This window comes from Girardinichthys multiradiatus, chromosome 24, assembly GCF_021462225.1.
Source record: "Girardinichthys multiradiatus isolate DD_20200921_A chromosome 24, DD_fGirMul_XY1, whole genome shotgun sequence".
Taxonomy (NCBI): domain Eukaryota; kingdom Metazoa; phylum Chordata; class Actinopteri; order Cyprinodontiformes; family Goodeidae; genus Girardinichthys; species Girardinichthys multiradiatus.
This window is the reverse complement of record NC_061816.1, coordinates 23,322,150-23,394,238: the sequence shown is the minus strand read 5'-3', so window position 1 is coordinate 23,394,238 and position 72,089 is coordinate 23,322,150. Positions and strand designations below refer to the sequence as shown.

Here is a 72,089-nt window from a genome sequence, read left to right as displayed (position 1 = left end):
AGTATGCAGAGTAACAAATCACCAGGTCTTGACGGACTACCTAAAGAATACTATCACACTTTCTGGGAGCAACTTAAGGGCCCACTCCTTCGATTCTATAAGGAAGCTTTTGAGAAGGGAGAACTACCAATATCGGTTAATAAAGGTATGATCTCACTTTTATTCAAAAAAGGTTCTAAGAAAGATTTGAAAAATTGGAGACCATTAATTCTGCTTGGGGTTGATGTCAAAATATTGTCCAAAGCTTTATACGTTCGACTACAGTCAGTTGTGGGAAACTTAATTGGGATGGAACAAACCTGTGGAGTAGTAGGACGTAAAATAACAGATAGCCTAGGGTTTTTAAGAGACAGCTATCTTTATTGTAAAGAACGGAAGCATCCTCTATGTATTTTGGGGATTGACTTGGAAAAAGCCTTTGATAGTGTAAGTCACACATATTTAAAATAAGTTTTAAAATTATGGTTTGGTGGGAATTTTCAAAAATGGATTCATCTCCTATACAATAATTGTGCCAGCGCTGTATTGGTAAACGGCAGGCTTACACCTCCAATCAAGATCAAATCGGGGGTGAGACAAGGTTGCCCCTTGTCCCCGATTTTGTTTATTTTAGCTATGGAACCTCTGGCATGTTCGTTGCGACAAAATCCCTATATTGTGGGACCCTCCCCCCCTGGTAGTAACGGCCAAGAGGGAAAATTTACAATGTATATGGATGATTTAACTATGACGATCTCAGATAATACATCTATTAATAGTGTTTTGAAGACTTGTGATATTTTTACTTGTGCTTCTGGAATGAGAGTTAACAACCAGAAAAGCGAAATCTTATACCTTAATTGGAGAGAGAAAAAAGAGCAGTGGGGGCTCTTGGAACAAAGTGAAACAATAAAAATCTTAGGTGTGTATATAGGAAAAGATATGGAGGAAAAGAACTGGAAAACAAAATTGCCTAATATCCAAGCGAAACTCCTCCAGTGGAAGGACAGAGATCTCTCTTTTAGTGGTAAAGTCTTAGTGTTAAAAGCGGAAGTTATTAGCTCCCTTGCTCACTTAGCTACTACTCTCCCAGTCCCCTTTAAAGTACTTGTATCACTTCGGAAAACCATGTTTGCCTTTTTTTGGAGTGGCCGACATGAGAGGTTGATAGGTATTATTTAGTCAACTCAGAGGTAAGGAAACGACACAGTCAGTTATACTTGCGGTAAGGGTAGGTGACACTCTGCAGTGCAAAAACTACAAAGTATTAACACTCCTCCCTCTTTATTTATACATGCTTGCTCACACACAGTTCAAACAACATTCAAGGTGGTTGTGTGTGTGTGTGTGTGTGTGTGTGTGGGGTCAGAAAGGTTAGGGTTCATGTGTCTTGATTTTAGAGAAAGGAGTGAGGATTGGTGCCAGTCCCTAGATGTTGCTGATAATAGCATAGCTCACCCTTCTCTCTTATCTCTTTGTCTATGACATGTGGGGGAAGAAAGCACTTAGAGCAGACACAAGTGATAAACAATATAAAAAGTAATAAAAATCCTAACAGTTCCCCCCTGTTTTATCACGAATAAGTCATGAGTAAATACATGTAAAATGAAACACTCTGTGTAAGCACAAACCCACAGGACAGAAAACAGATTATTTCATGGGAAACACTTACACGGTTCCTCCGCCCTAGGCAACCACCAATCATGGCAGAGTGAAACAATATAATAAAGCAAAGAAACAAAATGTAATAATAATAAAAAATAAAAGAATTAAAACAAGCCTTGTTCATATCATCATTGCACTTTTTCTCATTTCACTTAAACAGCAACTTCTTTCGATTTTCTGCTATAAGGTCATTTTATGAAGTACAAGTATGAATACACTCAGGCATTGAAGATATATTCATTTACAACACGTCATCATAATCATCTGCTTTTTGGGTCCAGTGTTCATCTTGTCATCTCTTCTCGTGTGATGTTACATCCTGTGGATCCTGTCTTAAACAGAGAAAGAGCCCTGCTACCAGGTTTAAGCTCAGGCTTATCAGTCCTGTCCACACGTCACAGAAAGCCATGCTAAATTGGGCACAGGTCAGTTGTTTTCTTCGCCGGTTTGAGATGTTAGACCATATGGATCAAACCCCTTTGTACCCGGTCATTCCCCTGTTACCCTGTCGGTTGGTTTGGCTCCTGTAACGGTGATATTAGCTTACAGTGGCTCTTGTGGATCCAGGATGGTCTCTCTGCGATTTTCAGAGCTGTTGGTGTGGTCAGAAGAACACGGTATGGCCCTCTCCAGCAGGGGGTGCTCCAGTCCTTTCTGTGAAGTGTCTTAATCAGGACCAGGTCCCCAGGCCTCAGGTTCTCCTGTGAAATTGGAGCAGAATTTACTGGCAGACTACTGGACAACTGTACTTCTTTTGTTTGTAACATCCTACTCATCCATTCAGCTAATGATGTTTCCTGCTGTGCTTTTCCTATGTCATCCATTTCTGATGGCAATGGAAAAGGTCTGCCATGTACTATTTCAAATGGAGTGAGACCAGTTTGATTTGGAGTTATTCTCATCCATAATTTAACCAGAGATAGACATTCAGGCCATGGCCTCCCTGTTTTTTCCATTGTTTTCCTTAATCTATTTTTTATTGTTCCATTTGTTCGTTCAACCAGCCCAGCAGATTGTGGGTGGTAAGAACAATGGTTTTTTAACTGAAACCCTAATGCTTTAGAGCACAGTTCTATTACATTATTTACAAAATGAGTCCCATTATCTGATCTTAATGTTTTGTGGGATACCATATGTAGGGAAGTAATGTGTCACTAAACTCTTCGCCACTGTGAGCGCATCACAGTGTTTTGCAGGATACATCTCAACCCACTTCGAAAATGCATCTATGACCACTAAACAATATTTCTTTCCCCCTGACCATGATAACTCTATGAAATCCATGTGTATCGTGTGAAAGGGATGGATTGCTGCTGGGAACTGGCCTCTTTTGGGTCTCATGTTCCCCTGTGGATTATGTTTGCAGCAAATAATACATGATCTACAAAAGTTTCTTGCATAGTCAGAAAAATTTATGGTGTGGAAATGTAGATTTACTAAGTGTATCATTCCCCCTCTCGACACATGGGAAACCCCGTGTGTCGCATGGGCCGCCGTCTTGTATAAATTATTTGGTAATATTGGCTTATTTCCCAAATGATAAATGTCATCTTTCTTTATGGCCCCTCTATTCAGCCAAGATTCAAGATCCGCCAGTCACTGCAAAGAAAGATAAAATCAGTTTAGTTCTTATAATATCCGGCTCCGAAGGACCAAATTAATGATAGGTATTATTTAGTCAACTCAGAGGTAAGGAAACGACAGTCAGTTATACTTGCGGCAAGGGTAGGTTACACTCTGCAGTGCAAAAACTACAAAGTATTAACACTCCTCCTCTTTATTTATACATGCTTGCTCACACACAGTTCAAACAACATTCAAGGTGGTTGTGTGTGTGTGTGTGTGTGTGTGTGTGTGTGGGGTCAGAAAGGTTAGGGTTCATGTGTCTTGATTTTAGAGAAAGGAGTGAGGATTTGTGCCACTCCCTAGATGTTGCTGATATTTGCATAACTCACCCTTCTCTCTTATCTCTTTGTCTATGACATGTGGGGGAAGAAGGCACTTAGAGCAGACACAAGTGATAAACAATATAAAAAGTCATAAAAACCCTAACAGAGGTTAAACATGAAGATTTTATATAGATCCCTGAAAAATGGAGGGAAAGCAGTCCCCAACATTGAAGGAAAACTAAAAGCTATGTTCGTAACACCGATTATAAAGGCATGTCTAGAGAAACAATCGGAATCCATATGGCCTTTCTTTGCCAGATTCTGGGTTGGTCGCACAATACTAAGAGCTTGGGGTCAGCGAGTCCCTTTAAATACTCCTTTTTCTGATACATGTCCTCCAATTTATGAAAATGTTATTCAGGCCTTGGATGTCGGCTTGCAGCACTTCCCCACAGAGAAATTGTCGCGAATGATAGTAGAGGAAAGACTATCGCCCCCCAATGTTTTGTCTACAGTTGGAAGATATAATGAGGAGTCCCAAAAAAAGATCTGGAGTAATGTGAGTAATAGGTTTCTTCTCAACAAGCATAAAGATCTTGCGTGGCAAATTGTACACGAATGCTTGCCGACCAGAGTGTTCCCTAAAAACAGAAATTGTACAAAGAGTTCACAATGCCCAAGAAGATATTGTGGGGATGAAGAGTTGGTCCAACATCTTTTTTGGAAATGTGTTTTTGCTCAAAGGGTTTGGGGACTGTTGGGAGTATGATTATTGATTGAATAATCTTGATCAATAATTATAATTACAAATCATAATCTGACAAAATCAATTTCTTAACCATAAATCCTCATTTACGAATCGAGACCAGAGATGTTTCTGGTGTTGTAATTGTGGCTCAATGCCTCTGACAATTATAACCGTTAAATACTCCGTAATAGTTAATAACTATTTCCGGAGATGTCACTGTTTAATCGACCGTTTCTGCCGAAACGTGTGGAACTTGAACCTTATTTTGACTGACACATCACTTTTTGCACACAATGAAACACCAAACGCTCTCTCTTTATCTATGTGAATATTTATTAATTTTCACCTACTCAACATGCAAAATTCTACAAACACAGGGGTAACACATCTAAATAAGCAAAATCAACAAACGGTAGTGGGTATGTATTGAGTCAACCAGCAGTTTATGGCACTACAGACGAAGGGAGAGGGGAATATGAGTGGTGGCGAGTGGTGGGGGTTGGAGCGCAGCTCCGACTGTCCTTTATGATCTTCTGATCATAAAACGTCCCCCTAACTCCTGACCACAAAGGATTGATAACTTTTGGCGGCAAGCTAGCACAGTGAGATTGAAGACAAAGGTAAAATGGAGAATGTTACCATGAGGTCGTTTTAACAGTCCAGTCTTGCAACTTGCAGATAGTAAACACAAACAGCTCTGGGGAACACGGCGGATCCCGATATTACATAACACATCAAAGTTTCAACAAGCAAGGTTACATGCACATATTATTCAGAACACATGAGATCCTAACCTGCGATTCTGATTGCTTCTACAACCTCTGACCCTGCCCAGGCCTTCTAATAAAGAAATAAAAAAAAGAAATGGGTTTTACTTGTGTCGTCTTCTTCCGAGTGAGGGAATTCAAGGGAGGAAAAGTGGGGTTAAGTTAATTGTGCGTCCACAATTAACTTCAGGGGAACGGTCAGTCTTTGTCCTTTGGTCTTCTTGACAAAAAGGAAAAATATGATCTGACCATCAAAGTCGACTTGAAAATGAAACACGGTAGCGGTTCATCTCTCCGAAGCTCCGTGTCTCCAGTTACGTGTTAACTCACGTCTTCGATCGGCAAAGTGAAATCTCTGGCCTTCTTAGTCCACAGACTTCAGTTATGAATGGTTCGTTGTCTAACGAGAGAGAATGAATTAAACTCTTCATTTTGGGGATTGACTTGGAAAATGCCTTTGATAGTGTAAGTCACACATATTTAAAATAAGTTTTAAAATTATGGTTTGGTGGGAATTTTCAAAAATGGATTCATCTCCTATACAATAATTGTGCCAGCGCTGTATTGGTAAACGGCAGGCTTACACCTCCAATCAAGATCAAATCGGGGGTGAGACAAGGTTGCCCCTTGTCCCCGATTTTGTTTATTTTAGCTATGGAACCTCTGGCATGTTCGTTGCGACAAAATCCCTATATTGTGGGACCCTCCCCCCCTGGTAGTAACGGCCAAGAGGGAAAATTTACAATGTATATGGATGATTTAACTATGACGATCTCAGATAATACATCTATTAATAGTGTTTTGAAGACTTGTGATATTTTTACTTGTGCTTCTGGAATGAGAGTTAACAACCAGAAAAGCGAAATCTTATACCTTAATTGGAGAGAGAAAAAAGAGCAGTGGGGGCTCTTGGAACAAAGTGAAACAATAAAAATCTTAGGTGTGTATATAGGAAAAGATATGGAGGAAAAGAACTGGAAAACAAAATTGCCTAATATCCAAGCGAAACTCCTCCAGTGGAAGGACAGAGATCTCTCTTTTAGTGGTAAAGTCTTAGTGTTAAAAGCGGAAGTTATTAGCTCCCTTGCTCACTTAGCTACTACTCTCCCAGTCCCCTTTAAAGTACTTGTATCACTTCGGAAAACCATGTTTGCCTTTTTTTGGAGTGGCCAACATGAGAGGTTGATAGGTATTATTTAGTCAACTCAGAGGTAAGGAAACGACACAGTCAGTTATACTTGCGGTAAGGGTAGGTCACACTCTGCAGTGCAAAAACTACAAAGTATTAACACTCCTCTTGTCTTCTTGACAAAAAGGAAAAATATGATCTGACCATCAAAGTCGACTTGAAAATGAAACATGGTAGCGGTTCGTCTCTCCGAAGCTCCATGTCTCCAGTTACGTGTTAACTCACGTCTTCGATCGGCAAAGTGAAATCTCTGGCCTTCTTAGTCCACAGACTTCAGTTATGAATGGTTCGTTGTCCAACGAGAGAGAATGAATTAAACTCTTCACAGAGTTCTTCTCTTAAAGTGACGCGCTTCAATCACCAGATCGGTTTCCAGCAGAAGGCGGCTTTTCAAACATGGGCGCCTCCTATATAGCACCCTGTGACGTCAGACTGGGGACGCCCAGTCTTATCAGTCGCAATGCTCGATGGGATATGTAGGAGCGGGCTGTCCTGGGTACAAAATGGCCGATGCCATTGGAGGGGCACAGTGACGTCCAACAACGTGCAGATAATCCAATCCTCAGCAAACAAGTGGTCCAACAGGACTGTTATCCCCTTGGTTGTATGACTTAAACAGATATTTATCATGTGAAAGGATTATTTATGGATTGCTGGATGAAAACTGGACATTAAACGATCATCGCTGGTGGGCTCTAGTTAACTGTATCAAAGATATGTTATGGAAGGCAAGGAATGTTTTAGTCTTTAGAAAATATGAGATACCAGCAAAAACTGTGGTTAAAGGCGTAGTAACTTTGTTAAGTGATTACATGTTGAAAGACTTCGACAGCAAAAATCATGAGGAAAGATGAAGACTATGGAAGATGCCAGAAATGTATTGGAATAATTGTATATAACCTTGTCCAATGAGAGCTTTCTGTTCTCTATTGTTGTAATCTGTCATCCTTTTTGATTGTATTGTGGTTTTGAAAAGAAAAAATAAAACTTTGAAAATTGAAATTGAATTGGTTCACTGGCAGGGGAGATACCATGATCAATAAGGTGCTTCACCCAGAGCGAAGCTCAGCCATTGCACCCCGGCAGTTCTGACCTTTGTGAATTCCCCAAATGTGGGAATCTCGACTGCATAATTTGTGGCAGTGGGGGACTGCGTTCGCGCTCTTCCTTGATTGTTCTGTTTATCCGAAACTATTAACTTAATTAGTTATGGTCCTGTCATGTTCTATAGGGGAAACTAATGGCTTCTTTTGTTTCCCCAGCATAAGAAGGATAACATGTCAGTCATTTTTCGGATTCAACTATTGTCTGGGAAGCTTGGATTTCCTTCAGTTACATGGAGGAAGCTTCTTAGCTGATACCATTAACCTAGCTTTTTTACACCAAACACACGGAGGAGCGGTAAAGACATGCAACTGTGACATCACGAAGGCTTGGTGTACTTTTGCTTGAAAAATAGGATGGCCAAGAACACATCAAGTTTTCATGATAGACTTTGCCCTGTGTGTCAGTGGACTGTTGGCTTGACAGTGTGGGGAGTTTTCTGTTTTTTTTTAAGTGAGTGATATTCAGTTCAATTCAATTCAGTTTATTTATATAACGCCAATTCACAACACATGTCGTCTCAAGGCACTTCAAAAAATTCAGATACATACAGGGATTGGACAATGAAATTGAAACACCTGTCATTTTAGTGTGGGAGGTTTCATGGCTAAATTGGACCAGCATGGTAGCCAGTCTTCATTGATTTCACATTGCACCAGTAAGAGCAGAGTGTGAAGGTTCAATTAGCAGGGTAAGAGCACAGTTTTGCTCAAAATATTGAAATGCACACAACATTATGGGTGACATACCAGAGTACAAAAGAGGACAAATTGTTGGTGCACGTCTTGCTGGCGCATCTGTGACCAAGACAGCAAGTCTTTCTGATGTATCAAGAGCCACGGTTTCCAGGGTAATGTCAGCATACCACCAAGAAGGACGAACCACATCCAACAGGATTAACTGTGGACGCAAGAGGAAGTTGTCTAAAAGGGATGTTCGGGTGCTAACCCGGATTGTATCCAAAAAACATAAAACCACAGCTGCCCAAATCACGGCAGAATTAAATGTGCACCTCAACTCTCCTGTTTCCACCAGAACTGTCCGTCGGGAGCTCCACAGGGTCAATTTACACGGCTGGGCTGCTATAGCCAAACCTTTGGTCACTCATGCCAATGCCAAACGTCGGTTTCAATGGTGCAAGGAGCGCAAATGTTGGGCTGTGGACAATGTGAAACATGTATTGTTCTGTGATGAGTCCACCTTTACTGTTTTCCCCACATCCGGAAGAGTTATGGTGTGGAGAAGCCCCAAAGAAGCGTACCACCCAGACTGTTGCATGCCCAGAGTGAAGCATGGGGGTGGATCAGTGATGGTTTGGGCTGCCATATCATGGCATTCCCTTGGCCCAATACTTGTGCTAGATGGGCGCGTCACTGCCAAGGACTACCGAACCATTCTCGAGGACCATGTGCATCCAATGGTTCAAACATTGTATCCTGAAGGCGGTGCCGTGTATCAGGATGACAATGCACCAATACACACAGCAAGACTGGTGAAAGATTGGTTTGATGAACATGAAAGTGAAGTTGAACATCTCCCATGGCCTGCACAGTCACCAGATCTAAATATTATTGAGCCACTTTGGGGTGTTTTGGAGGAGCGAGTCAGGAAACGTTTTTCTCCACCAGGTTCACATAGTGGCCTGTCCACTATCCTGCAAGAAGAATGGCTTAAAATCCGTCTGACCACTGTGCAGGACTTGTATATTGTGTATGTGTATGTGTATTGGCCGCAAAAGGAACCCCTACACCATACTAATAAATTATTGTGGTCGAAAACCAGGTGTTTCAGTTTCATTGTCCAACCCCTGTACATTCCAATTAATCCTAATCATTGAACAGGGCAGTCAGATTCAGTTATTTATTCAAATTGGATAAAAAGTTCTTCTGTCTAAGGAAACCCAGCAGATTGCATCCAGTCAGTGACTTGCAACATTCTCTCCTCCCGGATGAGGATGTAGAGACAGTGGACAGTCACTGGCGTTGACTTTGCAGCAAAACCTCATACTGAGCATGCATGTAGTGACAGCGGAGAGGAAAAACTCCCTTTTAACAGGAAGTAACCTCCAGCAGAACCAGGCTCAGTGGTAGCGGCCATCTGCCACGACCGACTGGGGGTTTGAGAGAACAGAGCAGAGACACAAAGAGAACACAGAAGCACTGATTCAGGAGTCCTTTCTATGGAAAGGAAAAGTAAATGTTAATGGATGTAGCTCCTTTAGTCGTTTCATCTATGTTGGATGGAATGGGACTTGTTATCACTCATGTAAAAACTTTGTGCTGCAAGGCACCTGCAGTCTGCTCTTTGGTATGCAGCTTGTCTCTGAGTGCAGTCCTCCTTCCTGTGTGTGAAATCACCGTTATCTATTTCCCATGAGAACCAGCCTCCTACCTTCCACACACACACACACACACACACATACACCCTGTCTGAACTGTCTGTTGAACTGTGTATATAAATAAAGAGATAGGGTGTCAAAACTTTGTAGTTGCACTGCAAAGTGGGCTACCCTTGTCACAAGTAAAACTGACTGTATCGTTCTTACCTCTGAGTTGACTGAAAAATACCTAACAATCTAGAAAGAAAGAACAGATAAACTCTGAGCCAGTTTTCAAGGTTAGAGTCTGAAAGGGAGCCCATAGTGTTAGTCAGTAAAAGGTCAGTCAATTGCTATGTGTAGGAGAAAGAAAGGGTTAAAGACTGAAAGACAGGGCCATATGGATCATCGGTAGAGGGTGAGCATTAAGTTGTTGCCAGCAGAAGCTTGGACGATGCCCCTCTCCATAAAGGTGTCACAGGTAGACACTGAGTCAGGCCAGGTGTAGCTTCTAGGAAGAGAAAAGAGGGAGAACAAAGTTAAAAGCTGAAATAACAGCAAATAATGCAAAATTGGAGAGTGGTGTGAGAATGTAGCGAAGAGGGTGAAAGTGGTCATTCTGTCATCCAGCAGCCTAAGCCTATAGTAGCATAACTACAGAGAAAGCTCAGGATAACCTAAGCCACTCTAACTATAAGCTTTATCAAATAGGAAAGTTTTAAGCCATAAACCAGAGCATTAACAACAAAGTAGAAAGTTAACAGTTGGAAAAAAGGAGGAGTGTTTAAAAATATTGAGCTTAGTTAAACTTACCATCATGGCAAAGAGTTTTATTTAAAACATATGTTGTTGGGGGCAATGGCTGGAAGAATCCAGCTGTCATGGTCTCTCTGTTGTGAAGGACATGTCTGGTGTGCATCACATCACATTTGTCGCAAAAGAAGGGGCAAGGCAGACAATCACGACAGCGAAGTGCAGCTGTATTGCTCCCACACTGCTGGCATATGTGTGCTGACACACTTTGTTGAGCTGCCATAGTGTTCACCAAACGGGGTCTTTCTGCCCTCCAACTCTGAAAAGAGACTTTTCCTTGTGCTCCAGTTTAAGGAAGCCAGAGGAGCTATTGGTAGTGATGGTTCATTAACCTCGCCTGCAGAATCATTCAGTGAGCTCTGGAGTTCTTGTAGAAAAGACTCTAAAAAAAATTAAAAAATGTTTACAGTTTATTAAAGTGTAGTATGGAAGTTGTAAAAGCAAAAAGCAATTGCCACAAATTTGCTTAAAATACTACGGTGGCCGGGTTTGCAAAACACTTTTACAAGTACCGAAACAAATTCAGAAAACAAATTTACATTTCAGAAAACAAATTTACATTTCAGAAAACAAATTAACATTTCAGAAAACACTTTTACATTTCAGAAAACAAATTTACATTTCAGAAAACACTTTTACATTTCAGAAAACACTTTTACATTTCAGAAAATAAACCGGGAAGGGAATGTACCAACGCCGAGGCTGACCCGGAAGTCAGCCTCAGGGGCTGCATCCTTCGAAGGCCGTATTTGTAGGCCGATTACGTTACAGTACGGCGACGAAAGCTGTCCCAATTCATGAATCATGACTCCCTCAAATGCGGCCGACAAATGTGTCCTTATTTTGCCCGATTTGAAAGATGGGTCGTGAGTAGAGTTGCCAACCGTCCCTTGAAAAACGGAATCGTCCCGTATTTAGAATAAAAAGTACGCGTCCCGTATTGAGCTGAAACGGAACGCACGTAGTCCTGTATTATTAGGTGGATCAAAAATCTTCACTAAAATGTCAATAGAATTAATAAATGATGGGGTGCTTTATATTTAACATTACGGTAAATTCATTACCAGCCATATCCTGCTCAGTGACCAATGAGCTGACAGAATATTTCGACTCATGTCATTGGCCGCAGGTACCGTTGCTAAGGATAGATACAGGTGTTACGTCGATTCGCGTTTTCCCATCAGATACGGTTTCCCCAGCGTCTCCTTGCCGCTTACGTGACAAAAAAGGCTCGTTTTTGTTCAGCGCTCGTAACCTGCGCACCGTGCTTCCGCCGCAGGAGATTTACGGACACCGTGAAAGTTCAAACAACGTGTTTCGGCGAAGTTGTCCCACTTTTTTGCAACTGTGCTCTCATGATAGATAGATAGATAGATAGATAGATAGATAGATAGATAGATAGATAGATAGATAGATAGATAGATAGATAGATAGATAGATAGATAGATAGATAGATAGATAGATAGATAGATAGATAGATAGATAGATAGATAGATAGATAGATAGATAGATAGATAGATAGATAGATAGATAGATAGATAGATAGATAGATAGATAGATAGATAGATAGATAGATAGATAGATAGATAGATAGATAGATAGATAGATAGATAGATAGATAGATAGATAGATAGATAAACTGCCTACTAGAGTGCCTCACTACAGTCTCTCGGGAAAAGGCGAAGTGTCAGTCCAGTGGAACAGCAGAGAGGTGGATGCAAGTTCTTCAGGCAGCTGACATCCCCAACGTCCAGGCTATTGTACCCTTTGTTCTCAGCATCCCTTCTTCTAGTGGGTTTGTGGAAAATATTTTTTCCATCATGAAAAATAAGTGGACTGATGTGAGGAACAAATGTTCTACAGAATTAATGAGAAGTGAGCTAATTGTCAGTCTAATTAATGAAATGTCCTGCTCAGAGTTTTACTCGGTAGTCCTGAAAAGCAAACAACTCCTTGCAGCAGCAAGAGCTCAAATAAAATATAAATGGAAAAAATAGGTTGTTTCCACATAATTCAGCACTGCAGTTTTTAGTTCACTAGTTCAATATTTTTTTCACTACACCTGTACAGTCATGGCCTTTAATGCACAAGTGTTTATGTTTACAACTTTTCTACAGACGTTTTGTTTGCACTAAATGCACTATTACGAAAATGTTTTGCATTATACTGTTATGCTTTTTTATATTGTTTTAAGTTAAGCAGGACGGAGGTCTTTTCAATAGTGGTTTATTTATTTTAGAAGGATATTTGTTTTTGTCTAATAATTTTATTTTGCAAAAAGAATAAATTATTTTATAAATTGCTGTATAATTGTTTTTCCATGGATATTTGTATCAGTCAAAACATGCATCGAATTAAACTTGGGTTCGAGTCCAATGTTTCCAAAGTAATTTCACACAAAGAAAAAGGGTGAAAAAAATCACCAGGCCGCTAGAGGTGCAGACAGTGGGGCTGGATAGCCCTACCAGGAGGTGTCCCTTATTTATTTATCAAGGAGTTGGCAACCCTAGTTGTGAGTATCCTTCACGGCCCATCATTTCCCATCATTCATTGCGAGTCGAAACGGATTGGTCAAGCAGACGTGAAATATCTGCTTGATTTATCTAGACATCGCTTAATTTCAAACGTGCTCCGACATGTTCAGAGTTTTCCGTTCCCAGCGTAGTAGTTCGCCAGCCCTACCAGTGGTGAGGCGAGCTAAACTTGGAAATATCTGACCGGACTCCCGGCACTAAGCTCCTGCTGGCTGTCATCACAGTGAACGTTTAACACAAGTGATTTCTAACAGTTTATGTTATTATTTTAATTGTTACTGAAAATCGATTTAACATTTCAGGTGATATTAAGGTTAACCAGAATAAATGGACATTTTTATGTAATCCAACTGTATCGCTGGAGAGTGTGATTGAGAATAAATAAGCTTTTCAATATTAAATTTTAATGAAGGAATGTGCTATATGTTTTAAAAGTTTATTTATAATTCAGTTAGCATTACAATTTCTGATTCCAGATACACCCAACGAGGAATACACCTCCAAATGTAAGTGAATCTCAGTAAAGAAGTGAAAAGTTTGAAAGAGCTTGTTTTAGACATTTGCATAGAAATATTTTAATATTGTCTTCAAATTAAGACAAATGTAAAATTAAAAAAGGCTTTATTTTTGCCCTGATATTAAGCAAGATGTTTTTTATTTTTTGGTATTTTCATATTTTTTTTAGGGACAAAGGAGCAGACGGGCCAGTTTATTAAGCTCAGGGGTGAGAACCACCACCTTTTTACTGGAGCTAAAAACTCCGCCACCGTGGCTTGGAGGTCCAATAACAACATTCCTTGCAGTCGGTTTCTGTCCAGTTTCAATAATTCCTATCTTTCTAACTCATAAATATCCATCCCTCTATGGCATGGTGTTGCCTTCAGGCAACAAATCATTATTTTGGCCCACACACTGCCCCTTTAAATTTTTCTAAGTAAAACATCACATTAAAGATGGACCAACAGGGAAAAGTCACCCCCTTTGCAGGCCAAAACAATGTGGGACAATAAAAAAAAAAAAAAAAGAATTTAGATTATGTTCAGAACTTCTCATGTCACACACAAATAAAAAATATTTCTAAAAGTCTTGTTGGTTTCTCTGTTTAGTCAATTTTTTTATTTTATTCCATCTAACTTTAGGATTGTAAATATCCAGGGTCAGGAGAGGGAGTCAGTGAAAAGCCCACTGCTGCTACTTGGCCCTGGTGTGTCCTTATGGATGAGGTGTTGGGACAGAGGCCTTCCACAACACCTCCTGTCCTAATTGCCTCCATCCCTGATGACACTCCAGGGCCAAGCGGAGTGGTGGGCAACCAGATGGAGAAGGAAGACAGTGAACCAGCAGGAAGGTGTCAGAAAAGAAAGAGGGAAAGATATGAGGAGATGATGGAGTTGATCAGGGAGGACATGAGGGTACAGAGAGAACCAGAAGAGAGGCGGGCACAGAGAATGGACAGACTGTTTTCCAAAGAATGGCACCAAAATAAGGTGCTACATAAGAAATATTAAGTTTTGTTCAGATTGTTTCTTAAAGTTTTAAGGTGTTCTAATAAATTTCAAAATTGTTTTTGTCACTAATGTTATTTACAATTGATCTAACAATACATCAACTTCATTTAAAGTTATAAACAGAATTTATTATGAAAAATACAAACCGCACCAATACTTGTGTTAGATGGGCGCGTCACTGCCAAGGACTACCGAACCATTCTTGAGGACCATGTGCATCCAATGGTTCAAACATTGTATCCTGAAGGCGGTGCCGTGTATCAGGATGACAATGCACCAATACACACAGCAAGACTGGTGAAAGATTGGTTTGATGAACATGAAAGTGAAGTTGAACATCTCCCATGGCCTGCACAGTCACCAGATCTAAATATTATTGAGCCACTTTGGGGTGTTTTGGAGGAGCGAGTCAGGAAACGTTTTTCTCCACCAGGTTCACATAGTGGCCTGGCCACTATTCTGCAAGAAGAATGGCTTAAAATCCCTCTGACCACTGTGCAGGACTTGTATATGTCATTCCCAAGACGAACTGACGCTGTATTGGCCGCAAAAGGAGGCCCTACACCATACTAATAAATTATTGTGGTCTAAAACCAGGTGTTTCGGTTTCATTGTCCAACCCCTGTAGAAGATGGTGCTCACAAAATATTACAATTAGTTATACCCCTCAAAAATTAATCACTTCTATAATATTATACTTAGCTGACACAGTAGTCATGTTCTGGTGGTACCTCCTCCAGGGCAGACACCTCAGCTGAAAGCTGGTCCTGCTAGAGAGCAACGCTGACTGCCTCAGTCCAGACCTCACCCTCATCCTCTTCTACAGCCTCCTCTGGGTCATCCTCTGGGGCCATGACTTCCCCAGCACCAAGGCAGATGTTGTGGAGGATGGCGCATGATGTTATGACCTGAAAACAATTTAAAAGAGGGTGCATATGTGTGTATGTGTATATATTATGTATATATAAAATAGATCTAGGTCAAAACTTACGTGAGGTACAAAGGTGTCGTGCACCTCCAGCGCTTGCTGGAAGATGGCCCTGAATCTGGTCTTCATCATTCCAAAAACACGCTCTATAATATAGCATGTTTTTGGAATGATGGCTGTTAAAGCGTTGGGCTCCCACACCTTGTCTTGTCCTCTTGTAGGGAGTGATGAGGGGGAGTAGATATTGGAGGCATGGGTACCCTCCATCAGCAAGGATAAAATGCCCTGGAGGAGGATAAACTGTACAGTGGGCTGTGGCGGAGCACCCAAGAGTCATGCACTGACCCAGGCCAGCCCACATACGTGTCAATAAAATGGCCCCGATGGTCAGAAACTGCTTGCAGGATTATGGAAGGGAAGAGTTTCCTTTTCCTGTAGCACTGACCATCAGGGCTGCTTGGACACCTGAAGCGGATATGGCAGCCGTCAATTGCACCCACAGCTTTAAGAAAAGCTCTGTGGCGTGCCAGCCCTGCAAACTCACGGGACACTGCCTTAAGTCCTCAGGGGTCTTTAGAAGGTAGATGACCTGGTGACGAATAGCCACGATCTCCTCTGTAACTCTGTGCACAATGCGATGGACAGTAGAGCGAGGCATCCCAAACACTCTGCAGACCACTCTGTAAGATGTGCCACTTGCCACCAAGAAAAGAAAAACCAAGGTCTCAATAGTAGCACCCATCCATGTCGCCTATCCTGGTGCACAAGATAAAGCAGCACTGCCAGAGACTGCTCAGCCGAAAATCAGGCCTGGTGTCCTCCTGGTTGAAGAAGCGATCAGGACTGGGAGACTCAGGTTGATCCTGCAGTAAAGGGGTCTGGTTTAGAAAAGGGAAGAATGGAGATGAATTCCAGCGCTAAAAACATTGTAGAAGTTAATTTGTGTCACAGAAAGTGTAATTTTCCACTATTTACTCACAGCTTTTGCTGCTATGGTCCGCCATGGCTTCCCCTGCTTGACCAATGCGCTTCGACCCGCAATGAATGATGGGAAATGATGGGCCGCGAAGGATACTCACGACTCATCCTTCAAATCGGGCAAAATAAGGACACATTTGTCGGCCGCATTTGAGGGAGTCATGATTCATGAATTGGGACAGCCTTCATCGCTGCGCTGTAACGTAATCGGCCTACAAATACGTCCTTCGAAGGATGCAGCCCCTGAGGCTGACTTCCGGGTCAGCCTCGGCGTTGGTACATTCCCTTTCCGGTTCATTTTCTGAAATGTAAAAGTGTTTTCTGAAATGTAAATTTGTTTTCTGAAATGTAAATTTGTTTTCTGAAATGTAAATTTGTTTCGCATCTTGTTAAATTGTTTTCTGAAATGTAAAAGTGTTTTCTGAAATGTAAAAGTGTTTTCTGAAATGTAAATTTGTTTCGGTACTTGTAAAAGTGTTTTGTACCCCCCGGCCACTGTAAAATACATACCAACAGTCTCTGGAGCATAGGCCACCTCACACTGAATGTTATTAGAGGGACAGCTAGTCTTCTGACTGTGGCCAGCTGTAAATAGAAAATAAATGAAAATAACGTTTATATCTAAAACATTATTTAAACCTACTTTACAGCATAGATGTCCAATTCCCATTCAATACCTATAATTCTCCTATCACACTCCCCTATATTAAGATTGAAATTCATAATAGGAACTATAAACTCAAGTAATTTAGACTTTTAGATGTATGGCGTAACAACATGTTTGATTGTAACTTTTTTTAATAGGCATGTCTCTACAACATGTCCCTTCATCAGATGGAATGCATCCATTCTGTTTCACCTACAGTCTACAGTAAAAATAGTAAAACTACTCATTTGTCTTACATTACAAACCTGTACATGTTTCAGAGTTATTTCTATTCAAAATACTTTTATAATGCAATTAAAGATAATTTTGCATTTGGGAAAGTTATAAAGTAATACATGCTGGTTGGTTACGAAAAGCAGTTAAACAACAATATCACAAAGTGGATGTAAAAATTAACACAATCAATGGATTAATTAGGAAAAAATATACTTTGTCAAAATATCAAAAAATGAATACATTAATTTATTTAAAAATAATCTGTATCTGTCTGTGATCAAGTTTTAAAAAACAAAGTACTGACTCCTAGTTGATTGATTTCTGGTTGATCTTGGTCTTGCATAGAGTTCGTTTCCATCTTTGTCCCTTTTTCTCCACCTGATTGTGGGTTCAGGTATTGTCAAAGGTACACCGGTATCTTTACCTTGCTTAAAATCAGCAATCAGGTCATCAAGGTGTTGAAGCTGGTCATTTATTTCCTGTTCATTCGTCTCCTTATCCAGGATCATTAAAGGATCGTTAATATTTGAGTCACTCATGGCGATGGACAGACAAAACAAACAAACAGAACAATCCACAAAAGACAAAAGAAAATAGGCCAAGACACTGAGAGAAGGACAGGAGACACAAAAGAGGGACAAAGGAAAGACGGATGACAGACGTGGCTCTTAAAAGTGCCTTTGTTTTAAAAATTGTCAAGGAGCTTGGTTGACTGGTGCAAATGTTGGATAACTGAAAAAGAACTTGTTGAGAAAAAAAAAGTTTAGATTTCAGAAGCTCTTCATCTGTTTGCCACAGTAATAGACAGCAAAGACAGTTGGAGAGGACATTGGCTCTGCTGATGCAAGTTTGATTTGCCTTTAAACCTTGTATGGTACATACAACCTATACAATAAAATCACAGTGATGGGAGTACATCCAGTCACTCAGCTGGGAAGCTGTCAAAGCTTTGATTTAAATGCAATTGAACGACCATGCTATAATCAGTGTTTCCAGAGTGGGCTTACAAACAAAACCTGGGTGGACTTTAAGCATCGAAGTGGCAACAGCAAGCATGAATAGAAACTTTACCGTGACTCTACCATGGCTAATTAAATGTAATAAGTACAGCTACAGTTGAATTTGATCAGCTCTCAGCGGCAACTTCAGCTAGCTTACCGCTCATTTTATGCGCCAAAATATGTTAAAAACATATCTAAATGTCTTCAACTATTCACTGTTCCACAGCGTTGCCACAACTAACTCATAAAATTATCAACAGCAACTTTGTAAAGTAACACTTTAGACGTTTTTTGTGTTTTGTAGTCCAAAAAAATTGAGAGATTCAGGTTTGTACTCACCTGGGTGCAGCTGACGCATGCGATGACGTCAGCTTCTTCTTCTTGGATTTTTTGCCAAGTGGCATTCATCCTTCTTCTTCTTAAACATTAACTTCTTATTAATATTGGTGGATTGCAAACGACCTCAGCGGCACACACCGCTACCTACTGTACATGAGTGTGTAACCTCAAAGCCTCCACCTACTGTATTCTTTGTTTTAATTTTGTATTATGTTAAAATAAAAATAAGGCCTTATTAGGACTGTGAGAAAATGGTCACAGGAAGCTGAAGAAGCTCTGCAAGGTTGCTTTGAGGCTACAGACTGGGACGCACTGTGCCAGCCACATGGAGAGGACATCAATGCCATGACTGAGTGTGTAACCGACTATATAAACTTCTGTGTGGATAACATCATCCCCACCAGAACCGTGAGATGCTTCCCCAATAACAAACCTTGGATCACCAGTGACCTGAAGGACCTGCTTAACAAGAAAAAAAGAGCCTTCAGAGAGGGAGACAGAGAATTATTGAGTATACAGAAGCAACTTAAAGTCAAGATAAGAGACAGCAAGGAGGTGTACAAGATGAAGCTGGAAAGCAAGCTCCGGCAAAACAATATCAGAGATGTGTGGACTGGGATGAAGAAGATCACAGGCTTCAAGCAGAAGGATGATCAGACCGATGGAGGTCTGGAACGAGCCAATAAACTGAACACATTCTTCAATAGGTTTAGTTCAGAAACAAGCTCAGCATCCTCCTCTCCTGCTCACAGCCAAACAGACATTCCACCTTCCTTTGACCCACAGGACCCACAGCTGTCCAGTAACACCTCACATTTTTTATCTTCCACCTCAGCCCTAGACCCTTCTGCTTCTACATGTTTGCCATCAACCATATCAGAAGATGCTGATGCTTCCTTTGCTTTCCCCTTCCACCTGTGTGTCTCAAGAAGTCAAGTGAAGAGACAACTGGAGAGACTGAATAGGAATAAGGCTGCAGGTCCAGATCATGTCAGCCCTAGAGTCCTGAAGGCCTGTGCAGAGCAGCTCTGTGGGATTCTGCAGCACCTCTTCAACCTTAGCCTGGCCCAGAAGAAGGTTCCGGTGTTGTGGAAGACCTCCTGTCTTGTTCCGGTACCAAAGAAAATTCACCCATCAGTTCTCAATGACTATAGACTTGTTGCCCTGACATCTCACATCATGAAGGTCCTAGAGACTCCTGTTGGCACACCTGAGTAAGCAAACAGTAAACCATCAGGACCCCCTTCAGTTTGCTTATCGCTGTGGAGTTGGAGTTGAAGATGCCATCATACACCTGCTTCAATAAACCCACTGTCATCTGGACAAAGCCAGTAGCACTGTGAGGATCATGTTCTTTGATTTCTCCAGTGCATTTAATACAATCCAACCTGATTTGCTTTGTCAGAAACTTCAGAAGACTCAGGTGGAGGCCTCAACAATCTCCTGGATCAAAGACTACCTGACAAACAGACCGCAGTTTGTGAGACTGAAGGGTTGTGAGTCTAACCAGGTAGTCAGCAGCACAGGAGCACCACAGGGGACTGTTCTCTCACCATTCCTTTTCACTCTGTACACCTCACACTTCCAGTACAAGACAGACTCCTGTCATCTGCAGAAATACTCGGATGATTCTGCAGTCATGGGGTGGATCAGAGATGGACAAGAAGCTGAGTACAGGAAGGTGGTGGACCGCTTTGTGGCATGGTGTGGAAACAATCATCTCATTTTGAATGTGACTAAAACAAAGGAGATGATTGTAGATTTTAAGAGAAACAGGAATAAGTCAAAAACTATTTATATCATGGGAGAAGAAGTGGAGGTGGTGGAGGAGTATAAATACCTCGGTGTTCACCTGGACAACAGACTAGAGTGGAGATGCAACTGTGAAGGCATCTACAAAGAAGGGACAGAGCAGACTGTACTTCTTGAGGAAGCTTAGGTCCTTTGGTGTTTGCAGCAAGATGCTGCATATCTTCCATAAGTCTGTTGTGGAAAGTGTGATCTCTTCTGCCATCATCTGCTGGGGAAGCAGCATCAGAGCCAGGGACTTAAAAAAGCTCAACAAGCTGATAAAAAAGGCTGGGGACTCCTCTGGAACCTCTGGAGATCATTGTGGAAAGACGGATTCTTCATAAAATGAAGAACATTATGGAGAACCCTGAGCATCCTCTTCATGAGACTGTCCTACAACAACAGAGTGTCTTCAGTCAGAGGCTTCTTCAGATCTGCTGTAAGACGGAGCGCTACAGGAGATCCTTCCTGCCCACAGCCATCAGCCTCTACAACAGCTCTTTGAGGAAACCTTCATAATATGAGCTATAACAACATTTAATTTCCCTTTGGGATTAATAAAGTATTTTTGAATTTGAATTGAATTGAATTGAATTTAAAACCATGATGTTACGATGACATCTTTGACTCTGGTTTAATTCTGTCATATGAAATTATGTACATATTTCTGTTAAAATAAACAAAAACGAAAGAAAGAGCCGTCCAAAACGGAAGGTAAAATCACGACTTAATTCGGCAAACCGGAGGACAGCATCTTTTACAGCTTAAGTAAAATATGCACGGATTTTAGCACTTTTTTATGCCTTTCAAAAAATTATAACGCACTCGTCGTCCTTGTTCCCATATCGTCAGTTACCGACGTTCAGGAAGCTCTATAACAGTCAATGAGAACACCCTGCACGTCAAATAATGACGAGAAGGGGCTACCCGATGCGTCAATACGTGACGCAGAGGGAGCCTGACCAATCGTCCAAATGTGACGAGTTGGGAGTGAGAACGTGTTGTCTGGGAAGGTGTCACATCAAAACAACGAGCCAGGCCAATGGCCCTACATCAGCCATTAAGGAAATAGTGTAAGGCAGAAACTCCTGTTTACCAGACAGGTGCTTGGACCAACTAAGTCACTGTTATTGTGGGCCAACATAACCCAAAATCCCAGGATACATAATGTCCAAAGATTATTAGAATAAATTAGGCCTACTTTAAACTACACTAAATTTTTCTCATGTTTCCTGATTAATTAAACAATCTACTTAAACTGATGTAAATTATTTTCCATGCTTTACAGCATTCAAACAATTAGTAAATCTTTGATTGTCAAATCAGGTACGGAAAGACCCTCTGGCTGATATGAATTGACACATGGTTTGGTGGTTATTATCATCATTTGGTGAAAAGCAAATAAAAAGAACAGACAATAAAAAGTCTTCCAAAAATTATACAGCGTTTTAAACTATTTGTGGTCCTTCATTTCCGTTATCTATCAAATATAGGTAAATATAAAGAGATATGAAGTGGTTTAAGCACATGGGACTAAAATAATCTGTTTACAGGTACAAACTGAGAGTAGGAAGGGATAAAATGACATGATGTGAGGTTGAAATAGGGGTACTAATTGACGCAGGGCCTCTCACCTCTGAGTGAGGGATAAATAAACAAGTACGCTGTTGGTTTAAAGCTGCCGTAGACCTCTAGTAGGAGCTAATCTGGCGCTGAAAAGGTTTTTCCTCCCCATTGCTTCAGACTGCATTCAGACTCTGGGAGCTTCATCTGCATCACAACACATACAGATTAGGCTAATAGCATTACTGGGTCTCACCGGATTGTTATTATTGCCATCATTGTCATTATTATTAGCTTAAATTCTGTCCCAGTCCTGTAGCAGCAGCTTGGATGGATTTTTGGGAGCAAAAACTAAACTCATTTTCTACTTTGGTAACTCAGAAGAAAAGGAATGCAGTGTTGCGTTGTGTTTATGTCATGGTGGCAGTTTTAAATAAACATCTCCTAATCTCTTACACTCTTGGAGAATACAGGACGAGGAAGATTCAGTCCATACAGAAACTCATCAAATCTGAGCTGCTTATTTCATTCACAGTAAAGGTTGTGTCAGTGTGAAACTGCCAGCAGCACACATTGCCTTAGCTAAGATTAGCTGATGTATGGAGCATCAGGGAATCTCATTCACATGGAAAAAGACTTCTTCCTGCTAATTGGAGGCCAGTTTAAACCCTCCACTCCCATTTAAACCTGCATTGAGCTTCAGCCTTTAAACGTCTTGTTAGTTTTCCTTCGACCACAGAGGCAGTGTGAAGGATTTCCACAGACATTGGGGTTATTAATCAAATATTTGTGACCCTTCAGGACCATTTGTGTAAAATCAAAGAAACATCTGTTTTCTTAGTTGTTGATAACTGTCCTAATGGAACGTGCTGAAACTCCCTTGAAGGAAGAATGCCTCCCAGCATTTTATATCAATCGGATTTTGGGTTTGGAACAGGAAAACCCTGGGAGATGCCTGAAACTTCACCGACCATGGACAGGTGAGGATTTTTCCTTTTTAACTCATCTATAGGACTAATAAGCCCTGTTTTCTCTTTTAACATGTGCTGCAAATGACTCTAGAGTGACATCTGTTTGAAACTTTTATCAACTTCTAAGACCATTTCTTTACTTTTGACCAAACCTTATGGCAGGCATTTATATTTATTCAGTCTTCCACATTTAAAGACTACTTTTGAAATTCTTCAATTTGGATGTTTGGCAAATATAATTTTTTATTTTGCCAACTTTTGCAGAATTCTGATGTATACTCACGGTGCATTGAAAAAATGTTAACACCTCATTAGCGTTTTGATCTAGGTATGTCTACAAATCCCAGTTTATTTTATTGTGATTTCATCTGAAAGTAGAATTAAAAAGACATTTTTTAACTACTAAAAATGAAGCTAGGTTCCTGCACAGTATGAAGAATTCCAAAAAATTCTGACATTTGTTTTAAGAATTGTCTATGTCTGGATAGGTATGAAAAAACTAAATATTGGAAAAAGATTTATATGTCTTTGTTACTCTCAACTACTATCAAAATCTTAACCACCCATCCATCCACAGTTCAATCCATTGACCGATGAATCTATAATTAATCCAACCATCCATCAGAGCTGCCTGAAGTCCATAGTGAATTTTCATTAACACGTCAATGTTGCTAAAAAGAACTCTTAATATCTAAATCTGGAAAATGTGGAATTTCAATATTATCAATGTGTAGGAGCTCTAAAGGTCTGAGATGATTCTAGTGAAAGGTTCTAATACAATATCTCAAGCTTTGAACAACTCACAGAGCTCCAACATCTACAGCAGACCTGAAGTGCAAACATCCACAGCGCATGTCAACAGGACAATTATTACTTATGAATCTCGCCTTTTATGAAAAAGTGGCAAGAAGAAAGCCATTTGAGACAGAAAGCCAAAAGAAAACCAACTTGCAGTTTGCCACAAGCCAATGGAGGAGAACACAGCAAACATGGAAGAAGGTGTTCTGGTTGGACAAGATTAAAACAGAATGCAAAGCCCTATGTATGGACAAGAACCTAACACCACATATAAGACATCATGATGCCACCTCACAGTAAAACGTGGTGATGGTGGCATCATGCTGTGGGGATGGTTTTCTTCAGCAGGGAAGCAGGGACAGAAAAGCTGGTCAGAATTGGCTTAATTGAACAAACACAAAGTCTTGCACAAACCCAAGATGTAAAGCACAGATATAGTACTTCTCATGGGTGCATTTTTAGTCTAGTCAAAGGAATATTGTCTTGTGTTTATATAATCTTTATGCTGCAGTCCATTAAACACCCAAATTATGCTGTGAGTTCAATTCTAGTTGATTAATAGCCTGTGATGTTCTGCTTTTTCTTCATTTTTTAAATCTCTTCAGAATTTGGAGCACAGAGGGAGTACAGAGAAAAACGTATCCGCTGTAAACAACCCATTTCTTATCAAGGACCACTCCTTCACCATCAGCACCAGAACTGCCCTCGACCCACATCAAACTGGTATTCTGGACGAAGACCACGGACTGCCTTCAGCAACAGTCAGGTGTTCTATCGATGATTTGAACTGCCCGAAAGGATCTCACCCAGCAGCTAATTTAGAAACTTAACTTTAACTCCACTCCATCAGGTGAATGCTCTGGAGACCGTTTTCCAGATGAACTGTTATCCAGGTATCAAACTGAGGGAGCAGCTGGCAGGAAGACTGGACCTGGACGAGGACCGAATACAGGTTCTCACAGTTTCTTAAAAGATTCAAGCTTTGAAAATTGATATAAACAGACTAGAATTCAGATGCTTTTTAGCACATATTCTGATTTCCAGGAGGTAGAAATCCTTCAAATAAAAGCATGACTTAACTAGAAGTGAGACTGAAGAACAGTTATAAGATCAACATTTCTCTCTGTCAGATCTGGTTCCAGAACCGCCGAGCAAAATTGAGGCGTTCGCTCAGAGAGACTCGACTGCAGCTTGTTCAGAGAGCCGCGATGGACCTGAAGATAAGGCCTGAGGTTGTAGATCACCTCAGGTTGGAGAAAGAGGAGGCGTCCCATCACCTCCCTTCTCCTCTTCAGTTTGAAGCGGAGGATGTGGAGTGACGCAGATGAAGTTCTCACTGTCTAAATAATGCTTCCATCAGCGTCTTTTCTTCTCTGTTTATGCTTTGTTTGATGTTGTCTGAAAAGTACCCAGAACACCATACGAATTTCTGAAAGCTTTGTGTTTTTTGTCATCAGTTATCAGAATTTAAAAGAAATGTGAGCTTGTCTTACTTAAAAACATAAATCTATCAAGAATGCTAATGAGAATTTGATAGCTTGAAGATGAGCTTCTGAATGGATTTGTGTTATTCTTTCTTTGTTTAATGACAGCTCAACATCTAATCCTCTGAGTAGGTGTGTACTTAACAGAATTTGTTAAGATTGAAAACCCTTCATGTTAACATCTGTGTCTTTCTAGTGCATTAATTTTCATCTACAACATATAATGCCTTTCGAAACATCTCTGTTAAAACTCCAGTTATGTGACAGTTAAAACTTGAGGCCAGGGCTGCTTGATAAATGCCTTTTTTCAATAATACCAAAACACAGTGATGCATTATGGGATATTTCCCTCCCTTTGTAACAAAATAAAAAGAGCAGGACTAATGTACTAATGCACATGCGTATTATAGGGCATGGGTGCCTGAATATGTTATAAATTGGGGGAGCAAATTTTAAAATCGAGATCATACTAACCCACTGTTTTTACAAAAATAATTATTAAAACTTACTGACATAATTAAACTACAAAATGCTAAAAATAACCACCTGCATGTAAGTTTCCAAAGGCATTCAAGAGTATGGAAGGAGTTTATGAGTTAAGAGGTAAATGTCTTTATCACACAGATCATAAGAACAAACAAATAAATAAAATACAAGGGCACCCTTGTATCAAACTTTTTGACAGGTGACCTTTAAGGGAGATTATGAGGAGATCATATGAGGGCACAAGACGGCATGCGGGATCATGTGGGGTACGTGAGGAGGCGTGATGGGGGTAGGGGGTTTGAGAACTGAGATTATGACTGTCTTTTAGGGCTAAATCAAAGCTCGGGATATTGCTTATAACATAACCTTACTTTAGATTTATCCTCAATTTGATGTTTGATCTGTCCTTGGTTTTTATGATGTTGCTTGTTCACTAATGTTCTCTAACAGACATTTATTTTATATTAAACTTTACATTAGTTTGCTACGTTTGACTGTAATCATATGTATCAACATTAATAACAACTTAGTTGTTTTTTCCTTGTCTGTCAACCCAGTATGAGCATCACCAATGGTTGCTCCTTAGTTTACTACTAAATGTGGAGCAATATTTAGCGCTCAACTGACAAAAACAGTTGTTTCCAACATCACCAGTCGTTTGAGTTCCAGATGTTGATATTTCCAATGGGGAACCTCCATCCATATGAAAATGTTTATCTGCTCTAATCCCAAGCCTTTTACGCAATTTAGTTTACTTTTTAGAAAAAACTATGTTTACCTTTACAAAAACCCATTTCAATAGTCTGTATGGGTAAGGTGTATATCCTTTATGCATGTGTTTTAATTAGTATTTAATTTTAAATGCTTTAATATTTATGCACTATTTTATCCCTGCATCAAAGGTCAGTTTTTGAAAATGAAATAATTTTTAAATATCAGACCCAACAGTTTAACATGTTCCCTAAGGTTCCCTTCATCTCCAAATTTGCTTGATCCTCAGGGAGCTCCTGCAATAAGAAAAACTGCATTAGCATCAAGTGTTGTATGAAAGAAACCTGCCTAAAACTAATAAAGTTAAGAACAAAAAATAAATCCCACAAGTGAGAATGTTTCCCTTAGACCTTAACTACAAATGCTTTAGAGGGAAAGATGTAAGATATAATGCACATATAAACTGCAATATTTTTTTATATGACAGGTTTTCCTGGTTTCATTTCTAATCATTAGAGGATGTAACAAGATTTGCCTCTTTTTTCATCATTTCACCATTTAGACTTTTTTCCACTGTAAGTTAGCCTGATCTGCTTTTCTAACTATTCGTCTGTTTTCTCTTCTGCTTGGGATTCCAGAGTATGTATGACCAGCAAAATGGTTTTCCCTAAATATTTATATTTTAGTCTTCCTCACAGAATCTTGTCTAAAAAGTAGTAGCTGAAAGGTGAGGGGAATTTATTGCATGGCATGAATGCTGGTAGACGCGCCACTTGGTTGACCCAAGGCCAGATGAAGCATCAGTAGAGCATGATGTTACAATGGGATTTCCATCTGGCATTTCAGAGGATGAGGCAGATGCAAATCCTCCATCTTGGTACACATCACATGCGATCACGTGCCCTCATATGACTTTATCATAACCTTCCTTCAAGGTCAAAGGTCACCTGTCAAAAAGGATGATGAACCGGTGCCCTTTTATTTTTGTTTTAACAAGAACAAGTTTCTGTATTTCTGTCTGTGGGGTACAGCTTTGGAACAGTCTGAAAGTGGAGCTTTAGCAATGTTTAAACAAGAAGCGATTTTAAACACAATATAAAAAAATTATCATAGATGAATGTCAGACTCACAGCAGTATCATTATTAATATTGTCATTACTATTTTATATTACTGAATATGTTATTATTGTCTCAAGATTATGGTAACGGGGGTTTATTAAATTTACTTTTTTTTAATTTATGAAAAAAAGTGTGCTTTCTTGATGAATAAGAAGTGATGGGAATAGTGTCACAGGAGAAGGGGTGGGTCAATATATGTTTATTCTTCTGCCAACTCCTTTGAGTGTATTAATATTGGACATTAGTAAATATTGCAGTGATTATCTGCTGCTACGTTCAATAGAATAAAATGCAGTAATTAAAGTAAACGTGCATCACTACAAACCACCATATTTATATATAACTACTTAAAGACAAAGATCTGACTGGGGTTCATAATGACACAGATTTGTGTATGATCTCTGTAGCTGTGTAAAAAAAATAATGGGCTGCATCTTTCGAAGGCCGCATTTGATTTTGTCGAAGGCTGTCCAAATTCAAAGGCAACTCCAAATATGGCTGACAAATAAGCTTTTCTTTTCCCCAGAGTTGAAGGATGGGTCTGGTGTATCCTTAGTGGCCGACCCATCCCATGATTCATTGCAAGTTATGGATGAATTGTTCAAACGAAAGCGGCAATGACAGAGGACATTGGCTAAAACTTTGACATATATTTATTACGATGTTTTTAGGTGAGAATTTAGTTGGGTAAACATAAAATATCTGCTCTGACGTTTTCGGAGATATCCATTCCCGCTTTGCTTACTGCTGACTTGCCTCACCAGCTGTCAGCTGAGTAGGCGGTCAAGGCTCGCTGCACCCAGAAAAAACCTGTCTCTTGGCACATCATTTTCATACTCCCACTGGCTTTCACCACTGAGTTAAACCAATATTATGCAGTCACATGATAACTAACAGTTAATGTGTAGTTTAATTCAGTGTTTCATTTGTTACTAAGCCAATCAATTTGGCTGAAATCAAGGTTAAGCTGCATAATAGGAATGTTTTATTTAACTTTAATGTCATACTAGAGAGCTCGAGAGTATATTTGGAAATTAATGATTTGTTCATCTTTATCCCTTGATGTCAATAGATGTAGCATAGATGTCGTAGTATTACATAATCTGAGTGAGTGGGACTTTATAGGTGTTAATTAATAGTGGTCCAAAGGAGCCTTGAGGTAGCCCACATGTGATATTTGTTTGCTTTGATTTGTAATTACCAAGTGGTTTCAGTCTGTCAAATAAAATCTGAATCAGGACAGTATCACACAATCATGTGCACTTTTCTAACATGTCACTCATGATGTTATAATCACCTGCATGGAAACAACAGCAGATGCAGTGAAACTATTTTTGTACTTTTTTACTGTTTTTTTTTTAAGTTTATTATTCAAAAGACATTTGTAAACTGCTTTTTTCAGCTATATCTCCCACAAAATGTCAGGTTAGGGATGTACCTGTAGTTACATTTACTTAGGTATCCAAACAAGGCTTGTTTAAAAGAGGCTTGGTCACTACTATTTTAAGGGCCTTTGGAAAATGACCTGGGGCATTTAAAACATGCAGATTACTGTTATTGTCAGTCTGCTCCAGAATAACTAGAACAATCACTGCCTATTTCTCTACAATGGTGTTAAATGGTGTGATGAGTCCCAGCTTCAGTGAAACATATCTAAGACAAAAGATGAGTCTTGATTTTAGAACACGTTCTCACACACAGCAGATTCCATTCATTAAGAGCAAGCTGGTGGAATAGAGCAATTTTTGATTGAGGACTAAACTTTAAAGCAAACTGTGGAGCTGTGTGTAAAAAAAAACAGCTCTTATTTTGCTTTTATTGAATCAGTTTTATCCTTCTGCTTGGTGGTGTTGTTTGGTTTTTCCCTGTGAAGAACAGAAATTCACTCAGTTAAATTGTTAAAAGGTCCAGCAGAAGGACTGGTCAGCCACAGCTGAACCCAAAGTCCCCATATACCAAGCAGTTACAGCTGGTTCAATTTCTCTGGACGATTTACATCGTGAATTTCAGTTCCTACTTCTGCTTCCATTTTTATGTATTTATACTGAATTTGTTGTCTTGTGCATCTGTAGTGAAATGTGAGTGGGATGATTGATGTCTCATAACTGCACAGCAAATCCAGCAGAGACAAATAAAGTCCCATTTTTATACGGTCTCTATAGGTTTACAGGAGGCAGAACAGATGGATAAGATGTGTTCAAAAAGATAAAAAGTAAGAAGTATTTAGAAAACAATAGAAATAGAAATTTCATACAATATAGCATGATCTATAAATTACATTCTTTATTTTATAGTAGGGAAATAATTGGTTCATAAGTACAAATCCCGAAAACCTACAACATGCATCCATACATCAGCCACTGTATACGATACACCTGGCTAGTTTGAGGTTGGACCCTATTTTGCGTTCAGAACTGCTTTAATTCTTCATGGCAGAGATTCAACAAAATGTCAGACACAGCTACACGTCCATGACTTGAATTTTCAGTTGTACCACATCCCAAATGTTATCTGTCTAGTGACTGTGGAGATCACAGGAGTACAGTAAACTCGTTATTATGTTGAAGGAACCAGTTTGAGATGTTCCGAGCTTTGTGACATGGAGCATTATCTTGCTGGCTGTACCCATCAGAAAAGGGGTTTACTGGGGTCATAAAGGGATAGAAATGGTCAGCAACAATACTTATATTCTATGTTGTTTAGACAATGCTCAGTAGACACCAATGGGCCTAATTTTTTCAAGAAAAATATTACTCGATTACCAGCAGGAGCAGTCTGAACCATTGATCCAAGACAGGATGAACCCAGGCTTTTTTTTTTTTTTTTGCTGTTTACAGCTAATAAAGATCTAACCATTTCAATTGCCACAGTTGACACTGAGAATTACTGCAACAGGCAATGTTATTTTTTCTAGTCTGTGATTGTCCAATTATACTGAGCCTGTGTGAACTGTAGCCTCAGTTTCCTTAAGCTGAAATGAGGGACACCTTTGTGGTCTTCTGCTTCTGCAGCCCTGCTACGTCAAACTTCAACGTGTTGCGTATTCAGTGATGGTATTTTTCATATCTCTTAAAGTTTCTGAAATACTCAGACCTATCTGGCACCAAGAAGCACCCCAAAATCAAATTTGTACGCTTTTATGAGGCTTTTTTTAACTGAAGCTAATCATCTTCACCATCTCTAGATGCCTACATGTATGTAGTTGCTGTCATGTGATTGGCTGATTGACTGTATCTAATAAACAGACATGTCCAACTAAGAAAATATGACAGAAAGGCTAGTCCTTCAGAAATTAAAAATCAATTTTATCATGAGAGTTGTTGGACCACTTGTTGCTGAATATTGGACTACTTGCACAGACACCAGGCCTCCTGATGCTTGCGACCATTTTGTATCCCGGACAGTCCACGCCTCCATATCCCGTCGAGCATCACGAATGTTATGACGGGGCGTCTCAAGTCTGATGTCACAAGACGCTATATAGGAAGGCGGACATTTTAAAACTCGCTTTCCAGCTGGCAATCTTGATGGGGTTGCCACACAACTGGAGCGTCCTTGGAAGTAACAGAGATCCCACGTGGACTTCAGTTATTTTCTCGTTGGCCAACGAACAATTCATAACTGAGGTTTTTGGACTAAGAAGGCCAGGAATTTCACTTTGCCGATCGAAGACGTGAGTTAACACGTAACTAAACCACGGAGTTCGAGGAAACGAACCGCCATCGTGTTTCATCCCTAGTCGACTGCTGATGGTCAGATCCTATTTATCCTTTTCGTCAAGAAGACCAAAGTACGGGACTGACCGCTCTCTTGGAGTGTAACTGCGGACGCGCAACAACACTCAGCCCCCCTTTTTCCTCCCACTCGCTGCCCCGAAGGAAGCTTCAACAAGTAAAACCCATCTTTTATTTAATCTTTTATTTCTTTATTAGAAGGCCTGGGAAGGGTCAGAGGTTCTAGAAGCGATCAGAATCGCTGGTTAGGATCTCATGTGTTCTGAATATTTGCATGTAACCTTGCTTATTGAAACTTTGATGTGTTATTTTGATATCGGGATCCGCCGCGGTCCTAGAGCTGCTTGTGTTTACTATCTGAGAGTCAACGCGGGTGCTTTGTAAGACTGGACTGTTAAACGACCTCATGGTAAAATTCTCCATTTCCCCTTTGTCTTCAATCTCACTGTGCTAGCTTGCCACCAAAAGTTAGAATCCTTTGTGCCCAGGAGTTGGGGGGAAGTTTTATGATCAGGAGATCATAAAGGACAGTCGGAGCTGCGCTCCGACCCCCCACCACTCGCCACCACACCACTTTTCATATTCTCATTTTCCTTCTTCTGTTTTGCCATAAACTGCTGGTTGATTCAATACATACCCACTGCCGTTTGTTGAATTTTGCTTATTTAGATGTGTTACCCCTGTGTTTGTAGAATTGTGCATGTTGAGTAGGCGAAAATTTATAAATATTCACATAGATAAAGAGAGAGCGTTTTGTGTTCATTGTGTGCGAAAGTGATTCGTCAATCCAAATAAGGTTAACGTTCCACACGTTTCGACAGAAACAGTCGATTAAACAGTGACATCTCCGGCAATAGTTATTAATTATTACGGAGTAGTTAACGGTTGTAATTGTCAAAGACGTTAAGCCACGATTACAACACCAGAAACATCTCTGGTCTCGATTCATAAATGAGGATTTTGGTTAAGAAATTGATTTTGTCAGGTTATGATTTGTAATTATAATTATTGATCAAGATTAATCAATCAATAATCATAAACCCAACATATGGCGTCCCTGGGTGGGCCTTAAAAAGACAGACATCAAATCACTATTGCACAGAATGAACAGTTGTGATCTCCGTTAACTAGACGTGTATTGTGAGACTTTTGAGTTTCGCACAGAACGTTTGTGAATTAGGGGATATTTTGACTAGGTTGTACTCAGTTCTACTGCAAAGGATAACATTATCTTTCAGAGGTGTTTGTTGTGGATGCAAGGTGAAAGTTGGTTTAACTTGTGGAAAAGTTAAAGTTAATTTCCAGTCGCCAGCCTGCCGATGCAGCTGTAAAAACCAGCGCTGATAAGCAGCAGACCTGCCCCAGTGTCCGCTGGGCGTAATTACAGTTGTGACCAACATTCTCCCAGTCAGTTAGAGAACAACACCTACATCTGGTGGCCATTTAATAGATTACAGATTGCAGCTGGATTTCCCAAACCACAGACCTGCACACAGTACCATCTGGTGGTCACTAGTGCGAATTGCATTTCCTACTTTGATTTTTTTTTTTTATCACTCAGTTCATTAACACAGGCAGATAATTCCATCACCTATGATCAAAAGGGCATAACTTAAAGTTGAAAGTTGAAGTTACAGATCATTCATTACCACTTTTAGATAAAATTTAAGCATTTTTGCTGGGTTTTTTATTGTGTGAAGCATGTTTTGATCTGACTCATAAAACTAACTTGGTTGTCTAACAGGAAGGTAGGTGATTCATATTAGAGAACACTAACACTTATTTGAAGCTAAGAACAGCATTGAATGTTTAGTTTCGTTTTACCATTTTTAAAATTTTATTTTGAACTTGGTTTTTGGGTTATTTAAAAATTATTTCCCTTCTTCCCCTTTTTGTGTTTGCTTGATTAACCCCATTAAAGCATAGACTTGGGTAAGCCACAGTTTGAACAGTCAAACCTGTGTGCCCATTTAAGCAAACCCATACACCTGGAAGATACAGGTATGAATCAGACAGCGAGCTGAATAACTTAGCCTGTTGTGTGCAGCTAATTAATTTTAGCAATCCTTAATCACTGAACAGCTTATCCTGTTGTGTGCAGCTAATTAATTTATCAATCCTTAATCACTGAACAGCTTAGCCTGTTGTGTGCAGCTAATTAATTTTAGCAATCCTTAATCACTGAACAGCTTAGCCTGTTGTGTGCAACTAATTAAGTTTAGCAATCCTTAATCACTGAACAGCTTAGCCTGTTATGTGCGGCTAATTAATTTTAGCAATCCTTTAACAGCTGAATAGCTTAGCCTGTTGCATTGCTGCTAATTTCTTTTAGTGGTGGTTCATAAATAAACAGTTTGTGTGTTTGCATTGTGCATTTTGGGCCAAAGATGGAGGGAACATCCCAGACTGCAGCTGGAGATGTGTGTATGGTGGAGGACCCCATAGGAAAACAGGCACAAGAGGTGATTGGGTCATTGATTCTGTTGTCCCCCGAGGAGCGTAAAGGCCTCAATGAGTATGGCATTGAGCAATGTGAAGCCAGGATTCAGGAGTTGCTCCAAGTCATTAAAAACCCACCGAAGGACAGACGGGTCTCAGATGTGTTAGGACAGCTCACTCTGTTGTATCAGCGAAGGTTAATGTTGGAAGTTGACCAGCACGTTAAACTGCAGTTCGAGCTGAATGATACTTTGCAGACAGTGGATGTCCTTAGAGGGGAAATAACAGAAGTTGGAAATAGATTGGAAGCAATAGAGGGTAGCCATGCCACCCCTCCCCCCCTGGAAGAATGGGGGGACGAACCGAAACCCACCTCACAGGTTGAAACCTTTGGAGGTGAGCCACACCTGCGAAACCCTGAGAGAACCTGCAGGTCAGATCTGGAGGATGTAGAAGCTGCTCTCCAGAGATTACCTTTCCAGGCTCATAGGGTTCCCCATAAATCCACCGAGGCAAGAACAGGTGTAAGTAGTCAGAATAGGTTCAGTGGTGCGGTGCCCCACCCCACTGCAATCAGCAGCCATGAACGGTACCTAGCTGGGGACCCAGCAGGTGTAAATAGTTTACGGTTCAGATGCGAGCAGCCGTCAAACGTGATTCGCAGTACGGTGCTCTACGATCCCTCACCTCCGCCAAGGCGACAGGAGTGCCGCCCCTGGGATTCAGGTGGTTCCTACCGCCCTCAACCGCTGCCCAGGACCCGAGTCCGGGAAGCACAGGGCCCACAGTTATACCGGGAGCAGCCTCCACTGCCTCGTCCGAGGATGAGGCGTGATGCACCGATACCCCCTGAGTGCAGCCTAGCCAAAGACATAGAGCGTTTCGACCCTAATAAGGCAGAATCAAACATTGATGATTACCTTAGGGAAGTGGAACGCTGTCTTCTAGATTTGTACTGCCCATCAGCACGGGAGAAACTGAAGCTCATCTGGAAGACAACGTCCAGGAGCGTCCATGTTTACATGGAGAGCTTGACACCCGCAGTCCGAGACTGTTATTTAACCCTTTGCGAAGCTTTAAGGGAAGAATATTCTGTGTACACGGACCGGGCCTCACTTGGTGCTTTCACGATCCAGCAAAAGAAAAGCGAAGCATCCAGGGAGTATTACCGGCGCTTGAGAGCCGTTTACTTCCAAGGACGCAATGCGCCAGGCATTGAGGAGGAACATGCTTTTAAATCCCTGTTCCTCCACAACCTTCATGAAAGTGTGCGATACGATGTTACTATGTATTGCAGAACCAAGACCATGCAAGAGCATGCAAGAGATCCGCAAATATGCTCAGATGGCGTGGGAAACACGTGCTCGCCCGACCAAGGGATCGGAGAGCGAGGCTAGGGTTTTACAGGTCCAGACTGACAGAACCAGCCTCGCGTTAGAAGGTCAGGAAATACCTCCAGCAGTAACCCACGCCAAGAAAAAGTTCAGGGAACAACGTAGGTTTAGTCCGCAGGACCGGGGGGGTGGCAATGAACGGCACCCAAAGCCTGGTAAATCTGATAACCCTAGGTCCAACAGGCGCCCTGACTACCAAGCGAGGCCGAAAGGTAAGACTGATGGAAAGGGGTGGGACCGACATGCAGAGGGAATTATGGGGAGAGAGATGAAGGAGGCCTTACGCAAGATGGTAACAGAAGCGGTGCGTGAGGCCACCGCACCACCACCACCTTCAAAACGCGAAACCAACCACCTAGATAAACCAGATCCGAAACCCCCGTCAGCGTGACTAGGCATAGATTCCGCCTCCACGGCAACCAGAGTCTATCTGGTCGGGTGGGGAGACAAACCTGAGAAACCTCAAGTACCCCTTGAGACCTCGTCAGGAAAAACACCCCAGACTCCCTTCCTAAAATTCTTAGGTGAACAAACCCACAACACACATGCCGGTCGCCTATACTGTCCGACAATTATAGGGGGGTGTGTTAAGGCGAACGCACTCCTGGACACCGGATCAGAAATTAGCCTGATGTGCTCAACCCTGTTTGAGGAGGTGAGTAGAGCTATGCTCGCTCTTGGTAAACCATTTCAAATTGAGGGTTGCGATGTAAGCATAACCAGCTACACCCAAGACCGCTCATACAAAACCAGTCGGGTGTGGTTGGATGTTTCATTCCAAGACATGACTTTGGTCCACCCCATTTACATGTGCACACTGGACACAGAGCCTCTACTTGTTGGCCAGGTTAGCCCCGCTCATTGACTGCCACCAGGGCCAACTCTGGGTCCAGGTGAAGACGCCAAAACCCCTGGGCACGAGCAGTAAACCGCCCTTTTCCACCAACCAAGTTTCCAGTGTGGAGGGTCCCAAAGAACCTCTAGCAAAGCTTATGCCTTCGACAGAACCAGTCTCGGGCACCTGTGGGGCACAAGTGCATCCGGCCACCCAGGGAACTGCCCTTCGCGGTCATGACTCGTTTCTCTGCTCTCTGGAAAGCGAAGGGGTGAAACCTTACAACCCCAAAATAGTGGAAGGTGTGCACCTGGAGGACACCTTCACACCGGAAGTGATCTTAGCACTTTGGCTGGAGAAGTCCGCAATCAGCAGGGAGTTATATGGCCGTCTGTCCCAAGAAAACCCACATCTAATTGAGGCGCGACGTAGCCACAGTTTGCAACCGGAGTCTGCATCCTCAATGTGCAGCTGGGCGTGAGACAACTCGCCCATACCTTCAGTATTGCTCAACACCTGCACCCACCGGTTTTCATCGGGGCAGATCTACTGGTTTGGCTGGGCGCCCAGTTAGACACCTTTAACCAGGTTTTTTGGGCCCGAGCCAACGCTCCCTCAAGTCCCTTCCTGGGAACCCCTGAGGTCATGCTGTCGGGACAAACTACCCCTCAGGCCTGCCAGGCCATCAGTGAGACCGAGTCACTAATACCGCAGCGAAAAGCAGGGGTACCGATGCGACTGACGGTCAAAACCGGACAGAAGCTTCAGAACACCCGCGTTTTCTTCCAACCTCTTCCCTACTTCCGGGTCTTGAACCCGGTGGTCTGTGGCACGCCCATGCTTGAGTTGAACAACTGTTCGACTTATCCTTTGGTGGAGAATCCAACCCAAGTGCCGATCCAGGTAGCCGCAAGGAAACCCCTGGGCATGCTCATAGACAGTTCTCACCATGACTTTGAGCTAACCATCCCTGTGATTGGAGACATGCCGATTGTGTCCGATAGACAGGACTCTCCAGACGTGGTGTCCACGTTCCCGTCGGGCATGATCACAATTGAGAGACATGAGGTTTTAACAACCAAATCCACCTGTGGTGCTACCCTGGGGCCTGAAGGCAACCTATATGTGTACACACTGGCGACACACCCAGAGCAACCAGCTCAAGAAGAGCCTGGGACCCAGGACTCCTCTAGCGAGCCCTACCCCGGTTTTGAGACCGAGGTCAGCGAGCAGCTGGAGAAAGCCAATGCGCTAAGCACAGAAGAGGAAAGAACAGCTCTTAAGAAGTTGTTTTATGAATATCAGTCAGTCCTCTAGAAGGACTCCCATGACTGTGGGGCCACCGACCTCCACATGGTTTGTATTCCAACGAACCCAAACGCACCCCCCACGTTCGTGCATCAATATAAGATATCTCTGGCCGCTTACGAGTCGATTCAAGAGATCCTCGACAAGCTGTTGGAGAAACAGATAATACATGAATGCAACTCCACGTACAACTCCCCAATCTGGCCAGTGTTGAAACCGACCCGGAAATGGCGTCTGACAATTGACTACCGTTCACTGAACAAGCAGGTACCCCTCTCACGCTGGCCCATGATTCATCTGGACCAGGAGCTGGCTAAGGTGAGAGACGCTCACTTCTTCTCCACAGTGGACGTGGCGAATGGCTTTTGGACAATGAAGGTAGACCCGGCCGACCAGTACAAATTGGCGTTTTCCTTCGGGAACCGCCAGTATACCTGGAACAGGTGCCCCTTTGGGTACTCGAACTCTCTGGCTGAATTTAACATCTTCCTTCACATAGCCATGTCCGATGCCGCAACCCGGGGAAACCTCATTTACGTCGATGACATCCTTATGAGGAGCAGGACGTTCGAGGGACACCTAGCCGAACTCCGGCACGTCCTGGACCAGCTTGGCGAGGCAGGGGCTAAGCTAGCACTCGCCAAAGGCCAATGGTGCCGGACAAAGGTGGAATACGTCGGTTTAACCGTGGGCCCAAACGGCATTGAGCCCCAAGCCAGCAGGATCCGAGCCATCCAAGACATAAAGGCTCCAACGAACATGTCTGAACTTCGGAGTTTCTTAGGGGTCTGTAACTACTCCCGCCAGTTTATTGAGGACTATGCGGAGATGGCCAGATCCCTCACAGAACTCCTGCGCAAAGACACGCCTTTTACATGGGGGGAACCCCAAGAGCATGCCTTCCAGCTCCTGAAACAGAAGCGTGGTTCTGCTCCTTGCCTGGCCTACCCAGATAAGGAAGCCGGTTTCTCCTCCAAGTGTCTAAGTGCTGCTTTGAAGCAGAAACATGACCAGGACATGCGAGTTGTCGCATACGCAAGCCGACCTTTGAGTGACATAGAGGTTAAGTTCTCCGACTGTGAGAGAGCTCTGCTTTCTACAGTTTGGGCAGTTGAACATTTCCGCAGTTACATTGGGGGGCAGAAAGTCATTATTGAGACGAGCCACCAACCGGTCATTTTCTTGAACAGCGAACGTTTGAGAGAAGGAAGAGTGTCCAACAGCCGCATCACACCATGGATGATGGCACTCCAAGGTTATGACGTTGAGGTCAAGTACGGTCAGAATAATAAAATGGTGTTGGGACAAGGGTTAGCAGAATGTCAGCACTGTGAATGCGACACCGTAGCGACCACCATTGACAAACCGGCCACCTCCCAGTCTTCCTCGAATCACCGCTATTTCGATGAAAACGTGTGCGAAGGGCTTCCAAGAGCCTACATTGATGGGTGCGCCTTTCTTCATGAAGGTCGACTACAGGCCGGTGTGGGCATCATCTGGGTTGGACACCACGTCACCGAACCAAGGAACCAAGGGTTTTGGAAGGAAAACACACACGTACAACTGAAAACCCCATCACTCTTGGCGTACCACGAGGCCGACCCAAAGCTTTATTTGATTCCCAACTTAGACCTGTGCACCAAAACCAAGGACCTCCATTGGGTGTGCCCGAGTAACCCGTTTATTGTCACCAATTACATGTGTGGTTTAAGGGAGGGAGCTCCCGAACAAAATTGTCAGGCAAAGATAACTCTGAAGGATGTAGGGTTAGAAACCAAGGTCGAACCTGCGGGTAACCGATGGCTTGTAAGCACACCAGTAACAGAAGCCTTGCTATCCTACAATCAGCATGACACCGTTACCAGAATAAAATTACCCAACCAAACCATGTTCGTCTCCATACCCCAAGGTGCACTCCTACATCTCGGGGACATAATCCTTCATCACCTTAATCTCGATCGATACGATACAGAAATTGAAATTATGGATGCTTTCAAGGGATATAATTTCAGCATTGACGCTAGTATTGAAAAACAACTGATAGTGGAAGGTACCAAACAGATTAAGTTCAGCCTCACCCCTGCGGAACTAAGCGTCACACCTTTCCCTCGGTTCCCCCGGCGAACAGAATGGACAGAAACCCACACTATGACCGTTACGGTGGTTCTCCTTGTGATCGGATGGGTCGTGACGGCAGGAATGGCACACACCGCATACAGACAGGTTAAGCGTTTACAGGTCAGGATTGATTCCCTCACATTCATTCCCCCACGGTTCATAGCACCGCTTTTGCCAATGACACAGCCAGGGTCCAGTGCCTAATAGAAGTTGGACAAATAAGCTATGAACCATGATTTTGTTTTTTATTTTTATTTTATATATACATATATATGTACGATATCTTTTTTTGTTTCATTTTGTCTCAGGATTACCAAACCTGATGACCAAGGAATGTAATGATGACATGAATGTATTGTCCCGTATTTTCTCATTGAACAACGTAGAAAGGTATGAGTTTAGTCAGAGTTTAGTCCTGCCCAGGCTGACCCCTACTCTGCCCAGGCACAGGTTTTGAGGAACACAGAGACAGTTTGTTTTGTTATGCTTCGCCACGGATCACTGATTGTTCAGCAAAGGACAGAATGGTCCCAGTAGCTTCAAAGACTGCGATTCATCTCACCCTTTGAACCTAGGGGGGAATGTTGGACCACTTGTTGCTGAATATTGGACTACTTGCACAGACACCAGGCCTCCTGATGCTTGCGACCATTTTGTATCCCGGACAGTCCGCGCCTCCATATCCCGTCGAGCATCAAGTCTGACGTCACAAGACGCTATATAGGAAGGCGGACATTTTAAAACTCGCTTTCCAGCTGGCAATCTTGACGGGGTCGCCACGCAACTGGAGCGTCCTTGGAAGTAACAGAGATCCCACTTGGACTTCAGTTATTTTCTCTCTCTCGTTGGCCACGATCAATTCATAACTGAGGTTTTTGGACTAAGAAGGCCAGGAATTTCACTTTGCCGATCGAAGACGTGAGTTAACACGTAACTAAAACACCGAGTTCGAGGAAACGAACCGCCATCGTGTTTCATCCCTAGTCGACTGCTGATGGTCAGATCCTATTTTTCCTTTTCGTCAAGAAGACCAAAGTACAGGACTGACCGCTCTCTTGGAGTGTAACTGCGGACGCGCAACAACACTCAGCCCCCCTTTTTCCTCCCACTCGCTGCCCCGAAGGAAGCTTCAACAGGTAAAACCCATCTTTTATTTAATCTTTTATTTCTTTATTAGAAGGCCTGGGCAGGGTCAGAGGTTCTAGAAGCGATCAGAATCGCTGGTTAGGATCTCATGTGTTCTGAATGATATGTGCATGTAACCTTGCTTATTGAAACTTTGATGTGTTATTTTGATATCGGGATCCGCCGCGGTCCTAGAGCTGCTTGTGTTTACTATCTGAGAGTCAACGCGGGTGCGTTGTAAGACTGGACTGTTAAACGACCTCATGGTAAAATTCTCCATTTCCCCTTTGTCTTCAATCTCACTGTGCTAGCTTGCCGCCAAAAGTTAGAATCCTTTGTGCTCAGGAGTTGGGGGGAAGTTTTATGATCAGGAGATCATAAAGGACAGTCGGAGCTGCGCTCCAACCCCCCACCACTCGCCACCACACCACTTTTCATATTCTCATTTTCCTTCTTCTGTTTTGCCATAAACTGCTGGTTGATTCAATACCTACCCACTGCCGTTTGTTGAATTTTGCTTATTTAGATGTGTTACCCCTGTGTTTGTAGAATTTTGCATGTTGAGTAGGTGAAAATTAATAAATATTCACATAGATAAAGAGAGAGCGTTTTGTGTTCATTGTGTGCGAAAGTGATTCGTCAGTCAAAATAAGGTTAACGTTCCACACGTTTCGACAGAAACGGTCGATTAAACAGTGACATCTCTGGCAATAGTTATTAATTATTACGGAGTAGTTAACGGTTGTAATTGTCAAAGGCGTTGAGCCGCGATTACAACACCAGAAACATCTCTGGTCTCGATTCATAAATGAGGATTTTGGTTAAGAAATTGATTTTGTCAGGTTATGATTTGTAATTATAATTATTGATCAAGATTAATCAATCAATAATCATAAACCCAACAGAGTCCAAATATAATTATTGTGCTTTACTTCTTCTTGAAACATCTAAGCAGAGCCGGCTGGCCCATTAGGCCATATGTGCAAATGGTGGTGCCGTGGCCTCCAGGGAGCTTCAAAAATTGGAAAAGAAAATTCAACTTCAGTATAATTATATCAAAACTACTTGTCACTACTAGCCCTTGAAATGCAAAAGCTAACATAGATTCAAATGTAAAGCAATGCCCAATTAATATTACTAGTGAAAATCTCATAAAGTACAGTTGTAGCAGGAGTGGCGAGATTTAGTAGTTAGAGGCATAGTTTATCACTGTAGTTGATGCATTGATAAAAAGCACCACTAGAGGTCTTAAAAATGCCTCTTTTGTATATAGTTTTGTATATAGTTTAATATAGGTATTTTATATAGCCTTTGTATATAGATATTTCACATGGTAATGTAGCTTATGTATAGAGTTGTTTTTGTGTAGAGTAACTGTGGTAATTTAAATTTTATGTTGATTGTTGTATTTATAATGTCTTACTATTATTATTATTATTATTGTTTGTTCACCTATTTACAGGATATCTATTTTGTGGTAAGGTTACTTATATTGTTTTTCAGGTATTTTGTGTTTATTTGTAATTAGGTGACATTATCTTATAAATTAAAAAAAGTGGGAAAAACAATGTTATTCCATTTCTTTTGTAACCATATGTTATGATGGAGTTTGATAAAATTTTGCCTAGGGCGCCACATTGGGTAGGCCTGGCATTGCATTTAAGCTCATTTCATATTTTGTGTTCATCTTCTTGTTATGGGTACTCATTTCATTGCTTGTAAAGTCAAAAACCTCTTTGCTGTATAAAAATCTAATTAATTCTATTTCAGCACTCTTGTGTTTCTAGATCACACTCTGAACACATTTACAGGTACAACTCAGAAAATGTATAGGAAAAGGTGCACCAGCACCAGGGATAACTGCAGCCTTGAGAGGATTGTCAAGCAAAATCTATTCAAGAATTAGGGGCAGATTCACAAGTAGTGGATTGAGGCTTGAGTGAGGAGCCACTAAGCACAGATAAATCCTACACATGGGCTACAAATCTCATTCCTTGTGTGAAGCCACTCCTGAACCAGAAAAAAAAATGTCACAAGCATCCTAAGGAGAAAAAGGACTCAGTGGTTCAAAGTCCTCTTTCCAGATTAAAGTAAATTTAGCATTTCATTTAGAAATCAAGGTCACAGAGTCTGGAGGAAACGTGGAGAGGGACAGAATTCAAACTGAAAAAGTCCAGTGAGAAGTTTTCACAGTCAGTGATCATTTGGGGTACCAAATGTCATTTGCTGGTGTTGGTCCACTGTTTTCGGAAGTCCACAGTCAAAACCGTTAGGAAAGTACCAGGAAATTTTAGAGCACGTCATGCTTCCTGCGGCTGACAAACTTAATGGAGAAGCTGATTTCAATTTCCAGCAGGACTTGGTCTCACACTGCCTGTGAGAGACAGGGCCGGTCAAGCATGAGGGCACAGTAATAATTTTCAAAGAACATGGGTTTTATTTTCCCAAAATAACAAAATTCAAATAACGGTTACAGGGCCCTTAAAAGAGGTCCAATGAAGAAGCTAAACTCAAGACAAAAAATCAAGGTTTAACATAACAAAACCTCAAACTAATTGCTCAAAACAAATAAACTGACCTCCTACACAACAAACAAAGGGGACTTTAATCAGACCAGACTGACACATTGAGGAAGAGGGAAGGAAAACATCTACAGAAATTTAACTAACAAAAATAACTAAACACAGTTAACTTAAAAATTAACTTGAATGGCTAATAACTAAACAAAATAAACCAATCACAAAAGCAAAGAGAACTTGTGCAAAAAGTAGAATAAAGACTTCATGGTGAAACTCCAGATGGTGTCACCCAATCAGTCAATCTGGGATTGGAGTGTGCCAGCCAGAGTCCATTGCTTCAGTTCAAGGTACTCCCCCACAGCACCAGCAAAGAGAGCACAAAAACTTTTAAATATTTGACAAACTTAAATATACAAAAGTTAACCAAATGTGCACGCTAGAATTAGAACTAATGGGTTACCGACTGTGTGGCTGCAGGTGTGGCTATCACACTGCCAAAGGTACCAAAAGCTGGTTTATTTACCATGGTGCAAACTGGCCTGACCTAAACAATATAGAGAATGTAAGGGGCATTCTCAAGAGGAAGATGAGAGACACCAGACCCAACAACGCCAATGACCTGAAGGCCCCTATCAAAGCAACCTGGGCTTCCATTACATCTCTTACTTTTCAGAACTTTTCATTTGTGTTTAAAATATCCTCTTTTTTTATCTTATATAATATAACAATTTTCTGAGACACTCAATTGTGGGTTTTAATTATCCATAAGCCATGATGATCAAAATGAAAAGAAATAAAGGCTTGAAAATGTTCACTCTATGCGTAGTGAGTGGATCTACAGGTCCTTCTCAAAATATAAGCATATTGTGATAAAGTTCATTATTTTCCATAATGTCATGATGAAAAATTAACATTCATATATTTTAGATTCATTGCACACTAAATATTTCAGGTCTTTCATTGTCTTAATACAGATGATTTTGGCATACAGCTCATGAAAACCCAAAATTCCTATCTCACAAAATTAGCATATTATTAAAAGGGTCTCTAAACGAGCTATGAACCTAATCATCTGAATCAACGAGTTAACTCTAAACACCTGCAAAAGATTCCTGAGGCCTTTAAAACTCCCAGCCTGGTTCATCACTCAAAACCCCAATCATGGGTAAGACTGCCGATCTGACTGCTGTCCAGAAGGCCACTATTGACACCCTCAAGCAAGAGGGTAAGACACAGAAAGAAATTTCTGAACGAATAGGCTGTTCCCAGAGTGCTGTATCAAGGCACCTCAGTGGGAAGTCTGTGGGAAGGAAAAAGTGTGGCAGAAAACGCTGCACAACTAGAAGAGGTGACCGGACCCTGAGGAAGATTGTGGAGAAGGGCCGATTCCAGACCTCGGGGGACCTGCGGAAGCAGTGGACTGAGTCTGGAGTAGAAACATCAAGAGCCACCGTGCACAGGCGTGTGCAGGAAATGGGCTACAGGTGCCGCATTCCCCAGGTCAAGCCACTTTTGAACCAGAAACAGCGGCAGAAGCGCCTGACCTGGGCTACAGAGAAGCAGCACTGGACTGTTGCTCAGTGGTCCAAAGTACTTTTTTCGGATGAAAGCAAATTCTGCATGTCATTCGGAAATCAAGGTGCCAGAGTCTGGAGGAAGACTGGGGAGAAGGAAATGCCAAAATGCCAGAAGTCCAGTGTCAAGTACCCACAGTCAGTGATGGTCTGGGGTGCCGTGTCAGCTGCTGGTGTTGGTCCACTGTGTTTTATCAAGGGCAGGGTCAATGCAGCTAGCTATCAGGAGATTTTGGAGCACTTCATGCTTCCATCTGCTGAAAAGCTTTATGGAGATGAAGATTTCATTTTTCAGCACGACCTGGCACCTGCTCACAGTGCCAAAACCACTGGTAAATGGTTTACTGACCATGGTATCACTGTGCTCAATTGGCCTGCCAACTCTCCTGACCTGAACCCCATAGAGAATCTGTGGGATATTGTGAAGAGAATGTTGAGAGACTCAAGACCCAACACTCTGGATGAGCTAAAGGCCGCTATCGAAGCATCCTGGGCCTCCATAAGACCTCAGCAGTGCCACAGGCTGATTGCCTCCATGCCACGCCGCATTGAAGCAGTCATTTCTGCCAAAGGATTCCCGACCAAGTATTGAGTGCATAAATGTACATGATTATTTGAAGGTTGACGTTTTTTGTATTGAAAACACTGTTCTTTTATTGGTCGGATGAAATATGCTAATTTTGTGAGATAGGAATTTTGGGTTTTCATTAGCTGTATGCCAAAATCATCCGTATTAAGACAATAAAAGACCTGAAATATTTCAGTTAGTGTGCAATGAATCTAAAATATATGAATGTTAAATTTTCATCATGGCATTATGGAAAATAATGAACTTTATCACAATATGCTAATATTTTGAGAAGGACCTGTACATCTGACTTTTTTCTTGTCTTTCAGAACCACTGAAAGAATGATTTTGAAGCTTAGAATGGTGACCAGACACAGGATGGACACCAACATAGAAGCCAGTCATGAATTTGTAAAACAGCAAATTTGTGCAGAACTAGCCGAGAATAGACTGAGTTCTTCATTTCTAATCTAACTCCTTTTTTTTTCAATCTTAAAATGATGACCAGAGAAAGGATGGTCACCAACATTTAAACCAGCCAAAAATTTTGAAAGAGGACATTTCTGCAGAACTCATTGAGAATTGACTGATGTTTTCTATTCTAATATAACTAATTTCAACCCCCTACAATGCCTCCTCTCAACATCCTCAACAACCCAGTGTCAGCTGTGGATCACCTCTGTTTCCTAGGAACCACCCTTTCTCTGGACCTGATATGATTCTCACACTTAGACATGGTTCATAAGAAGCCCCAGCAGAGAATGTACTTTTTTAGGCAGACCATCAGCGCGATCCAGAGATCTGCGAGCTTTTTAACTGCAGCAACTGCTGCTGGCACCAGACTTGCTTTCCAGTGGATCCTTGTTAAAGGATTTAAGGTGTACTCATTCCAATTACAGGGCGTCGAAAGAGTCCTGTATGTCACTACCTCCCTGAGTCGGAAATTATTTCCGCGCCTGCTACCTTCCTTGGATGTGGCAGACGTTTCTCAGGCTCCCTCTCTGGAATCGAACCCTGATTCCCCGTTACCTGTGGTCACCATAGTAGGCACATATTGTACCATCGAAAGTTGATAAGGCAGACATTCGATGGAGAGGTCGCCTCCACAGAGGGCCAGTGATTGTCTCGAGGTTATCTAGAGTCACCAAGGCAGCCGGGGCGCCCCGAGGAGCACCCCGCATGGGTTTTGGGTCTGAAAATGCACGCATCCCCAGAGGTCACTGCTTGTTTGCATCTGACCTTTCTAGAGCTAATTATCTCTAGAAATGCCACATTTCTTCAAGTAACGGTAGAGAGATCAGAGGAACCATATTACAGGAGCTGTTGGTCAATTTCTACACACTGTTGTCTACACACCGTTTTTTGCTCACCGTTCTCTAATTAGTTTGGCTCATCCACAAAACAGGACAGGTCCAAACTACAATGAACAATTAGGTCTGCAGAGAGGATCATTGAGGCTGATCTCTCTATCAAGGACTTGGACAGGTCTAGGGTCAGAAAAAGGGGAGCCAACATCTCTGCAGATCCCACACATTCCGCAAACAAACTGTTTAGACTTTTACCTTCGGGTTGGCGCTAAAGAGAGCTATTTGCAACAACCAGCTGCCACAGAGACAGTTTCTTTCCCCAGGCTGTCTCTCTGATGAACACTTAAAAGTGAGAGGGTCTAGATCATTACCATCCATATTGGCAAACACAGCCATTTCTTTTTGTTTTGTAAAAACACTGTATACATATATTTACAAAATTATTTTCATTTTCCTTCAATATTTCTGAAAAAAAGGTCCTCATTTAGAGCAAGTGGAACCAAAGCCAAATTCCTTCTTCATGTGCACAAACTTGGCAGATAAAACTGATTGTGATTCACGCCAGGCCTGAATTTCTAAAACGCTTCTCTGTTTTATCTTTTGGTTGTAACAAGTTGTCTGACAGCCATGTGGCTAAAATCATCTGGCTTATTCATCATTGCTGTTTATATTAGCACTTATGGAAAGCAAAATAAACACTACTCAAAGCTCTATGTCGCCTTCGTGTGCTAAGGTAATTGTTATAGTGTATTTTATTTAGCCATTGGCGTTTAAATATGGTGTATTTTGCAACTCCTAATTGATGGAATTGTGTATATCCTGTGGAAATAGGGCCACATACTCAAGCTGATTAAATAGGTTTGTGAATAAATGGTGAAATAATTGATGATTGTCAAAAATACCATCGGGTTTTGGGGACTTAAACGTTCCACGCGCATGCGCATCGGCAATGTTTGCTGTCCTGCAGTTGCTGCTTCATTGCCGCTGGAGCTCACCGGCAATGATACAGCAAACACGGAGGGACGCTGAAAGCTGCTCCGACATGAACTCACTCAGCAATTTCTACCACCTCAAAGACGGATATTACACAGATTCCATGTGGAACTAACTGTCGTCTGCGTGTGTATCCGATTCCGGATTATTTTTGTTTCCGTTTTGACAAGAATAGACAGCTCCTGGTGGAGGAAGGGAATAGATGCGACTGTTTTCCTGCGACACACTATGGCATGCTAACAGGCTTCACTCACAAAGGGCAACTTAAATTCATGAATATTATTATTTAAAGTGTTCTTAATTGCTTCTTATGTGTTATCTGAGTGTTTGTATATAGGTGAAAAAGGAGAACACAAAGTTCAAGAGGCGCTAATAGCTGCTTGCTAGCCAGAGCTAGCTTAAAAAGGACGCTTTTCTGGTTTTAATTTGTTGCGTTAAAAGACAAATTTTAATTTAAATGATGGATTGTTGCGTGTTTTGAAAGGAGGAAATACACTTCTTGGTAAAGCTAGAGGACGTTTTATTAGATGTTTATTTTATTTTATAGGACGCAAATCATATGACTTGCCACTTAAGCCTGTTTAGGATTGGGGGTCTACATTGACCGACCGACCGTCTACTTTATTGGCCTCACTGTAAACATGCACCACCAGGACTACACCGGGGATTCCCCGGGGACTGCCGCCCGCAAAACTGCTTTTCACTACCGTAGAGGCAGCAGCAGCGCGTCCGGATCTCCCTCCTCCTCCTCTGCCGGGGGTATCAGCGGTAACCCCGTTGAGGATAGCCCGAACCCGGCCCAGACCGGACCCTCCTCTCCGGCTCTCCAAGCGTTGGGAGCTCAGGTGAAGAAGAAGAGTGGCTTCCAGATAACTAGCGTCACCTCGGCTCAGATCAACGTCAGCGGCAACAACAGCCTGGCGGATGACACGGAGAGCTATGATGACATGGATGAGTCACACACTGAGGACCTCTCCTCCTCCGAGATGCTGGATGTGTCGGCATCCAGGGCTGCAGACACAGGAGTCCCGGAGCGGAGCTCTTCAGATGAGACCTTGAACAGTCTCCATGGGGTGGACACTCCTGGACTGGTGTCCCCTAATGAGCCTCTGCAGTTTCATCATGTGGCTCAGGGGTCCTCCTTGGTGAACGGGTCTGTGCATCATCAATCTTACCCCCAACAGGTCCACCATCATCACTCTGACCCAGCATTATCAACTCTTCCCATTGCACCCATAGCCAGCTCCAGTCCGGCTATGGTCCAGAAGCCACTGGTACAGGATAACCCCAAACCTGCTTTATATGCAGCCCCTGCTACTTATATACAAAGCATTGCAAAAGCTTCTAATGTTTCTGCTGCAGGTTCTGACAACACTACTGCAAGTGGGCAAGCACCCCAGGCCACCCATAGCCAGGTGGCCCCTGGCTCTCGTTTCAGGGTTGTCAAACTGGACACGAACTCGGAGCCTATCCGCAAAGGAAGATGGATGTGCACGGAGTATTATGAGAAGGAGGTTCCTCAGCCACCTCCTTCGGAGGCACCGAAAGCTGCAGATGTGGTTGCAGAGGCCGAGGCAGGAAACGCAGGGGTGAGCCTGGCTATTCCTGTGGTGCAGCCGCCTACCATGCTGCAGCCCTATCACCCTCCCACTCAGGACTTCACAAGTCCACAGGAAGGGATGCAGACCACTCCCCAGAGCTATGTTTCCCCCCAAGAGATTGTGGGGACAACCTACGCGCACAAACCTGTGGCTTCTCCTGTCAGTGTTCCTGCAGCAACACTGCAACCTCCTCCTGTAATACCACAGCCGTTACCCTATACTGTGGATCCCCAGCAGGCCCAGCCCCAGGGAGGTTATCCTACTCCTCAGCTCCATGCAGGAGTTGGCGTATCCCAAAGGAGTGTCAGACAGCCAGATTTCATCCAGCCAACTGCTCCATTTCAGACGCAAGTCCACCCTCCACTTCCACATGTTAATACTGGGATTTCTGCACCAGTTCCAGGGGTCCCATTACAGCATCCCATCAGCATTTCTCCACAGTTGCCACTTCAGGGTCAGGTCGCCCCATCTGCTCCTACAGCTTTTGCTTCTGTTCAACCTCAGTCCCACTCTCTGCCAAAAGGCCAACTCCAGCACTCCTCAGCAGCAACTGCTCCAGTAGCAACCATTCAAGGCACCCCCTACAAGCCCCTGACCACCCTACAAGCTGACCTTCAGCCCCTTCTCAACCTGGGAGCGAACCTCTCCTATATTCCTGGAGGAGGAAGCTTTGTAAAAAACACAGATTTGGAGAAGCTGTTGATCCAGCACCAGGGCCTGCTGGGCCTGCCCAGACTGGGGATTGCTGTGGCCGGAGAGGGGGCCGCCGAGGGCCACATGGGCATGTCAGTGGAAGCTAGGGCCTTCATGGCTGCTGCAGGCTTCAGGAGTCAGCATACAGAAGGAGAAGGCGACAGGTGAGAGAAAGATGCACATTCTTGTTTTTAATATGATTTTTAGCAAGATTAATGTCAAGTAAATATAAGTGAGGTCATTATGTTGTTCTCATTTTAACTGTAATTCAGACTGAAGTCCCTCCATACGATGCAGATATAGAACATCAGGATTAGCAGTATCGGAGCTGTTGAGTCACTCTGGGTCAGGGTAACCAGCAGAAGCTCTGCCCTGGTAGACCCCAAGCTGTCACAAGTTATTATCAACACCTTCTCACTAAAACCATTTTTCAGTTTCAGTTTATTATATATAGTGCCAATTCACAACACGTCGTCTCAAGGCATTTCACAACAGTTAGGTACATACATTCCAATTAATCCTAACCACTGAACAGTTCAGTCAGATTCAGTTATTTATTCAAATTGGATAAAAAGTTTTTCTGTCTAAGGAAACCCAGCAGATTGCATCCAGTCAGCGACTTGTAGCATTCACTCCTCCCGGATGAGCATGTAGAGACAGTGGACAGTCACTGGAATTGACTTTGCAGCAATCCCTCATACTGAGCATGCATGTAGCAACAGTGGAGAGGAAAAACTCCCTTTTAACAGGAAGAAACCTCCAGCAGAACCAGGCTCAGTGTGAGCGGCCATCTGCCACGACCGACAGGGGGTTTGAGAGAACAGAGCAGAGACAAAGAGAACACAGAAGCACTGATCCAGGAGTCCTTTCTATGGGAAGGAAAAGTAAATGTTATTGGATGTAGCTCCTTTAGTTGTTTCATCTAGAAAGAAAGAACAGATAAACTCTGAGCCAGTTTTCAGGGTTAGAGTCTGAAAGAGAGCACATAGAGTTAGTCACAGTAAAAGCTCAGTCAATCGCCATGTCTAGGAGAGAGAAAGGGTTAAATACTGAAAGACAGGGCCATGTGGATCATGGGTAGAGGGTGAGCATTAAGTTGTTGCCAGCAGAAGCTCGGACGATTCCCCTCTCCAGAAAGGTGTCACAGGTAGACACAGAGCCAGGCCAGGTGTAGCTTCTAGGAAGAGAAAAGAGAGAGAACATAAAGTTAAAAACTGAAATAACAGCAAATAATGCAAAATTAGAGAGTAGTGTGAGAATGTAGCGAAGAGGGTGAAAGTGGTCATTATGTCCTCCAGCAGTCTAAGGCTATAGCAGCATAACTACAGAGATAGCTCAGGATAACCTAAGCCACTCTAACTATAACTTTATCAAAAAGGAAAGTTTTAAGCCTATCCTTAAAAATAGACAGGGTGTCTGCCTCACAGACTAAAACTGGGAGCTGGTTCCAATGGAGAGGAGCCTAATAACTAAAAGATCTGCCTCCCATTCTACTTCTAGAAACTCTAGGAACCACCAGTAAACCTGCAGTCTGAGAACCAAGTGCTCTGTTAGGAACATATGGACCAATCAGATCTCTGATGTATGATGGAGCTAGATCATTAAGGGCTTTATATGTGAGGAGGAGAATTTTAAATTCTATTCTGGGTTTAACAGGGAGCCAATGAAGAGAAGCTAAAATAGGAGAAATATGATCTCTCTTTTTAATTTTCATCAGAATTTTGAATCAGCTGAAGGCTTTTAACTCCATTTTGTGGACATCCTGATAGTAAAGAATTACAATAGTCCAGCCTTGAAGTAACAAATGCATGGACTAGTTTTTCAGGGTCGTTCCTGGATAGGATATTTCTAATTTTGGCAATGTTCCGGAGGTGAAAGAAGGAAATCCTAGAAACCTGTTTAATATGGTATTTAAATGACATGTCCTAGTCAAAAATAACACCAAGGTTTTTTACTTTATTAGTGGAGGTCAATTTAATGCCATCCAGGTTAAGTGATTGACTGAGCAGTTTATTTTTTAAAGACTCCGGTCGAAAGACGACAACTTCTGTCTTGTCTGAATTTAGAAGCAGAAAATTTAAAGTCATCCTAGTTTTTTTTTTGTCTTCAAGACATGCTTGTAGTCCATCTAACTGGTTGGGCTCATCAGGATTCATGAATAAGTAAAGCTGAGTATCATCAGTGTAACAGTGAAAATATATCCTATGCTGCCTGATAATTTGACCTATTGGAAGCATATATATTAAAGAGAATTGGCCCAAGTACTGAACCCTGTGGTACTCCACAATTAACCCTGGAGTTTAAAGATGATTTTTGTGTCGCTCTGTCTCATGAGCAACACAATGAGACAGAAAGCTTTTCCTCCCTTTTAGGTTCAGGCTGTCTGAGTTCCACTGCTGGAAAATAGCGGGTCTGTTTATTTGCAAGCAGACTGGTAGCTCTCCAGCTGTAAACTAGTTCTGTCAGGTGAGGGCAATCTAACTGGGTCAATGCCCTGGATTAAACATCTCAAGACTCACAAGTTGTTTTGCATAAATCTGATTGACTCTGGCTGAAGGAAGGTAGAGCTCTGCTTTTAAAACCTTGCCATCCTGTGTCCAGTTAAACAGGAGATTCCGTTTTTCAGCTATATTTTAAGGACATAGAGGAAGACATCCTCACCTTCATATATAGTTCCTTCTCAAAATATTAGCATATTGTGATAAAGTTAATTATTTTCCATAATGTCATGATGAAAATTTAACATTCATATATTTTAGATTCATTGCACACTAACTGAAATATTTCAGGTCTTTTATTGTCTTAATACGGATGATTTTGGCATACAGCTCATGAAAACCCAAAATTCCTATCTCACAAAATTAGCATATCATTAAAAGGGTCTCTAAACGAGCTATGAACCTAATCATCTGAATCAACGAGTTAACTCTAAACACCTGCAAAAGATTCCTGAGGCCTTTAAAACTCCCAGCCTGGTTCATCACTCAAAACCCCAATCATGGGTAAGACTGCCGACCTGACTGCTGTCCAGAAGGCCACTATTGACACCCTCAAGCAAGAGGGTAAGACACAGAAAGAAATTTCTGAACGAATAGGCTGTTCCCAGAGTGCTGTATCAAGGCACCTCAGTGGGAAGTCTGTGGGAAGGAAAAAGTGTGGCAGAAAACGCTGCACAACGAGAAGAGGTGACCGGACCCTGAGGAAGATTGTGGAGAAGGGCCGATTCCAGACCTTGGGGGACCTGCGGAAGCAGTGGACTGAGTCTGGAGTAGAAACATCAAGAGCCACCGTGCACAGGCGTGTGCAGGAAATGGGCTACAGGTGCCGCATTCCCCAGGTCAAGCCACTTTTGAACCAGAAACAGCGGCAGAAGCGCCTGACCTGGGCTACAGAGAAGCAGCACTGGACTGTTGCTCAGTGGTCCAAAGTACTTTTTTCGGATGAAAGCAAATTCTGCATGTCATTCGGAAATCAAGGTGCCAGAGTCTGGAGGAAGACTGGGGAGAAGGAAATGCCAAAATGTCAGAAGTCCAGTGTCAAGTACCCACAGTCAGTGATGGTCTGGTGTTGGTCCACTGTGTTTTATCAAGGGCAGGGTCAATGCAGCTAGCTATCAGGAGATTTTGGAGCACTTCTTGCTTCCATCTGCTGAAAAGCTTTATGGAGATGAAGATTTCATTTTTCAGCCTGACCTGGCACCTGCTCACAGTGCCAAAACCACTGGTAAATGGTTTACTGACCATGGTATCACTGTGCTCAATTGGCCTGCCAACTCTCCTGACCTGAACCCCATAGAGAATCTGTGGGATATTGTGAAGAGAACGTTGAGAGACTCAAGACCCAACACTCTGGATGAGCTAAAGGCCGCTATCGAAGCATCCTGGGCCTCCATAAGACCTCAGCAGTGCCACAGGCTGATTGCCTCCATGCCACGCCGCATTGAAGCAGTCATTTCTGCAAAAGGATTCCCGACCAAGTATTGAGTGCATAACTGTAGCTGATTATTTGAAGGTTGACGTTTTTTGTATTAAAAACATTTTTCTTTTATTGGTCGGATGAAATATGCTAATTTTGTGAGATAGGAATTTTGGGTTTTCATGAGCTGTATGCCAAAATCATCCATATTAAGACAATAAAAGACCTGAAATATTTCAGTTAGTGTGCAATGAATCTAAAATATATGAATGTTAAATTTTCATCATGACATTATGGAAAATAATGAACTTTATCACAATATGCTAATATTTTGAGAAGGACCTGTACAAAACCTATTTTGACAGCTTTTTTCACTTCACCGAGTCAGCAATTGTAGGTTGTTGGTGTTTCTGTTTTGTCTGATCTTTGCACTTCATGTTGAGCCTACCCTTCTGTTATAGAAACAGATCCACCATGGCATGAACAGAGTCTTGTATTTTCTCTAGTCGCATGCCACGGAGTTGTCTGCGGGCGAGACCTCAGACCAATGTTTTCTACACCCTTCTACTAATGAATTAGCTATAGCAGAATGGAGTCTCTGTTTTCAATTAGGCAGCATCTGTAGTTGGAATGAGCATGAATTAATTTCACTGATCATAATTTGTAGACTATTTCTCAGATCTTCAGACTTCATTTACAATGTCTTTTAAAAGTATTCACACCTCTTGAACCTCTTTGCATTTTCTCACATTACATCAACAAATGTTTCTTTTGGATTTTGTGTGTATATAATTGTAGAGTTGGGTTGGGTCACAACATTATTACTGCGGCATAGTTGTACGCAGCATGTGTATCGCAGAGAGATGCCTTGACTGCAGTAGGCGTCGGGTCATTATTTAAACGCCACGCATTCGGGCTCCGTGTGCGTGGAACATGTCTGGTAACGCTCGTCGTTGATCGCAGCATTAAGAGTTAGTTTTCCTCCACCAGTGGCACTTTGCACATAGGTCAAAAGGTCGAATTTTGTTCTCAGTTGAGCACAATGAAGCAGACTTTATAAATAGGCAAGCATATTTAAATATTTCTAAATCGTTTATTAGTAAATGATCCTGTTGCTTTGATCCGTTTGTGAAAGATCAATTGGTAAAGGGGTGATTGAATGGAGCTAAAATGTTAATTCAAATAACATTGGAAAATATTCATCAAATACATTTATCAGGAATTATTTTAAATGGTTCAATAACTTATTATTTGTATTTCAACCGTTTTTCATTTGTGCATTTTATTTATTAACTTAACACTTTTATGTTAAGTTTTATTTAAGCTATCTCATTTACTCCTTTAGTTATTGTTTTCAAACTTTGAAGATAACATTTAACAGTGTTTTTTACACTTTGGAAGATGATTTTTAAATGATAAAGAGGAGTTTTTCCTTTCAAATTCAGAATTCCTGTACTTGATGTGAGAATAAATAATCTTTCTTTAATATGTGGTGTAAATATGCCTGTAAACGGCTGTAGAATAATTGGTTTAAGTCTACTAAAGTAAGGGTTGATGAGCTAAAAGTTAGAAGTGATGCAAAGAATTTTTGGGATTTGTTTTGGAGTTGAATGATGGAAAACTTTAGAAAAGTATCTTCTGGCAGCAGCCAAGATGAACAGCAGGAAGATGAAGGAGTGTCCTCTGCAGGATCTGGTCTGTTTCATTCAGCTTACCTGCTCTAAGTTCTTATCCATCAATAATGACAGTGATATTAATCGGTGCTTTAAACTGGCGCTAGTGCTTCCCTGAGCAGAAACCTTGCCTCCAGGTTAACTGCAGAGTCTCTTTAGATGTTCGGGTGTGAGTCAGAGTTTAGTTTTTGGAGCGTGGGAACAGTTTGTACCAGTCGTATCTAAACGGCTTTGTTCCTTTTCTCCAATAAAAAAAGTGCAGCTCGCAAAGACGTCATACAGATTCCCTTACCGCCGCTTATAAGAACATGCATTCGAAAAAATAGTTGGAAAAGGTAACCTTTAAAAAGTCTTATTCGAGAAGTTCTGTTTTTCAGCTGCCGCTTTATGCTGGCAGTAAGTAGCCACATAAATGTCCATCTTGGCTTGTTATATTTGCAGGGTTATTCTAACAATGGTAACGTTTGTTAGAAAAACAGCATGTTGTCATTTATGAGGATTATTTACACTGATGACTTCATGCTTTTAGAGCTGTAAAGGTTTAGAGGTTCAGTTTACTGTTTTGGTTTGTGCCAAAAATGTTTCTTTAAAGCTGCATTTGTTCTAAAGTGAGCAATGTTGAATCCATTGTCAATCTGAACCCAAAGTTAGACTGTCAAGATGGTAGCTCCTGATCGTTAGCCGTTAACAGGAGTTCTCACAAGTTAAATAATGAGGGACGACATTTGGATCCTCTCTTTAGTCAAGCTTCTTCCTTGTTCTGGGTCCGTCCTTTATGCAGAACCTGATCCTGCGAACAGGGCTTGCTGTCCTCAAACAACTCAGCTATTCAGCTCCTTCCAGCTGGCTTAACGTGGCAGAGCTTATTTCAAAAATATGATTTATTGAAAGTGGACAATAGTGTGGTTAGACTGACTCATGATTCAGGCCTTGCTAACAGACACACCTGGTTTTTTTGCTTTTTTTCTGTCCTGACATCCAAATCCGAGGACAGAAAGTTGCTGTTGTGAGATTTTATTAAATGAAAAAACTTGTTCTTGAGGTTTTCATGGTTCTCTGCTAAAGCCAAAGAGTATTTTTTTTTTTTTTTTTTTGTAGTGGCTTCTTTGGTTGATATCAACAAAGCATAAAGATTGATTAAATAATTACACAGTTCCCACTCATAAAAAAATGAGGTAGGTGACAAATGACCAAATAAATCAGGTTGTGAGCTCAACATTAGTTTCCTGCTCAGCCTTTGGTAAACAGAGCTTTTCCAGTTACTGGTGGATATTTTTAGACATAATTGGGGTTGTTTGGGGTGATGTTTGCTGCACATTATGAGAGAATCTGCTCCTAGTTTTAGATAACATCTTGATTTGACCTTTTCAATTTATATTTTGCAATTATTTACATTTAAATTCTATGACTTTCCATCTGAAAAGGTCTCTTCGGATTTGGTCTTTTCATTTCCCTGTTTTTGTAGAGAGTTCGACAGCATTTAGTAAATCTTATTGTTGTTGAATTGCTTCTCATGTACCAGGAGGCATCTCTTGAATGTCAGCAGCAGCGTGACTCCCATAAAGGTTGTTAAGTAATCTCTTAAATAGATCTGACGCATCTATCGTGCTACGACCTCTCCTGCTCAATGCTTATACGTCATACGTGCATTCCCCACAAGGTGGCAGCCTAAGCTCATGAATCTTCCTGGCTCAGACGCAGCTGTTTGTGTAACCTTAATGTGCTTTTTCTCCATATAAAGTAGTGTTGTTACAGCCAGAGATTTCAGTGTCATTCATTGGGATTTGAGGTGACTGACCAACACAAAGTCATGCGTGATTGTAAGGTTGAACAGAAGAGTTGCATGTTTTTATTTTTTTACCAAGTAAAACCTGAACATCTGCTCAGTTTAAAGTCTTCTTAAACCTTCAACAGGTTTTCTTTTTTCCCCCCTCTGATTCTGACCAGCACTGGTGAAAGAAGGTTTCACACAGCATGATGCTGCCACCACCGTGTCACTGTGGAGATGGTGGGTTCTTGTCAGTTTTCTGTAAAGGCCAGATTGATGGAAGGTTGTCTTGTCACCAGATTCTCCCACCGGAGCTGTGGATTTGTGCAGCTCCTCCGGAGCTACTATGGACCTTTTAGCTGCTGTTCTGATGAATTGTCTTCTTTCTGGCATACTGGACCACGTGCCGCTGTATGTCGATTTCTCACATAAATTCCCAGCAGAATATATTGAAGTTTGTGGCTGTAACAGGGGTTGAAGATGAATTTCTAAATTTGTATCCTGTTTTCTCCTTTTATTTTTAAAATAATATTCAAAGATTAGTCTTGTACTGCATGCCTGGTGTTTTGTTGTTTCACTGTTTCCATCGTTCAAATCCGTCAGCTTAAAACTGCTTTCCTTTTCTTGGCCTTGCTTACATTTGTGAGATCTTTCAGCCACAGCTGAGTCTTGCCAGCTCTGACAACCAGATATGAGTTTTATGGGGTCCTTGTTGTCCTCGCAGCCTTCAGAGAGGTCCAGTAGGTTAAGCTTGGCTCTCCAAGTTGTCGATGCACATCCAGGAGCGACAGGTTTTGGTTCTGAAGCATTTTAATGGCGGACATATTCCACAGTAAAGAGGCAGTTGTGGAAATGATTTAATGTTGTCTGTAGGAAGTCTGGTGAAAAATGCAGTGGTTTATTAGCCTTGTGAATCAAAGAGGAAGTATTTCTGAGGAATTCAGAAGTTATTTTATGCTGCGACAAAACACCAAGGCCTGAACATCAGCCCTTCCCTGCATACCATCAAAATAATCCTGTTTCTGAAACTTGTTTTTTTGTGTCCTTTAATGATCATTTGTTTAGCATTAAAATGTTCTCATGTAATATAACATGTAAGTCATTAATTACATAAGTTCCTAAGGTAACCCAAGCTATTTTCACAATGCATGTAAATTCAAACTGAAACTGTCTTGCAATTGTAATTCCCAGATAGGTGAGGTAAAATACTCTTTTAGAGATGTGAACAGTGGAGGAGATTAAAGCAAACTATGGAATATTTGCTGAATTTAGTAGAGGCATTGAAGTGCTCAATGTGCAGAATATTATTGCTTTTTGTTGTTCTGCTTCTTTATGGAGTAACGCTGGAAGTACTCTGCTTAACAGACAAACAGCTCCACACTAAAACCTTAAAAAGAGCCTTAGCTTACAAACAGCAGGCAGCATCCTTTAGTTTCCAGCCCTTAGCTTTCCAAGAAGCCGGCTGTTTTTCTTGTGCAAAAGTGAAATAAGAGTTACTTGATGGAGGAGCTACACCTGCCCATTTTTGAATGGGTTGAGTTTGGAAAAGCCGTGCTCCGGGAAAATTGGAATGGTTTTGACCCACAGCTTTTTTTAAACCTGTTGTATACCTTGAGACCAGCAACCAGCCCATGTTTGTTGCCATCACAGTCTGTCCTACATCAACGCTGCCAGGAATACTGTGGATATCTGGAAAAGTTTCTAAATAACCCCAAACTATAAAGAAATTTAGGGATTGTAAAGAAAAAGCCAGGAATTTCATTTTTTAGTGTGAACTGTGGGAGAATCCCAGCGGTTCCTTAGCTGCATCAATTGGACAAACCAGTTTGATGTTCCCTGAAGCAGTAATTTCTGCACATGGTGAAAAGCTACAACTTTTTCTGGGATAAGCTGCTTGTTTAATGTGTGTGTCTCCCCCCCCCTCGCTGAATCAGATCACCACATGAAGTGACACGCTGCTGAGAGCCTCAAGCAAACTTTCTCCAGCGCTGCTGTGAAGATCCTCACTGTTTGGACAGGCAGCCGAACTGGCTGTGTTTGTGTTGACACGGAGCCCCTCAAAGGTTCATGTGACTGGGAATGACGTCTCATGTTGTCGAGCATATGTGTGAGACTCGCTTGTAAAATATATATTTTTAAAAGGACGAGCAAATTTTGTTCCTTTTAATGTTTTAACAAATCAGAAAGTGTTATCTTTGGGTTTTTAGTGCTGTTCATTTTGGTAGGCATCACCTTTGTTAAGCAGGAGTTATTCTGAGAACTCCAGTTATTGTGGACTCTGTCCTGAAAGGTAATAGCTAATCTATCAGGAAAACACGGTATGTCTCCCCTGTACATTTATGTGAGTAGCAGGGATATTGGAGCAGCATCTGTGTTTTCATTCCCTCTGTCTTTATCATCTCATCAGCCCAGAAGCTGATTATGTAAGGCCTTGCGTGCATGGCAGAGCGATTTATTTGCGCTCCAAAGAGCTTGGCCCCTGAAGGTCGGTGATGATATGAGACCTGGCTGGGTTTTAGGGCGTTCCCTCTGTTTTGTTTTGTCTGTGTCTGAGCAAAGATCAGAGGGAATTATCCTCGACTACAAGCAGGTAGAATGTTATCGACTGTTCGCCAACTCTGGAACTAGACCCCCGAAAACGATCAAATAATTACACCTCCGGAAACATGTCATTTTGAACATTCCTAGCTAGTTCCCAGTGATTGTCCAGATTTGGAAAGAATACTCCTTGTGTGTATAATCCCCGTTGATTCTCTGCCAAAGTTAGAAGCCTCCCAAACCGGATTATACCAGCCTGCAGACACACAAATATTTGTGATGCAAAAGCTCACAAACAGGATGCACAGGCCCATGCAGACACAAGCCTCCTGACTGCTCAAGAAGTGATGTTGAAGGAACCTAGCGAATCACATTACAGCGCGCTAACTGATGGAAGGAAAAAAGGAAAGAGATGTACGGAAATACAAATTAAAGACAAAAAATCAGTGTAGATTTGATTTTACTGTCTACATGTGTAAAGCAGAGCAGCTCATACAGTGTAATACCCTCTGTTTGTTTTGTGCGAGTCTCACGATCCCTGCATCAAACAAGCATAAACCAGAAAAACATCTGGAGGTTTATGCTTCTTTCTCCACCGAAAGCATATATTTTTAACTCCGTTTGTTTACCTCTTTTTCTCCCCTCACGTCATCTCCCGCCTAAACGCCGCTTCACATCCATCCCTATGTAAGCTCAGCAGGGTGTGGCAGAGAAGAGCTCCACCACAAGTTTCTCTCCAGGCCAAGATGGTTTCTTGGTGCCGGTTACAGAAGATGATGTTTCTGAATATGATGAACAGAAGGCAATGGCTGGAGCGATGGAAACCATGTATAGAAAGCTGAGGAGAGGAAATCAAATTTGGCTGTTTGTTGGAGGTCTGTTAAAACAGAATGAAGACTCCATGGATGCTGTTTTTAACTTCGACTGCATTTGGTATCATCTCTAGTACAACAATACTTTAACTAGTCACACTAAAACTGGATAATTATGTAGTAAAACCACCAATTACTTCTGTGTTTGTGAAATTTCTCTGTTTTTTGTAGAACCTCTCAACTACTGATACAGATTTGAAACGACTGCAATGTTTTATTAAGAACTATAAATAACCGTTTTAAAAAGATTCTCAGCAGTCCTCACGTGGGTTCTGTAAACTTCAAAAATTCTCCCATAACAGATGCAGGTTAAAGGTTTGATGCAAGACGTTCAGCCTTCCAGTCATCTGCTGAAGTCGCCTCTAGGTCAGGTTCCTCCTTCTCTATCCAGTGGAAGATGGCTCCTTATGTAACCTACACAGTTGGGTATAAAACAGCCAAAACGGGAAGTGGCAAAAAATAGATAAGTAGTAAAATAACCAGTACCCTCCGAGTCTATTATGAATGCAAGCTGACATCCCTGTTTATCGAATAGTTTCCTTTTATATGGCTTCTAACACATGTGTGCTTCCTCTGGGTTTATTTTAAACACTTCACTGATACCGAAAATAGCTCATTTTGATTCTTCTTCCTTCAGTAACAACTTCCATGGTAAAATGCTGTTGTGTTTTCTCTGATCTGGAAGAAAAAACTTTTTTTTTTTTTTTACTTTCGGAGGGTGCATTCACACTGCTGATATACTACTGGACCAGATATCATGTGACTACCGCGTGACACACATGAGCCATCGCTATGCATTGAGTGAGGACGTCAGCAGAAGTACACAAAACTAGTTCTTTTTAAAGGCCAATGAAGTTCTAAGAATAGAATGACATTGATTTGATGGCTTAAATTCAATGTAATTGAAATTTCATTTGCCGAAAAGTCTAGAAAAAAGAAGCGATGTACACAGGTATGCCATGAAAAGTAGTACAGTGTTTTAGAATACGGAAATGATCTGGTTAAATAAAGATGAAATTAAGTAATATAATACAAGGATTTCAATATTCAGATACAATAATTTGTTAGTGGAGTTTATGAAGGGTACATACAATCTGAATTCCTGGACCTTTTAGCATTAAATATGAATTTACTTGCACACTGCAATATTTTTCTTCTCCTGTCCCTCTCTGCTCCTCCGTTCCTCTCTGTGTGTCTCTGCACTGCAGTGACAGACGGCCTCAGAAAAAGAAAGGAGGGGGAGAGAGGGGTCTGTCTTCAGTCTGAGCCGCACGAACGGCATGGGTTGTTTATTTAAAAAATCAAGCGTGAACCAAACCGAGCCTTTGGTCCTGCCCCTCGGCGATAGCTGAGCGGGCCGGGCCAGCGGGAAATGTCCCAGTGCTCCCGATGGACCCGCTGCTGCCTAGCTGACAGGAGTCACAGGAACCCTTTTAATAATATCGGTTTAGAAATTTCTGCATCATGGCCAGAAACCAACAAACTGTGATCCAATAATCACAACTGCACAGCTTGAACTGTTAAACATCAATTGACAGCATGGTGATCTTTATAGTGAAGTATCTCTACTGTGGGGGCAAACATTTAAAGGGGAGAGACGGAGATAAGAATAGAGAAGAGAAAGAAGGATAAAGAGAATACAGGAAATCTGCTTCTACAGCTGCAGAAAAAGAAAGCACAGGGACAACTAATAAAGGCATAGTTTCAAAGTTTAGTTTCAGATGTATTTAGTGTCAATCACAGCTCAATATAGAGTATATCTGAGTAACTGTAAGCACCTGGATCCAAACACCTGTGGGTGGGTGTGTGTGTGAGCGCACTTGTGTATATCATGCCGAGACCGGCAGCTGTAACCGTCCCAGGGTATAGTTCTCTGGGCCGTTGCAGGGCCCTGGATGGTTTCACACCGGCGTGATCTGCTCCAGAAACCAGACTCTGGCACGGTAAAAAGTGTTCCAAAGGTTTGGTGTGAAATCACTGTAACCTGCCTGGCACAGTCACGACCAACCCAGCCAGTTTTTCGGTTTCTAGCTTAAAAACATTTTTTAACATTTATGAAACTGTTTTTGGCATAAGTACCATGTTTGACATGATCAAGTAGGAATTCTGTGAACCAGGTTTGCCAAACTTGGACCTAATTATCCTACACTGATTATAGACTGGGGCTGCACGGTGGAGCAGTGGGTAGCGCAAGGACCTGGGTTTGAAACCCAGCCTGGGATCTTTATGACCAGGGTGTGCATGTTTTCCCCCTGCATGCGTGGGTTTTCTCCAGGTGCTCCAGCTTCCTCCCTTACTACAAAAACCGCTAGGTCAAATTTGGGAGGCTGTTATTGTAGAAATAAAAGAAAAATAAGGCTTGGAGACATGACCCATCCTGCAAACTTAGATTCCTTTTCCACAGTTGGTTTTAGAATTGCTTATTTTTTTTAACATAATTAATTAGGGAATAACATTGCTGATCCCGTACCTGGGAGCACATAATGTACAGACCTATTCGACTCGAGGAGGTTCACGTTGATGAGCTCTGACAGTAACATTCAACATGAGCGCTTGGAGCTCCTGTTTTGGCAGCCAGTAAAATTTACAGTGAAGAAAAGAATACGTGACCTTCACTTAATGAGGTTAATCATTACCACTGTCCACCAACTAACATGTGCCTCTTGGTGGGCGCCTCTCGCCACCATTTTGTTGCGTACTGAGCTGGGTCGCCATCTTCGCCTGGCTGCTGTCTGGCCTACTTTCTTTCCCGCTCGACGCACCAACAACATGAGGGCCGACAGAGCCGCTGCTAGGAAGCTTCTAATCAAAACAGTTGAGTTTGTTTCCTACAACAAGCAGCCTCTCGATAAGTGGAGTGGGGTGGAGGCTGGCTTCTGAGGCAGCCATGGGCCAGCTTACAGGGTGCGTTGGTAAAAGTAGATCATCCTATTGGACTAATCTCTGCTGACAGTTTACGTAAGAAAGCCTGACATCACGGCCTTCCCCTTCTATGTATCCCCTCCGCTCACCCAATCATCTTACAGTCTATATATGTCCTGGCTCACACACACACACAAGAAACTCCCCCAATACACACACTTCTTCTCCCATCCTCATTCATCCTGGGTTTTATTGTTGCTCAGGCTCCCCTACTTGAAGCTCTTTCAGCTTTTAGGGGGGGAGCCGTGGATCGGGGCCGAAGGCGCAGTGGTGTTTGTTGTGGTGGGAGGTGCTGTGTTGTAATTCTGTGAGCATCAATGAGAGAGAAAGGGCTGTCCGTGGCAGGAGCAGCAGCACGGGGCCAGGACGCTAGGGCCCTAAAGCTGCTCTTCTGGGAGCTGGAGAAACATCTGAAGAGGTAACGCAGACTGTGAAGTTGTCCTGTTGGGATTGCTGTGTTGTTGGTGGATGTTGGTGAAATCTGTGTTTGCAACAAGGCTTCGAGATACATCACCTCTGCATGATTAAAATGTTGCTCGGTTGCCCTGAAGGGCTACCTCTGAGCATATCGAGTTCTTGTTTTTGCACGTTACACGTCATCTTTCAGTGTGTGTGTGTGGAAGTGTGCGACTGAAGTGTGATTTTCTTTAAGCTCCGTTGCACCCATTAATCTCAACTGTCAAAGATAAGCATCCAGTTCCTCATATGATCCGTTTATCTCTAAATAGACTCTCCAATGCCCCAAATTTAATAAACGAAAGTGCCCTACGTGAAGCCCAGTTCCTACACAAGCTTCCTTCTTGTTCCATATTTTATCTCCAACTGTTTTTGTGTTAGTTCTTTGGAACATCTCAGACCCTCTGAAGCCTCCTTGGCTGGAATCAGGGACACAGTTTAAGTAAGTAAAACAAATAGAGTTTGGATTTTCCAACAGGTTTATGTAAATAGCTTTAGACAATGATTTTATTAGACACCTGGAGCTGAAATGCTTGACTGAATACAATTATTTAGCTTAGCTTAGATATTTGCCTAAATGCAGTTGCCCATCATTTGATTAAACATATACTATTGTGAACCTCCTACAAAGCAGCTTTGCAAAGCAAGCAAACATACTTAATGCATGGATTTTAGACAAGCAACCTATTTCTATCAGTTTGTTTGCAAATTAAAAACATGCTAAAGATAATGTCAGGTTTCTGATTACCAGAGTGGTGCTGATTGTGCGCTCCTAGGCTGTGTTTTAGTAAGGTTAACAGCAGAATCTTCAATGGTTTGGCCTCTACCTGAATGGACGTGGACAGATTTAACCCTGCTAAAGTGCTTAAACCAGGAACAGGTGGCTGAACTGAGCTCAGAAAAGCACGAATGATTGTTTGTTAGACGTTCACTCTGGCTGAATGACGTGTTTGTGGTGAGGGGTAACAGAAGAAATCCAACGCCTGATTGCAGGGCGGGACAGTTTCAGTTTCGGTCTTTATCTGCAACTCCAGCTGCACACACAACATTTACTTCCTTTTCTTTGTGTGCTGTTTAGCTTGTTTCCATGGGAACAACAACAATCCACACCTTAATGTGGTCATGCAGAATCTGTTGACCGAGGTCGCTTAGTGACACTTTATTCCAGTACATTTGCCATTTGTTCATTTCCTTTAATGTCTTATAATTGTTTCTTTTGCACAAATCATGAAAGAAACAATGAGGGCCATAACTATGTTATCTTAACAGGTAGATCTCAAAAATTTCAATATTGTGGAAAAGTTTGATATTTCACTCATTTCAGAAAGTGAAACTCATAGATTCATTACACTTAGAGTGACATATTTCAAGCCTTTATTTCTTGTAATTTTGGTGAATATGGCTTACAGATAATGAAAACCCACAATTCGCTGTCTTAGAAAATTAGAATATTGCATAAGATCAATAAAAGTACATTTTAAACAGAAATGTCAGTCTACAGAGAAGTATGTTCATTTCTATGCCCTCCATACTTGGTCTGGGCTTCTTTTGCATGAATTACTGCATTAATGCAGCGTGGCATGGAGGGGATCAGCCTGTGGTTCTGTTGAGATGTTCAGGAAGCCCAGGTTGCTTTGATAATGGCCTTCAGGTCATCTGCATTTTTGGGTCTTGTGTCTCTTACCTTCTTCTTGACAATACTTCATAGGTTCTCTATGAGGTTCAGACAGGCCAGTTTGTTGGCCAGTCAAGTACAGTAACACCATGATCATTGGACCAGCAATTGGTACCTTTGGCAGGGTGGGCCGGTACCAAGTCCTGCTGGAAAATGAAAACTGCACTTCCCTAAAGCTTGTCAGCAGAAGGAAGGTTAAGGTTAAGGTGCTCTAATAGTTCCTGGTAGATGGCTGCCCTGACTGTGGACATCAGAAAACATAATAGACCAACACCAGCAGATGACATGGCACCACAAATCATTGTGGACCTGAAGCAACATGGATTCTGTTCCTTTCCATTCTTCCTCCAGACTCTGGGACCTTGATTTCCAAAATGAATTGCAAACTTTCATCTGAAAAGAGAACTTTGAACCACTGAGCAACAGTCCAGTTATTTTTCTCCGTATCCCAGGTAAGACGCTTCTGAAGTTATCACTGGTTCAGGAGTGACATAAATAGTGTGTAGAATCTGATCCGTCTGTGCGTAGTGGCTCTTGATGCGTTGACTCCACCCTCGGTCTGCTCCTCCTGAAGATGCCCCAAATTCTTGAATGGACTTTCTTGACATTCCTCTCAAGGCTGCACTTATCCTGTTGATGGTGCACCTTTTCCTACCACACATTTTTCTTCCACTCAACTTTCTATGACTATGCTTGGATGCGGCAGTCTATGAACAACCAGCTTCTTTAGCAGTGACCTTTTGTGGCTTCTCCTCTTTGTGGAGGGTGTCAATGAAAGGCTTAAAATATTTTAATCCTTGAATCTGTTTAATTATTCATTCTTATTGTGAAAAGTATTTTGGTTTATCGTGACAACAGTAAATTCCAATTATTGTTTTTCCAGGATTATTACTTTGATTATATTTTCCACTGTTTGTTCCATAAGAGCATCATAAATATCAGTAATTTCAAAACAATACAGTTACTTTGTGCAGTTTAGTGATAAAAATCCCACTTCTACTGGTGTCCTGAAGAAGCGGGCACTATTTGTGTTTGTGGGAAGCTGTAAATACTTTTATTGTTTTCACAATAAATACCAATAAAACTTTGAAGCCCAACCCTTCTGTTTATCCCATGTTTTTCTCCATATATCCATCTGCTTTTTGTCAAGTTGGCTATTTAAACCCTAACAACTATGGAGAAATCTGCCTTATTATTATTATTATTATTATGTCTTTAGATTTATAGTCTCAAAAGAAAATGTGGACCCTTTTAAACGGAGTCCAGGGAGGACAAAAATGTGTTGGAAGCCTGTAGGTTACATCCAAGTCCAAAAAAACCCCAGTTCTGACGCGTTACCACCTCCCGCCTGTAGGAGGAGACAACGCTACAATTGCTGGCGTCTTAGTGCTGAGCAACGTTTGAAACCACCAGAAAAAAACCCAGGTACGCGTATAGGAAGGAGACATAATATGTCAAGTTTTTGTTTGATTGAATCAGCGATTGTTTTTCTCCGTAAAGCAGGTGGAGCGATGTCGCATACATTATGTTAATGAACCCCCTCTCAACCAATCACGGCGCTGCGTGCGCGGTTTTTGCCGCATGAATTAGCCGGAGAGGGAGCCGATCTGCGAGGAGCAGCGAGCCTTCGTTTTAGTCTTTTGTGTACTCTGTTCAGGCAGCAGCTGAGCCGCTCTCCCCGGAGGTAGGACGCTGGGGGATAATAATGCGCTGTTTTTCTACTTTTCTACCGCTGGATTCCCAGTTCTTCCAGCCGCTGGATGGCCTCCGGGGGCTTTAAATGGGCGGGATAGCATGAATTCCCAATGTTACGCGGTGGCGATGGATCTTGGTGTTTGTCAGCTGAGGAATTTCTCAATCTCATTTCTGTCCTCTGTGCTTGGAAAGGAAAGTGCGGCAGTCACTGTTGATAATAGGTAATGTCTCTCATATGAGGTGCTGCCTTATTTATTCTTTCACACTGATGTGTGTTTTTTGTGTGTTGGGTTTGCATATCAGGATTAGTGACATTAATAACTTATATTTTAATCCCCTTGTGACAGCCTCTCACATAAATACACTGGCTTTAATTATTATCATATAAACAGTTTTAATTTTATCTCAAAATGTAGCAGCCAATCACAACTCTGGTAGTAAAATCCGCAGTGCTCAGCCTGTTACATCATTCTCCACACAAACCTCATTTTTTTCTTTCTTTCTGTCCTGCAGCTCTTCGGGTGCAAGTGTGGTGGCCATCGACAACAAGATCGAGCAGGCAATGGTAAGCGGAATGTTTTCTGTGCTGCAGGAGCTGCAGTGTGTGTAGATGCAGGCTGCTCACATGCTGTTATCATGGATGTTATGTAACTCCAACAATGATGCAGAGAGATGCTGTCACTGTTTTGCAGTGCCTCTTATATGATATTTACTATAGAATAGTGTTTTTCATTTGGAGGACCTCTCAGAAATATATTTCTGCACCTGCTTGTTTGGACTTTTCTTGCATGTAACAGTTTTACACCGATGAGCTCTGGCTCGTTTGGACCTAAATGTGGGCCAGGCTAAAGGGTTGACACACAACTGTGTTCCCTCCTATTTCTCACGCACAGCCCACCCCACTCGCCTCTTGTCCATTGTTGCCAGGCAAGCTGCAACCTCCCCTCCATGCTGTATAAATAACTCGGCTGGCAATTGGCTCCTCCCATCCTAATGCAGGAACATTTTGTTCCCTGGACGAGTAGACTGGGAGGAGGCTGGAGGGGTGGGTCCACACAGAGGAGGGGATGTTGTGATTATTCAACAAATCCTGCTTCTGTAGGCTGCTTCTACTCAGGCATCATCATGAGAATAATCTAGAAGGCCGTTTTTGTAAAGCTCGTATTTATTTTGACAAAATTAGAGGTGATGATTGATTTTTTTCTTTTTGCTTTGGTGCAGAAGGACTTTTTGACCCTCATGTCCCTTTGCTGCATAATGTAATACCATTGCACAATCAATATTCTGTCTCCATTCTTATTTTCTGCAGCTTTGTCCTTTTAATCTTTTCTTTGTCCATTCTTGAATAAAAACCTTCACATGAGCCTTTCAGGTGAAAAGGTACCCCCCTTTTTGTCTTCATATGGGATATTGATGACATAACGATGAGCAAAAATGTTTCTCAGATTCCAAACTTCCATCTTTTACATAATTTGGCTAACAAATTAGTTAGTAATTAATTAGTAACATAATTGGTCATGTTAGGATCTAAATAGGCTTAATTATGATGAACAAATGATCCAAGCAGCCATTAAACACTGAATCCCATTAATGGCGATTTGGAAACATAAAATAGGGAAGTGCAGTGCCATGCAAAAGTATTCCTACCCCATAAACGTCTTCACATTTTGTCCCATTATAACCCCGAACAATGGATGTTATTGGGGTGTTGTGTGGTAGAGAAGCACAGTGGTGCATAACTGTCAAGAAGAAGAAAAAAATGATTGCTGGTTTTCAAACTTTCTTTAAAAAAAAAAGAAAAATCTGAAAATTGTTTGCATTTTTATTCATCCCCCCTGATTCAGCACTTACTGGTGTAGCACTTACTGCTGTAAGTATTTTGGGGTATGTCTCCAAACTTTGTACATCTAGAAATTGAAACCTTTGCCCATTCCTTGCAATATACCTCCAGCCAGGCACATTAGTTGGAAAACATCTGTAGAAATCCTGCCACAGATTTCTAAACGGATTTGAGTATGGACTTTGACTGGACCATTCTTGATCTAAACCATTTGATTGCATCTCAGGCTGTATGTCTGGATGGGACGTGTTCCTGTTAGAAGGTGAACCTCCACCCCAGTCTCAGGTCTTTTGCAGCCAGCACCAGGTTTTCTTTCAGGATTGCCCTGTATTTAGCTCCGTCCATTTTTCCCATGTTTCCCGTGTTACCTGCATAGCTTGAGGAAAACTGCAAACAAGACTTCTTATGTCTTCAAGCAATGCTTTTCTCTTGTTGTTTGTCCCTAAAGCCTGGATATGTAGAGTACACAGCTAACTGATTATTCCCCCTGTGGACCTCTGCTGCTCCTTCAGAGTCACCAAGAAGGCAATTGGTTGCACTGGATTTTATTTAGAGGTATCATAGTAAAGGGGGCTGAATATATATGCACACCACCCTTTTGTGATTTCAGTGTCACACGTACGCACTACTTGTGTTTGTGTATCACACAATATCCCAGTAAAATACGTTAGTCTGCAGGTGTAACAAGACAGGAAGTTCCCGATGTAACCGTCCCTCTCCTTCCTCTGTCCTCAGGACTTGGTGAAGAGCCACTTGATGTATGCCGTTCGCGAGGAGGTGGAGGTGCTGAAGGAGCAGATTAAAGAGCTGATGGAGCGCAATAACCAGCTGGAGCAGGAGAACAACCTGCTGAAGACCCTGGCCAGTCCTGAGCAGATGGCTCAGTTCCAGGCACAGGTCCAGACCGGCGGATCCCCGACTGGTGCCACCCAGCCTCCGGTCCCATCCGGACCCACACAAGTCCTCCCCTCCACACAGAACTCCGGCACATCAGCATAACACAGGAGGCGCACACTGGAAAGAAACACCCCCCCCCCCCTCTAAGGATGATGGAAGACAGGAGATGAGAAGGAGCAGCAGGAGCAATGCTGACATACTGTGAATGAAACATTTGCATTAAAAAGACTGGCCCTGTCATCCTGTGGAGGCTCAACCAGAAATCATCTTACTTTTGTTGCACATTTAATTTAACTAAAAAACTCTGAAGTTGCACCAGGGTAAGTGTGTGTCTAAACGTGTGTGTGTCCCTGCTTCGTCTTTTACTGCCTACTTCAGAACAGTCGTCTTTGTCGCCCTGGCGACAAAACAAGGGGGGGACAACTGACCCATTCCCTCGCTTCGTTGACCCATGAGAGTGTGCCATTGTCTATCCAAACACCAAGCCACCCAACCAGAACCTTTCCACCTGCACGCTGTTCCCAAATTCCCCCTCTTTTGGTTTTTGTTTCATCTCTGCTTCATGCACCTGACATGAACAGACTTCCAGTGGATAAACATGGAATCAGGAGGTTGGAGTTCTGCATCCTTCTCCTGTATCTCTTTCCCAGTTGGAGCGTTAAACATTTAACAGGACAGCCTTTTTTTATTTAACAGGGACAGATGGTGAAGATGTGCTTTTGTTTGGTGTAATTAATGTTAAGATAAATAACCGAAAAGGTGAATAAATAGGACAAGACTGTTCATAGGTACAGACTAAAAATTTCCAGTTCAACTCTGCCAAGTGCCTGGTTTCTAACCATAGATACATATATAGAGCCTTTTATATGTTGTTTTATCTGTTTCTGTATATACATATATATATATAGATATATATATATCTATGGTTTCACCAGGTTTAAACTACCTGTGATGTCTGAACTCAGGGTGGGAACAGAAGAGGATTTTTCTTACCTCCACTAAGATGCTGTCTCTCCTGCAGTGACACACATGAACTCTCCTCTCTGCTATTGCTTCAAAACCCACTTGCTCAAATGATCTGGACACTTTCACCATTTGATTTGGGGACATGTGTAGTTGTTTTTTTTTATATATATATATGAAATGATGATTTTTGTAAAGCCAAGTGTGTAAGTTGCTCGTAGTGCGACTGGAGCGCTGAACACAATAATGTGACACTTGTCATGAGGAAAGGAAAATGCGTTGGCAGAATTTTGTCCATGTGTTGTGCACGTTCCTTCATCCCATCACAAATGTGACGTTTCAATTGCACTAGACAGTTGCACCTCAAATAAAAACCAAACAAATAAACTGGACTGTTGGCTTTTTTTTTTTAAATGTTAATTTCAGTTTTACTTAATTGTCCTTTTAGACACTTATATTAACAAGCCTGACCTTCTGTGACCAAAATAATGCAATATACGCCTCGGTGTTAATTTATCTCAATGCAACCCTAACTCTGCCTGAACTCATTAGGCTGCATATAAATATGTAAGAATGGGAGCCTCCCATTGGCTATACTCAGTTGGACCTGCACCCTGGAGAAGGACAAATGGAAGAAATTCATCATCTATTTAAGATGCCTGTGGAAAAGAAAAAAAAGGGTTCTATTGAGTGTTAGGGCAACTAAATTTGTATACTAATAGCAAGGTGTTTTTCTCCAGGTAACATACATGCTGTGTTGTGGATACAGCCAGTAATACTGGACAATTTCTTTTTCAGTTTGTTTTTTCACAACGTGCCAGTATGTGGCTTTTTTATATTTTAAACACCTCAAAGCTTGCATGCTCAGCGTGGTTAGCAGACTGTGCTGTACAATCACGTTTTTAGTTTTTTAATAGTTTCTTTATAAGCAGAATGAAGAGCTCAGGAGATGGCAGCAGGTGTAGATTCAAACTGTCTATCATTAACTGTTTCAGTCATTTATTAAAACACAATGAAACTAACCTCTGTAGAGCAAATGAGTAAAAATGTGCAAAAAAAACCCTAACAATAAATGTTCCAATTTTCAACTCTTAACTTCTTT

The 72,089-nt window shown here is 41.9% G+C and overlaps 1 protein-coding gene and 1 non-coding gene across 5 annotated transcripts; both read left to right on the top strand.

Annotated features, from left to right (window-relative positions):
- The first annotated feature begins 7,244 nt into the window (after positions 1-7,244).
- On the top strand, positions 7,245-7,408 carry LOC124861982. The gene has a single exon (XR_007036815.1). It is a non-coding gene; the product is annotated as a U1 spliceosomal RNA (small nuclear RNA).
- Positions 7,409-47,453: 40,045 nt separating this feature from the next.
- zgc:65895 (uncharacterized protein LOC393546 homolog) lies at positions 47,454-71,374 on the top strand. 4 transcript variants are annotated; one of them, XM_047355433.1, is made up of 3 exons: positions 47,461-49,937; positions 67,801-67,852; positions 69,863-71,374. In XM_047355433.1, the coding sequence occupies exons 1-3, from the start codon at positions 48,121-48,123 to the stop codon at positions 70,124-70,126; spliced, it is 2,133 nt and encodes a 710-aa protein (XP_047211389.1). In that variant the 5' UTR covers positions 47,461-48,120; the 3' UTR covers positions 70,127-71,374. The 4 variants fall into 4 exon arrangements, with proteins under 4 accessions (XP_047211390.1, XP_047211389.1, XP_047211392.1 ...); XM_047355436.1 differs by lacking the exon at positions 47,461-49,937 and adding an exon at positions 63,630-63,879; XM_047355435.1 differs by lacking the exon at positions 47,461-49,937 and adding an exon at positions 67,015-67,508.
- Positions 71,375-72,089: the final 715 nt, after the last annotated feature.

Coding starts and splice junctions, on each gene's coding strand:
- zgc:65895 (XM_047355433.1), top strand. CDS start 48,121: ATGCACCACCAGGACTACACCGGGGATTCCCCGGGGACTGCCGCCCGC. Junction 49,938..67,800: donor ACAGAAGGAGAAGGCGACAG/GTGAGAGAAAGA, acceptor TCTGTCCTGCAG/CTCTTCGGGTGCAAGTGTGG. Junction 67,853..69,862: donor ACAAGATCGAGCAGGCAATG/GTAAGCGGAATG, acceptor CTCTGTCCTCAG/GACTTGGTGAAGAGCCACTT.